Raw genomic sequence first — 62,681 nt, 5'->3', positions numbered from 1 at the left:
CATTATTTTACATTTTTCTACATTAAACCTCATTTGCCATGTAGTTGCCCACCCCATTAATTTGTTCAGATCTTTTTGCAAGGTTTCCACATCCTGCAGAGAAGTTATTGCCCTGCTTAGCTTAGTATCATCAAATACAGAGATTTAACTGTTTACCCCATCCTCCAGGTCGTTTATGAACAACTTAAATAGGATTGGTCCCAGCACAGAAGCCTGGAGCACCCCACTACCCACCCCTGACCATTCCGAGTACTCCCACCACCATCTGAATTTGCCATTGTAGCCAGTTTTCAATCCATGTACTCATCCTATGGTCCATGCCAATGGCCCTCGTTTTGCACAGTAAACATTTATGGGGAACTTTGCCAAATGCTTTTGCAAAATCTAGATACACCACGTCTTCCGTCCTTCCTTTATCTAGATGGCAACTCACCACCTCATAGAAGGTTAATAGATTTGTTTGGCAAAAACGATTCTTCATGAATCTAAGGTGATTACTGCTAATGATACTCATTACTAAAATCTTGTATATAGTCCCTTATTATGCCCTCCAAGGGCTAACTGGTCTGGACTGGACTAACTGGTCTGTAATTCCCAGGTTTATCCCAGGATGTATTTTGGGCCCTTTTTAAATATTGGTACTACACTGGCTTTTCTCCTATCAGCTGGTACCATTCCAGGCAGCAGACTGTCAGTAAAAATTTGGAACAATGGTCTGGCAATTACTTGACTTGACATCAGAGCACATGGCACATCAGGGCACATAGCACACCAGGGCACAGGACACATCAGGGCACAGGGCACATAGCAAATCAGGGCACGGGGCACATGGCGCATCAGGGCACATGGCGCATCAGGGCACATGGCACATCAGGGCACGGGGACATAGCACATCAGGGCATGGGGCACATCAGGGCACAGAGCATATAGCACATCAGGGCATGGGGCACATCAGGGCAAGGGCACATAGCACATCAGGGCATGGGCACATAGCACATCAGGGCATGGGCACATAGCACATCAGGGTATGAGCACATAGCACATCAGGGCACAGGACATGGGGCACGGGGCACATCAGGGCATGGGCACATAGCACATCAGGGCACATGGCACATCAGGGCATGGGCACATAGCACATCAGGGCACGGGCACATAGCACATCAGGGCATGGGCACATAGCACATCAGGGCATGGGGCACATCCTAGCATGGGTACATAGCACATCAGAGCACATGGCACATCAGGGCATGGGGCACATCAAGGCACATGGCACATCAAGGCTCGGGGCACATCATCAGGACACATTATGGGGCACATCATCAGGGCACAATGTGGGATCGTTTACTAGCCTGGCCAACATGCAGGAAGCGTCTGTCTGTGATAAGTTCTCTCTCATGTCACGCAGCGCTGCTCGCTCCCCGGCGGCCCCTCCTCTCTTCTCGTCTATCCCCATTGGCTTGTGACATCATCTGGGATAAACAGGAAGAGAGGAGGGACCGCCGGGGAGCAAGCAGCGCTGCATGACATGAGAGAGAACTTACTACAGACACTTCCTGCGCTACTCTGCATGTTGGCTAAATCTCGATCTGCGGGGTAGATCGTCGCGGACCTCCCAGGCAACTGGAGGCCACGGAAACCGGCCCACTGAGCCATCAGCCCACCGGGAAACTCCCGGTAGTCCTGATGGCCAGTCCATCCCTGGGGGCAGGCCTGGCATAAGGACTGCTGGGCTGCTCTTCTGGCACACTTTTAGTAGGGGACTCCCAAAAGGCATACTTCGATTTGACTGATGAGGATGCCCAAGATTATAACATACCCCTCAAGGGTATGCTAAGGAAGGTGGTGGATAAAGACAAGAGAGATTAGGATTGTCTTCTGCCATATTTGTTGTTTGCAATTAGAGAGGTGCCACAGTTCTCCATCTGGTTCTCATCCTTTGAATTTTGTATGGGAGGTTACTAGTTACCCATAGGTTACTAGACATTGCAAAGGAAACCTGGGGGACTAAACTACTGGAGTGTCATAGAACATAGCTCAGCCTTGCAGGATAGAATTACCTCAGTAATGCGCCTTGTCAGAGAACACGTGCAACAAGCACAGGAAGTGCAAGGGCGCATGCACAATAAATTGGCAAAGGTTTGAACTTTCCACCTCAGAGATTGTGTACTCATTTTAGTCCCCACAGTAGAAAGTAACTTCCTTGCTAAGTGGCGGGACCCTATGAAATACTGGAAAAGGTTGGAGAAGCAAACTATAAGGTATACCAGCCAGACATGTGGAAGAAAGCACAGATCTCTCATGTAAATTTATTTAAAGCATGGAAAGATAGAAAAGCTCTCTTAGCCCTGGGTGATCATAAAGAGCAAGGCATAAGTGAGATTCAGTCTGTCTGTATCACAACAGCAGGAGGCGAGACAATGTAATAAAGATTTCTTCTTAGAGTTGCCAGGCTGCACAAATGTAAACATGACATTGTCACTGACCCCAAGGTTCGGGTGCAGCCTAAGCTTTATAGCATTCCAGAGGCCCACAGACAGGCAGTAGCTAAAGATGTACAGAGGATTATAGACCCCGGGGTGATAGTGAAGTCCAAAAGTGAATGGTGTAGTCCTATAATCTTGGTTCCCAAGCCAGATGGGTCCTTAAGATTTTTCAAAGACTTCCAGAAACGGAACAAAGTGTCAAAGTTTGATACCTATCCCATACCCTGGGTTGATGAACTAGTTGAGAAGTTGGGCTTCGCCGGTTACATAACCACCCTTTATCTCACTAGATGGTATTGTCAGGTTCCCCTGGGAGAGTTTTAGCAGAATACACTGTTAGTTCAAAGATAACAACATTCTATTAACATTTTGTAAATTAGTACTGCTAAAGAAGGGGACATATCCAAAAAGCTTGTCCTGAAAAATTGTATGTTAGTTCAAATAAAAAAGTTTCATGGACAGTACTCAATTGTTTCTCTCTGAAAGGCTTTTGTCCTATACTACTTATTGAAAGAGAACTAGTTCAGCATAAAAAAGGACTTTACATGTATATACCATGTATTGTAAATGAGCATCATAGTGGCCTGGCAATGCTGTTAATTATATACAGTATTTGCAAGTTTTTTGCACGTTCTTCTGTTTTCAGGAATTTCTTTAGGCTGCTCCAGTCCCCATATCCTCACCCTTACCCCCACATGCACATGCAGTTCAAAAACATACTAATAGGCTTCCTTTGTGGAAGAAAGGCCTGGCAGTGGCAATATATTTCTGTAGATTGCAAAAAGTGTCACTACAGTGTTTTTTTGCCATGCCTAGGAGAGTAGAACTAAGATTTACTTGGTCATTTATTTGGCTTTTTTTTTTTTTTTAAAAGAGGGAAAAGCAGAATCGTATTAGAAAACAATTTAATAGAATTCCAAAAACATAGAAAATAAAACTATAGCATACAATTCAGTATTACATTTTTATAAAATACAGCACTTTAATATTTTGCCATGTACAAAACAGTTTCTTTAAAATTTATATACATTGAAGATTGCACATCAAATGGGCCTTTATTTGTCACTGGCAGTCTTTTGTAGCACACTGGACTATAGTATACTGCTATACTATTCACCTATTCCAACCAAGAAACCAAGCAAATACTTCTCATTCATTAAAAAACAAAAAAAAACAAATCTTTCATCATGTGCTATGTCAGGTATAAGGATCTACCTTCTACATTTTAAGTCAGCAAGCCACGGGCTAAAAATGGCTTGCTAAAACATCTTCTCTGTCCTTAGCACTAGTATTTTCCTACATCAAAGGAGTTTTGTAGAATATTTAATAGGTTAGTGCAAAAGATGAGCAATAGTCTTTAACCTACAGCAACCAGGAGTAGTTAACAGCCTGTCTGAAAATTCCTAAAAAGTGACTTGTGGTTGGCCGCTATTTACTTGTGCACCCTAAACTTTAAATTTATAATTAAAGTGGTTGTAAAGGCTAAATGTTTTCTACCTTCATGCATGAAGGTAAAAAATCTTCACTCTGCAGCCCCCCTCTCTAGTTACCTGGGCCTAATCTCGATCCAGCGATGTGCATGAGAGCAACGGCTCTCTGCTTTGTCATAGGCTGCGAGAACACCAGCAGGTAAGTATGACATGTATTATTATTTTTAAAAATATGCCTTTACAATCATTTTAAACTCTGGCTTATTACAGGCAACTTTCATTCACGAATACACACTGTCCAACTTTCCAAAAGAAGGAGACATTTACATGCATTGTTTAGGCAAAAGGGTACAGTGCTGCAGTGTAGCTATAGTAAGATGAATTTGCTGCACGGTGACTACAGGTTGATAATGTTGGGATCTCATTTTAAGTACACATACAGTACCTACAGTCAGTGCTGGAGGTATCTATAATGTTTACACAACATTGTCCCTACGTCCGATAATTAGAATAATTTGGAAACGATGATCCTACAGTCACCGCAAAGAGGGTCGAATGCACTGCTGGACTGAATGTACCCTAGCCCCAACCCTTGCTCCTCTTGACATTGAAGGGGTGTCTGATGAGGAAGAGGTACAATCAGATGGCAATGTAATATTACAAAATCACAAGATATCCAAACCTCAATAGCAATTTGTTCTTGTTGCCTATGAGACAAACCTTTGCACTGGTACTTCTCCCATTGCCAAAACTCAGTTCTGCTTTCATAGTAATGTCATACATGGTCATTTAAAAGGTTTTGTGCTAAACCAATTTTTGAAATTAAAATCATTATATTGATTTAGTATTGAAGTCTAGGGGAAACATTTTGCCTTTTCCCAGAATGGAAATGTTTCTGAATTTTTTTTTCTATAACCTACACATATAACAGGGTATATTATATATCCATAGACCCACCCAATGATAAACTGACACAGCAATCATAGTATGGGTAGATCTTCTCACTTATTACACAGGGAAAAAAACACACAAAATGTTCCCTTCAGTGCTAGGTTACATGAACGGGTATCAAAAGGAGCACCCCCTAATGCCAGGTCTGAAAGAATGGCTTGAGCCATGTGGTTTAACACACACAGGCACTTAGTAAAGTATCAGCTATAATTTACATTCCCAGAGATGTTGCCTTCAGCGTTTTGGCTGGCTATGACTGATGCTTCAGACCTATTCTATTTCACTGTTTGCCCCGACCTGGCCCTCTTGGCTTGGAGAAATTTAGAGAGGCCTTGGAAGACAGTTATGTTAAATGCAAGAGATCATCCTATTTATAAGGCTAGAGGGTGTACACATAGAAATGAGAAGACTGTCTCAATTCTCAGGCCTGGGCAATGATCGGGATGTCTGTAGGTAAACATAGATGTCAGAAGACAAATTTGTAGAGTAGATTTTGTACTCAGGACCAACTAATACATCTGATAGCAGTGGTAGAAACATCTGCAGTACATATACATGAATATTTGTAGGATATGTGCATAACGAGCAAAAGAAAGATTGTGCAGTGGTCAAATGATTCGTTAATGTGTGACCTCTGTATTTAAGGTAAGCCTAAAAGAAAAACTCCATGAGAACGTAACAGCTTAGTATGCAAAACTAACAGAAGAGCAACGTTTACATAAAACAAAAAAAAAAATACATCAGTGCTTTAAATAAAGTTTTCATAAAAAAAAAATCACTTCCTGACATTGCCCGTGTGGGAGCATTTAATGTTAATGTGGAATGTTCTATCCTCAGGGGAGATTCAGGAATGAAACTTAAAGCACCAGTGTTCCCACAGCGTGGGGGAACAAGAAGAAAAACAGATGTTTTTTAAACCGAGAGGCCAAAGTCCTGTAATAAATTGCAGACTGGTTAACCCATTGCAGAGAGGCAGGCCTGCTACAAATTACTAAACCACGCAGGCTTACACATACTGTACAAGGCACATATGGTTGTTGTTTGGTACTGCAAAATCCAGCATATTTAGAGTTATTCACAAGGTAATGCCTCGCCCAGAGAAATAAATTACATCACAAGGCTGAACGCATTCTAATGTAGAGGCACAAATAGATTTTGAAACATACTGTATGTCTGCAGTGTATTTTTTTTTGTAGACTGTATATTTTGTCTATTTGTCAATTTGCTTTTGCGAATAGATATAAATCGCACACATAACAAACGCCAAATCTCTGTATACATTTGTCAGTTGAACTTAAATCTTTTTTTTTTTCCAGGTTTCCACATATATTTATCTTCCTATATGTCAGAAACCTTCACATACACATTTATATACTATCTCATGATGGATACCAGCAGGTTACCTGCATATCACACGCTGATTGAAAAGACAGACAGCCCAAAAGTGAACTGATGTTATCATAAAGGATCCATGTAAAAAAAATGCTGGTTGCAATAACCTTTTTTTCCTGGGTAGCATGTCTAGTACGTCTTTATATCACTACTTTCTTTTTTATACACCTTTATGTAATGTTTACCAAAGCTTTAATTTCCAAATCTGACATTTCAGAGGCCATGGTGAATCGTGGCACAGGAAACTGGCCAACACATAAAAGGTTGCCCAAGATACATGGTACCATCATTGGCATTATAGATGTATTTGGTCAGCTGTGCCCTATTAAAATTGCTGCGTACCATCATAATATGAAACATTTCCAAGTTCTGATCCACCACTGGGCAGCAACGGCATCTTTCAATTCTGTATTCTTTCATAACTTTAGAAAGATATCCATTGGCATCAATATTACTGGAAAGTTACTGGTCTAATAAGACAAAGGTACTTGAAGGAATGTGCCTGGATATCTCATATTTTATACGTTAGAAGACAAGGAAAGGCAGTTGCCTTTTAATTGCTGTGAAGTAGCACCAACTTCAGTTTAACTTCCTGCGTTACTATTAGTAGTAATGTACACGACCAATGGTGCCAGTTCCTGTGCCCAGAATATCAGGCTGTCCGTTCCGCCATATTTCTCGGATTATCCTCTCCCGCTCTTCTAACCGCTGTGCTCTCTCTAGCTCTTCTGCTGATGTGAACACATTAACTGACAGAGTACCATCCAGAGGGGTCTGTGCTCCTAGGGGTGTGTCTGTCATAGGGGTCAAGATAAATGTTTCTTCATTGTCATCGCTATCTTGATCCTCTCTGTCCACCACAACAGACAGGGGCTCTTTTACACAGTCTTTGGGAGGAGTCTTTTTTGGTTTGGAGGGAATGCTGGGAGTCCGAGGCTTGCAAGAGATGCGGATCACCAGCATACACAGTGTTAATATCAGTCCAAAGCAAACTCCAAGCACAAAGTAAAGACCAAAGGATTCTGGGTTATCTAAAAACAAAAGGTTCACAATGGTAAATCGTATGTCAAAATATGATAATTCATTGCAATACAGAATTACATAACATTAGAGTGCATATTGAGCTTACTGTCCTTTATTTGTCATCCAGGGACTATATAACCACTTGACTTCCAGAAGATTTACCCCCACTTCATGAACAGGCCTTTTTTGTGATACAACACTGCATTACTTTAACTGACAATTGCACATTCATCTACACATTGAGCTTTCTTTTGGTAGTATTTGATTAACTCTGTGATTTCTATTTTTTGCACTATAAACATAAAAAGACAGACAAAAAAAATCAATTTTTTTTACTTTCTGCTATAAAACGTATCTAATAAAAAAAAAAAAAAAAAAAAAAAAATGTCTTCATTAATTTAGGCCAATATGTATTCTGCTATATATTTTTGTTAAAAAAATCCCAATAAGCGTATATTGATTGGCTTACGCAAAAGTTATAGCGTCTACAAACTATGGGATATTATGATTTATTGATTTATTTATTTTTTGCATAAACATTTTATTAATTTATTTACTTTTTACAAGTAATGGCAGCAATCAGTGACTTATAGCAGGACTACGTTATTGCGGCGAACACTCTGACACTTTTTGGGAACCAATAACACCAATGCAGTGATCAGTGCTACAAATATGCACTGTGACTGTACTAATGACACTGGCTGGAAAGGGGTTAACATCAGGTTGATCAAATGGCAAACTGTGTGCCTAGCCAGTGTTTATGTGTTTTTACTAGGGGAAAAGATGGATTTTATTCTCTGGTTTGCAGAGACACAAACTCCATCCCTTCCCCCCTGCCAAAACAGTGATCTGCCTTGTTTACATAAGCAGATCACAGTTCTGCATCTCTGCCTAATGCCGCGTACACACGAGCGGACTGTATGGCGTACTTAGGCCGTCATACAATCCGACGGACAGTCCGTCATACTTTCGACTGAACGGACTTGACCACACACGGATGCACAAGCAGTCCGTCGAAAGCTTGCGCGATGACGTGTACAGCACGTACGACGGGACTAGAAATAGGAAGTCCAATACACAGCAAAGCACCCTTCCGCCGTGTAAATCCTTTCTGGGCATGCGCCATTCTTAGTCCATCTAACTAGCCTACTGACGAGCGGATTGTCCGCTGAAACCAAAGTACGACGGACAGAATTTCGAAAAATCCGAAATACTTAGTACGCCAGACTGCACGCTGAAAAAGTCCGCTGAAGCCCACACACGAGCGGACTGTCCGCTGAAATGTGTTTCGACGGACTAAGTACGCCATACAGTCCGCCCGTGTGTACGCGGCATTAGGCTGCATTCACACTTCAGCGTTTTGAAACGCAGGCAGATTTACCGCGAATCTGCATTGCGATTTCAAAGCGCTGATGTGTGAATGGCAAATTGTGGAACTCGCATTTGACATGCTATTCATTTGAATGACACCTCAAATTGCAGCGTGGGTCTGGCGTGATAAATCACGCTACAAATGCTGCAACGGGCATTGCGGGAAGCATATCGCCACCAAAAGTAACTCCTGAACTTTTTTGGGCGATATGCTAACCGTGATGCAAGTTTGCCGTGATTGCAGCACGATTTATCATGCGGCAGACCCGCGCCGCAATTTGAGGTGTCATTCAAATGAATGGCATGTCAAGTGCAAGTCCCATGAGTTGCCATTCTCACATCAGTGCTTTCAAATCATGGGCAGATTCGTGGAAAATCTGCCCATGATTCTGCCCATGATGCTGAAGTTTGAATGTAGCCTATCGGCAGGTGCTGGCGGACATCGAGTCCTGGGCACCTGCTGATTGGCTCTTGCTGTGTGTAAAGTGGGAGTGAACCACTGGTGGCATGCATTTGCGTCCCCTATCCGGAAGTGTGGGATCATGTATCCTGATTACAGCTGCTACCCTGTAGCAGTAAACTGCTATAGGGTGGTCAGCAAGCTGTTAATAAAACTGTGTGCAATATCTGGTGCAGCTCTGCATAGAAACCATGTTTTATAGCAAAACCTTAATTGAACCAGCTAAACTTAGAAGCTGATTGGCTACCATGCACAGCTGCACTGGATTCTGAATGCACCAGTTTTAGTAAATCTACCCTGAGGCTGGGTTCACACTGGAGAATGCAGCGGCTCACAGGAGGAGTCTGGTTCATCCCCATTCACAGTTTCAGGTCCGATTTTAGCCCAAATTCGGACCTGAAATGGACCAAAAGACGCACAGGACTCCTGTGCAATTTGTACCGGAGCCACTGCAGAGATAAGTGAACCGGCTCCATAGAGAGCTCGTCTCAATCTCCTGACATGTGAGTTGGATGCGGAGAAATTTGCAATAGTGTGAACCCAGTCTTAGCTACATTAAAAAGTACATTTTAAATCAATCATTAAGGCATTAGTCATAGAGCTCTAAGTATTTGTGCTGATAAGTGTTGGCACAGTGTCAATAAGTACTTTTTTTAACATGCAGAGATATTTTTTCCTACAAACTCATTTAACTTTTCGAAAGTAAGTTTGTTTAACGGTAGATGTGACACAGGTAGATGTCTTGCTGTGAGTATTGGCCAATAAAATATCTGTCTTTATCTGTCCTCTATACTGCCATGAACCACTACAATGACCTCCACCCTAATTTGAGAAGTGAATAAAGCACACATTTTAGTGAACAGATCTTTTTCTCTATAGAAAAGGAAATAACTGAAATCTCGAACATTTTTAAAAAACATTTGCCTGCAATTAAAAATACGACTGGTTGTTGGAACTGCCTGCCATCTGTCCCTACATAACACCATTCCCATCTGAATGTTGCAGCCCATGTTTGAATATGGCTTACTACTTACAAACATCAGGCCATATACTGTATAAACTACCTTGTGTCAGTTAGTGTGTTTGGGAAATGGTCATGAAATACTGGAGGAAAAATTGGAGCTATTGCCCATTGCAACGGATTATACTTTCTTTCAGGTCCATGCACACCGGGCTTAAAAAAATGGCAGTTCTTTTGACAGAAAAAAAGGGGCTCATATGGAGCATTTTTGTACACGCATTTAAGAGTATTTATTGTTTTTTTTTACTGGAAAAAACTCTTCTGAAAAACGCAAATCAGGAGTTTTTTGGGTTTTTTTTTGCCTCTAAACACTGAGCTTAAAATATGCCTCTAAAAATATGCCTCTAAACATCTAATGTGCATGAACACATGGATAATACTGAGCTGCTTCTACAGACAAAACGCAAAACTCCAGTGGAAGCATCGATTTTTGTAAGCTAGTGTTCATTGATCCTTCATGTGTAAAATGTATTCAAACTGGTGGAAATGGGAAACAGCCCTGCTTTGTTCCAGTTTCATGCATCAGCTCCAGTGCTAGATTTTTTAGTTTATATGTGGTTATTATTTCTCCTATACAGTATATTTTACTATACTAAGGTAGTAGTGCAACTGTGGAATAAGCTGGCTTATGCTCAGTTCCAGCACCGCACCATGGATTCTGCTGGTTAACAGCTGCATTCCAGGCTGGTTGGACAATGGCTAAAGGATCTCCCTATCACCTCAGATCTTTAGTTCAGGTCTCTAACTTACAGATTAATTTACAGGGGCTTGTGCAACTGGACAAGCTGTAACATTCATCTGGAGGTATCTCTATTGATAACTATATATTAACATATATGTGCATATTTCCGCTGATAATACCTGTTTGTGCATTGGTCGTATGTACTATTTTTAATCTTTTCATGTATAAAGCTTGTATGATTTCCATACTGGTTTGCATCTATATACTTATGGGCAGGGATTTTTTTCTAAAACAATAGGCACTGGAACTTAACCACGGCCCCACAAAATCCCTCCCCTACACACTCTCTCCAAATCACATCAAATAGTGGGTGTGTTCAGTCAAATTTCACGAAAACAGTAGGTCGGTCCTAAAGGGGCATTAAATACCAGGATTGCATTACATACAGAGTGCATAGCTGTCACTTGTAAATACAGAAACCAGACTTCTGTGTTTACAAGTGATTGTGGTGAGCAGGCACCAAAGGGTCTGAGCCAGAGGTGGTGGAACTGAATTCCACCAAGTTCCCCCTGAAAAAAAAGCCCTGCTTATGGATAATGGTATATGCTGGTTGCAATAGTTCCTTTGTTTCCAATTTTTTTGATTAGATTACTGGTTATTATCCAAGAAAGTGAATTCCCTCTGTTCACAGAGGCCCTGTACTGGGTGGAGGTACTGCCAAGTTTATTATCAAACCCACTCTTCCTCTTAGTTAAAATTCTGGCTATCTTGTTTACCTGCAGGTTTAGCACGATATCTTGTTTGGGGAAGGCCATTTCTCATAGACCCCCCCCCCCCCCCCCTCAAAGAAGGGCTGAACCATACTTTAATGTTCCTGTTAAATGTGAGGTTCTATTGTGCAAATAGCGTAACCATGTTTATGCAAATACCTGTGCATAATCATCAATTGTAGTATTTACTGTAACAAACACAAGAAAAAGTCTGTGTTTGTAAAAAAATGTCAAGGGCATGTTTCATCCTGTTTGCATAAACCTCATTGCTATAAGGTTTACAGTACTCACAACTTTACTTAAGCCCCATTAGCTGGGAAAAAAGAAAACTATTGTTCACAATTTAGATATTTCTGACGTTGTAGCACAAAAAAAGCTTTTCGGCTGCTTAAAGAAAGCCTCCAGGTGTATTTTTTTTCCCCCATGCAGTGAGGCTGTGCCCGCACTGCACGGGTTAAAGGGGTTGTAAAGGTAAATGTTTTTTCACCTTAATGCATTCTATGCATTAAGGTGAAAAAACATCTGACAGTGCCTGCGCCCCAGCCCCCCCGTTTTACTTACCTCACCCCTCGAAAGTCCCACACTCGTCCCCCGACGTCCTTTCCACCGTTCAGCCTGGCCGCTGATTGGCTGGAGTGGATGAATGGAAAGCAGCGCAGCCATTGGCTCGCGCTGCTGTCAATCACATCCACCGATGCGGAGCGCCGGGGGCGGGCCGTGTGATACAGCGAGCGGCTATAGCCGTCGGCTGTATCACGGGAGCGCGCCCGCAGATGCTTCTCACCATACGAGGGACCTCGCATGAACATGAGAAGTACCTGCGGGAGGAAGCAGAGGCAGCCGCCGAGGGACCCCAGAAGAGCAGGTTCGGGGTCACTCTGTGCAAAAGAGCTGCACAGTGGAGGTAAGTATAACATGTTTGTTATTTAAAAAAAAAAATTCACTTTACAACCCCTTTAACTGCTCATATTGTTCTAGGGGAGAGGACAGCGGAGATACAGTATCTCACAAAAGTGAGTACACCCCTCATATTTTTGTCAATATTTTCTTATATCTTTTCTCATGAATGGGGGAATTCTCACCACTGTGTCATTGAATTCTGACAGCAGGGAGACTCAGGTTTGCAACTTGCCCAGGTGACCAGGCTGCTTCAAGTATATTGTGGACTTTGATGTGCCTTATTGCCTATGATGTTTGTTGTTGCATCCTCCGTTTCTTGTTTTTTCAGTATTTCCTTTGGGTTTCCCCGGCCTTCAGGGGACAGCAAAACCAATGCAAAACTTGGATCTCCTGAAGAGTATGGATTGTCTTAGGCCAGTGCCCCTCTCTTGAGCGCAGGACATTTTTCTCTTGTGTTTTTCATCAGAATACACAGATCAGCACTGCAGCCTATTGCCTGTATATCTGATCGATGACACTATATCGACAGTGCGGTTGAACAAAGTGCAGTACATCAACTTTTGTTCAACCACAGTGGCCACACATGGATCAAAATTCAGCTGGTCCCTGCTGAACGAGACAAATTTTGATCTATGTTTGGCCAGCTTAAGACCTGCAGATCACATTAAGCCTCATGACATTATTAGTGTTTGTGTAGAGGCCTCTGGTGCACTGGCAATTTTTTAACCACAACAGCAAACAGTAGAAGATCACCAAGAGTTGACCACATTGACGTCATCTGTCTACAGTAATTGGCTACAACACACTTCTTGCATTGCAGTTCTGGGCTACCGTATGTTTACATTAATATGCTTCAAAGACATTTTTAGATTCAAATACAGTACTGTACCTCTAATATGAGCATATGCGGCTATGCTGTTACTTAGAAACTCCATTTCCCTCTTGTGAGTATCCATCATCTGAGATCCAGGAAGAGAAAGGACAAATGTCAAAATTTCACAATATCTGAGATTTTCAATACACAGACAGTTGTATGTGCTCTTTAGTTAAAGTAGTTTTAAAGGCAGAAGTTTTGCATTATATTCATTAAGATAAAAAAACCTTCTGTTTAGAGCAGCCTCCCCAGCACACACCTAATTACTTACCTGAGCCCCTTCACTCTCTAGCGATGTCCACGAATGTCTAAGCCGTCTGGATGAGCGAGTTTGGGGTGGAGGAACTTGTCTGGCCTGTACACAGTCCTGACCTCACCACGATAAAACACCTTTGGGAATAATTAGGGCGGAGGCCTTCTCCTCCACATCAGTTCCTAACCTCCCAAATGCGCTTCTGGTCAAACATTCCCATAGACAAATTCCTAAACCTTGTGGACAGCCTTCCCGGAAGAGTTGAAGATGTTATAGCTGCAAAGGATGGACCAACTCAATATTGAACCCTCCGGACTAAGACTGGGACGCCATTAAAGTTTGTGTGCGTGTAAAGGCAAGTGTCACAATACTTTTGGTACTATAGTGTAGGTATTAGAGAATCACATCCCCCACCAGCAATGACCTGGTTTCCTGCATGTCTTAAAATACATGCTTGTAACTTCCTTCCAGGTTGGAGACATTCCCTGACACTCCCATAAACAGTACAGCGTCTTTGTATCTAAAATACCCTTCTATCTGCATTCATGACACTATTCACAGTGCACAAAACTGCCAGTATACAATATGTACATCAACTCATTCATAAACTTCACTATCGTTATTTTCATCTATGTGTTCGCTACAGGAAGTAGAGAGAATAGAAAGAGCGGTTGTGGAGAAATGCATGTTGGCGAGCGCTTTATGATGCCTAAACAGAATTCCTAACTTCATATGTTTAGTTTAAGCCCTTGTACACACAGTCGGACATTCCGACCAAAAAATCAGTTTGATTTTTTCCGACGAATTTTGTCCGAAACTGGTGTTGCATACACATGGTTGGACAAAGTTGTCGGAAAATCCGATCGTTCGGAACGTGATGACGTTAGTTCGTTACGACGGGACTACGTTCAGGCTAGTAGCCAATAGCTATTGTCTCGTAATTTGATCTGAGTATGCGTGGCACTTTGTCCGATCGGAATTCTCTACAAACGATTGGACAAAGTCCGATCGGATCATGTTGTCGGAAAATTTTATATCCAGCTCTCAAACTTTGTTGGTCGGACATTCTGACGGAAAAAGTCCAATGGAGCCCACACACGGTCGGATTATCCGACAACACAGTCCGGTCCGACATTATCCATCAGAATTTCCGACCGTGTGTACAAGGGCTTACACATTTAATCATTGCCTTGCATTCTGAGTTATTGTTTTTTTTCTGTTTTAAGTTTTCAACAATTCTTTCTTCAAAGTGGAAATAAAGTAAAAAAAAAAAAACGATAGGCATGCTTCAAGTTTCTAGTCTCAATTGTTTCATATATTTTTCTCAAAAATCCTGTGAACAATTAGGCCTCATTCACATGGTGGGTATTGATCTGTATACCTGTGTCAAGGGCTGTCTTCACCCACGTAGGAAGCGTGGTAAATCAATGAGAGCCAGATGCATGGACCTGCACAGATCTCCAAGTGCATCCCCGGTACATCTGTATGGCATTGATGTACAGATCAGAAAGCAGATGGACTGCATCAGGGCCGTAGATCATTTTGTTTTCCTGGGTTCAGGTCAAACTTAAAGGCATCATTTACACTTTTATATTGAGGAAGGTACAGTAAAAACATGTGAAAGCAGAGTGGGGCCATGAGGCTTTGCAATGCAGCGTATCAAAAATTATCCCCATTCAACTGAATAGAACGCAATGCACGCAGTTGTGGTGCGGTAGTGTACTCATTAGTACAGCGAGCTCCTCCTAAGCTCCCTCGTTTTTTTTTTTCCTTCAGCCTGCTGGGTTGAACTAAAAAAAAAAAAAAACACTGTGTGAACCAGGCTGTGGCTATCATTCATATGTTCTAAATGGCCATGGAATGGTAAATATACCATGAATACCTACAGCCAGGATCCCAGATGTTCCAATTTTTGTCAGCTGCTCAGCCTGTTCACCTGAGTGATGAGCTGAAAAGAGCAACTGTTGTTAACATGTATGTGCACATCCAGTGGTCCCCATGTTTAAGGTCCGGGGGACAAAGCAAAACACGTTGGGGTACGGCCTGGCGGGAACCTGGGCTGAGGTAATCTCTCCCATCACTACTACATTACCATAAGACTCCGTGGATGTGCGGCAACAGGGATTTTTTTTTCTCTCTTCCCTTTAGTGACTACAGGATCTGGGATGAGCTCCATCCCTCGCCAGCACTCCTGACGCAAATTCAGTATCATCTACATTAGGCCTCACATCGATTGAGCCTGGGCGACACACTAACAAACCGTGGGTCACAATGGTTACCTGCTGTTAGGGACACATTTCTGACCCTGGATGCAGAGAGATTTTATCCAAGGGCAAAAAAAGTATCCCTACCTGCAGGTAACCACTGGATGTGCAGATACATGCGGATACATGTTTACAGCAGCAGACAGCCTTGGCTCTTTTCAGCCCATCACTCAGGTGTACAGACTGAGCAGAGATTGTAACATCTAAGATCCCGGATGCAGGTATTTGCAGTATACTTGCTGCACCGTGGTCATGTAGGATATATGAATGAGACCCAAGACTGGATTTTAGCTAACCCTGCTGTGCATGTTGAGCAGGTACAAGGGGCAACATATTGTGGTAGGCAGCAAATCCAGTGATTTATTTAAACCTTAAAAAACTGTGTCCTAAGAAATGTTATGAAATGTTTTAGGAGACGAAAAAAAGAAAAATATTGTGCACTGCCTACCACAGGATGGTGCCCTTTGCTCCTGGTCAATATGGTTGGCTTTTATTCAGTCTTAAACTGTAGTAAACCCAACTTTTGAACTTGTACCTACAAGTCAGCCTATAATAACGCTTATCTGTAAGTATAGTGAATATCTCCTAAACTTGTGGTGTTTAGGAGATATTCCCTTGGAAAGCTGCCATGATGTCACCGGTGCAGGCGCTCTGAAGGGACGGCATACTGCTTGGTTGTACTTCTCCTGGGGAGGAGTACAGTTCGTTCTGCACTTTTGAGACCCATTTTTAGCCGACAGCCAGCTATAGCCCGCTGTCAGCTGACATCGCTCAGCAGGTTCAGGCTGTGGAAAGATCCTAACTTTAAAGTCAAGATTCACCCAGATGCCTGGACCAGCAGCTAGCCAGCCGGCAATGGTGGTGGCAGCACCCTACAGCTGATGGAAACATCGGCTGCTGTGCCGACATCGCTGGATTCAGGACTAATATTAAAAGTCATGTATGTGTACAGTATGTGTAGCTGCTGACTTTAAATGTTTTGAGGGGGAGGTGGCCAACTACCTCCTAGGAACATGCACGAGTTGGTGTTAGGAAAGTGGAAGTTAAGCTATCACACATGCAAACCTCAGATATAAGTGTCAAATGTGTGGTTCAGTGCATTTTAATGCTTTCCTAGGTGATGATGAGGCCTGCCCACGGTCAACAAGAACTATCACTGAAGTCTGTTGTTAGTTATTTTGCTATTGTTGATAATGCAAAAGTATTCACATTTTTCTCACAAAACAAGCAATCAGCAATACAGCTATGATAATAATAGGATTTTTTTAAAGTAGATTTTTTTTTTAAGTGCAAACTGTTAATATACTACACAGCAACAACGTTGGTTCTATATTTTTCTCTCCAATGGTAATTTTTCAGATTTTTTTTTGCCAGCACAAAAAGATAAATTGGTATTAAACATAAAAAATTATTATAAAAAAAAATAATTTATTCTGCGCATTTAAACAAATGAATGCTCAAGCACTAGCGTTTAGGTGCGTTTAGCAGCTTCTAGTATCTTTTAGTAGCGTAAAGCGGTTTTTCTGCCCAAACTCTGCTGCTCCTGGATGCACTGGCAGTGGTTTTGTTTTCCCTGCATCTAAAAGTTCCTGCCACTGAAAGCCTATGTGTGCATGGACACATAGGCTAACATGGAGGGGCATTTAAAGGCAGGAAAAAGAAAAGAAAAAAAAGAAACGCCAGATGCCCCTAGAAGCAGCTGTAAAAATGCGCAAGTGCATGAAGCCTTAGGCTTTATTGCAGCTTATCAATCCTTAAATGTGATGTCTGTATTTGTTTTTGTTTTTTTAGTCTTTTTTCCCTTTATTTTTACCTGGTGGTATAGTCAGTAATATACTTCTTGTATTATGGCATTTTTGCAGTAAAAAGGAAAAAAAAAGCGAAAAAAACGCTATTAGTGGTGTGTAGGAGCGTTTCTGCTGGAAAAACGATCCAAGAAACTCTACGCTGAAGCTCAAAAAACACTAATAGCTTAATGTAGTGTGCATGGACACATAGGATAACACTATTTAGCCTTATGGCCCGTACACAGGATCCGAATATCGTACGAAAACGGTCGTCCGAGGAAGGATGGTACGATTTTCGGATCGTATATACACTACATTCGACAGCCGATCACGTCCGTTCATCCGATATTATTCGATCAGACATGCACGGAAATTTTCCTCATACGATTCCAGATCGTATGATTTTCATTTAGTCAGTATATACAATACAAATACATTACAACACATGACATCACTTCCAATTTTTTTTCTATAGTACGAGAATTTTCGTGACTTTATTTAGCTATTCAATTTCTACTTGCGATTATTAACCGAAAACGATTGTACGATATTCGGCTCGTGTGTACGGGGCATTAGGGTGTCTCCACTTTGAATGGAGGAGCAATAGAAACACCTTTGGACAATAGAATTTTTAAACTACATACCTCCCAACTTTAGAATGAGGGACACCCCAAGAAGACAGTGACTTGCGGTGCATGTAGCACAAAACTGCAAAAAGAGGGTGTGGCCAAACCGTGGGAGGGGCTAAAGGGGCATGGTCAAACAAAACCCGGGCTTCCTTGTACCTATAAAATATGCTTTGGTTACTGTGTCATAAGCAAGTGTCACTGTGTACCCATCCTGTGCTCTTCCCGTCACTGTGCTTCCCATCACTGTGTTCTCATCACTGTGCTCCCCCTGTCACTGTGTTCCTATCACTATGTCGCTTCCTTACTGTGCCCCCTCCTCATCATCACTCACTGTGCCCCCTCTTCATCATCACGCACTGTGCCCCCTCCTCATCATCACCCACTGTGCCCCCTCCTCATCATCACGCACTGTGCCCCCTCCTCATCATCACTCACTGTGCCCCCTCCTCATTATCACTCACTGTGTCCCCTCCTCATCCTCACTCACTGTGCCCCCTCCTCATCCTCACTCACTGTGTCCCCTCCTCATCATCACTCCCTGTGGTGTCCCTTCTCATCATCACTTCTTGTGGTGTCCCTCCTCATCATCACTCACTGTGGTCCCTCCTCACTGTGCCCCCTCCTCATCCTCACTATACCCCCTCCTCCTCACTGTGGTCCCTCCTCATCCTCACCGTGCCCCCTCCTCACTTTCCTATCTCCTCAACATTACTGTGCCCCTTTCCTCACTGTTCCACCTGCTCATCCTCACTATGCCCCCTCCTCAGCCTCACTATGCCCCTCCTCATCATCACTGTACCCCTCCTCACTATGCCCTCTCCACATTGTGTCCCCTCCTCATCCTCACTGTGCACTCTCCTCACTGTGGCCCCTCCTCATCGTCACTCCTCCTCATCCTCACTGTTCCCCCTCCTCACTTTGCCCCTTCCTCATCCTCACTGTGCCCCTTAATCATCCTCACTGTGCCCCTTCCTCATCCTCACTGTGCCCCTTCCTCAACATCACTGTGTCCCCCCTCATCCTCACGCTTCCCCCCTAATCCTCACTGTGCTCCTTCCTCACTGTTCCCCCTCCTCATCATTACTGTGCCCCCACCTTATCCTCACTGTGCCCCCTCCTTATCCTCACTGTGCCCCTCTTCACTTTGTCCCCTGTGGTTAGACTTCCTTGAGTCCCTTACCTTACCAAGCGGCAGCTGGCAGAAGCCAGAAAGCTTGCTGAGCGTGGCTGCAGAGTGTGTCATCGGTTGCCTAGGATGCCGTCGGTCCTAGTTTTGGTAGTGTTTAATGGACTGGCAGATTTAGATGGACTTGACTAACAAATTGAAGCAGAACTCCAGATAACACTTTTTAAACAGTTACAGCAACATTTTTTCCCTTTTGGAATAAAGGTTTTACATGAACAAAAGCTGATCATTGTAAGTACCCCTGTTTTTTCAATCCTCTGTCAATTTTGCTGGACAGTGTGGTCTATAAATGGAAGTTAAAGTGGTTGTAAACCCTTACAGACCACTTTGACCTACAGGTAAGCCTAGATTAAGGCTTACCTGTAGGTGCAAGAAATATCTCCTAAACCTACACGGTTAAGGAGATATTTGCAAGAAAGACGTCACCGATGTCTATGGCGCATGCGCACCGCAAACAACGGCGCAGGCGCACTGAGTGTGCCGTTTAACCCCCCTAGCGGTAATCCCGAGTCTGGCTCAGGTTGGGATTTTAATTACAGGTGCGGTAACCCCGAGCCAGACTCGGGATCGCATCGCTGGATGCAGGGGAGGACACAAGGAGAGTTACTTACCTTGTCCCCTGGATCCAGCAATGTCCTCCGCGCTGTGCGATCGAGCCGTCCTGCGCTCGATTCACAGTGCTGAATGCTGCCAAGCTCCGTTCCCTGCGATGTTACGGCGCACGGGAGCGGAGAACGGCGGCAAATTCAAAAAAGTAAAAGTACACAAAACACACACAGCACTGTAATCTTACAGATTACAGTGCTGTATTAAAAAGTACACACACCCTTTGTCCCTAGTGGTCTGTGCAGTGCCCTGCATGCACTTTTATATTATAAATACTGTTTTTTCTGCCTGGAATTTGGAGATTGTCCATAGCAACCAAAACGTGTCCCTTTTTCAGTGTTTTAGGATTTGATTACATTATTGAATATTTTTTATTATTCTTTATTATATTATAAACTTTATCATACCCGGGATGTCTGCTAGACTCTGGTTTGAACAGATTTAAGAGCGTTATTCCTAAGAATTACAGGACTACAAAATAAAACGCCAGATTTCCATGCAAAATAATTGTACCGCGTTCAGCACCTAATTCCAGACTGAATCATACCGCCAGGGAGGTTAATGAATGGGATTGTGCTGTCACTGATGGCTCCCATGCGCATGTGTGGGAGTGATCTCATTGCGGCTCCAGCCAGTCACAGCGCCGGAGCCGCGATACACGGAATCACTCCAGGTATCATGGCGACAACGGTGGAGGGGAACGAGGGCCGATGCTGGGGCTTCGATCTCAGGTAAGAAATTCATAATGAGCTAGTATGCTATGCATACTAGCTCATTATGCCTTTGTCTTGCAGGTTGTTTTTTTATTATTATTTTCTTTTTTTTTCGAGAGGGTTTACTTCCTCTTTAAAGAAAAAAAAAGACTTACTGGCTGGATCACCAGGTGGAAATAAGGGAAAATAATATGTTTTTGGTCTTTGATTTAATACCAGGTGATAACACAAACGTTTTTCATTATTTGGCAGACGATCTGCTGTATGAACACTACTTTCTACATTGCTTTCTGTCACATCATCAGCTGTGACATTGTATAGAAAATAAGTGCGCTATATCACTTTGTAGCATTTATGTTCACTTATATTGCTATATTACATTTTAGGAAGGAAACATATTTCCCCTGCCCCTGACATTTGCAGGCAATCTGCAGCCATGAAAAGCAAGAGATTTGTAACTTTTTCATGTCCTGGCTGGTCACTTGTGCCTGAAGCCCTGCAGTCCTTACATGTGACAATCATGTTCTTTCACTCCCTGCAGCTGTCTGGAATCCCTGTAGACACTTATGTCACCACCGATTCCCTGACAGCTGGGAGTTGCCAACTTTACCCCTTCCTGGCTCTCCCTGCTGCCATTTGCCAGCAAACCAGGTGTTGGAAACTTTCCCTGATGTAACACAGTGCAAAGAACAATGGTGTGCAGTAACTCTTCCAAAAACACATGCCCAGTGTAGTTTAGACTGCTGAAACTGATGTGTGATTAGATGATGTTACTGCTTTCCACACTCCATGTTACTACTTCATGTAGAACTATAGGCAAAACTTTTGTTTTCATTTTGGATAGAGTAAGAGCCCATTCACACAGGGGCAACTCCTGATCCGACTTCAGGTCGCCCCTAGTCGCCTCAGGTCGCCTCAGGTCGGACAACATTTAAAAAGCAATGTAAGTGAATGAGAGCCGTCTTAATGCACACTACTGAAGTCGCTCCGACTTCAGAAAAGGTTCCTGTACTACTTCTATCCGACTTGTAGGCGACCGGTACCCATTGATTTCAATGGAGATCGCCTCCAAGTCGGATCTCCGTCTATACGGAGGCGACTTTGACAGAATTATTAGCTCTGAAGGGGGAACTCCACGGCAAATTTCTGAAAAAAATTCGGCGTGGGTTCCCCCTCCGAGAGCATACCAGGCCCTTAGGTCTGGTATGGATTCCAAGGGGAACCCCCTACGCCGAAAAAACGGCGTGGGGGTCCCCCCCAGATCCACACCAGACCCTTATCCGAGCACGCTACCCGGCCGGCCAGGAAAGGGGGTGGGGACGAGCGGGCGGCCCCCCCCTTCCAGGCCAACATGGGGGGGGTGCCTTGGGGGAGGGGGGCGTGCGGCCCCCCCACCCCAAAGCACCTTGTCCCCATGTCGATGAGGACAAGGGCCTCTTCCCGACAACCCTGGCCGTTGGTTGTCGGGGTCTGCGGGCGGGGGGCTTATCGGAATCCGGGAGCCCCCTTTAATAAGGGGGCCCCCGGATACCGGCCCCCCACCCTATGTGAATGAGTATGGGGTACAATGTACCCCTACCCATTCACCTGTGGAAAAAAAGTACAAAAAAAAACACAACACAGGGAAAAAATATTTTATTGCACAGCTCGGGGGGTCTTCCGTCTTCGGGGGTCTTCTCGCCGGACTCCTCCGCTATCTTCTTGTAGCTCTTTTGCTAGCGGAGGAGTCCGGCTTTCTTCCTCCCCGCCGCCGGCCTCTTCTCCCGACTTCGGGGGTCTTGTCCCCCTCTTCGGTTCTTCTGCCGGGCCACCGCGCCTTCTTATAGCTCTTTTGCAGGCGGTGGCCCGGTCTTCTGTCGCCGCCGCCGCCTTCCGTTCTTCTTCTTCTTCTTCAGGAGATGTTGACACGACGCTCTCTCCGGCCACAATGCCAGGGACGCGCTCCGCTGCCACTTATATAGGGACAATGGGGCGGTGTCACATGGGTTGATGTCACATGGGTTGGTCACATGGGTTGATGTCACATGGTGACCCCGCCCCCTTACCATGTGACATCAACCCATGTGACCAACCCATGTGACATCAACCCATGTGACACCGCCCCATTGTCCCTATATAAGTGGCAGCGGAGCGCGTCCCTGGCATTGTGGCCGGAGAGAGCGTCGTGTCAACATCTCCTGAAGAAGAAGAAGAAGAAGAAGAACGGAAGGCGGCGGCGGCGGCGGCGGCGACAGAAGACCGGGCCACCGCCTGCAAAAGAGCTATAAGAAGGCGCGGTGGCCCGGCAGAAGAACCGAAGAGGGGGACAAGACCCCCGAAGTCGGGAGAAGAGGCCGGCGGCGGGGAGGAAGAAAGCCGGACTCCTCCGCTAGCAAAAGAGCTACAAGAAGATAGCGGAGGAGTCCGGCGAGAAGACCCCCAAAGACGGAAGACCCCCGGAGCTGTGCAATAAAATATTTTTTCCCTGTGTTGTGTTTTTTTTTTTTGTACTTTTTTTCCACAGGTGAATGGGTCTCATTGGGGTACATTGTACATGGGGTACATTGTACATTGTACATTGTACCCCATACTCATTCACATAGGGTGGGGGGCCGGTATCCGGGGGCCCCCTTATTAAAGGGGGCTCCCGGATTCCGATAAGCCCCCCGCCCGCAGACCCCGACAACCAACGGCCAGGGTTGTCGGGAAGAGGCCCTTGTCCTCATCGACATGGGGACAAGGTGCTTTGGGGTGGGGGGGCCGCACGCCCCCCCTCCCCCAAGGCACCCCCCCCATGTTGAGGGCACGCGGCCTGGTACGCCTCAGGAGGGGGGGGGCCGCCCGCTCGTCCCCACCCCCTTTCCTGGCCGGCCGGGTAGCGTGCTCGGATAAGGGTCTGGTGTGGATCTGGGGGGGACCCCCACGCCGTTTTTTCGGCGTAGGGGGTTCCCCTTGGAATCCATACCAGACCTAAGGGCCTGGTATGCTCTCGGAGGGGGAACCCACGCCAAATTTTTTTCAGAAATTTGCCGTGGAGTTCCCCCTTGAGCTCATTCTCTGCTTGGCCTCGGCAAAAGTCGCCTGGCCTGGGGCGACTTGTAAGTCGTCCCAAGTCGGGCTTGAAGTCATCACAAGTCGTTTTGAAGTCGTCCCAAGTCGCGCTGTGATCTTAACTCAAGTCGTGTCCAAGTTGCCTGACTCAAGTCGCCTACAAGTCGTGTTGCCCCTGTGTGAATGGGCTCTTAGGGAGGGTTATAACTACTGTCAGGTTTTTTTTTTCTCGCAATTGGTGTCCCACTGCTGAGATTTCCCTTCACTTCCTGTCCCATAGCCAAACAGGAAGTGAGGGGAAATCCCTGCAAATAAAGTGTTACTAAACCCAGGACCCTGCATTCACTATATCTGGCCTCCCACAGTGCACAGAACATGGAAATGCAATTATTTTAGTAAATATAAACTGCTAAATACTTTTACTCATCAGCAGTCTTATGACTTCTATCAGCGTCTGGTTAAAGCTTGTAGGAGGAGTTTTCTTACTACTCTGACTGTCCTTTGAGGCTGCAGTACCCCTGACGCTTTGTCTGGACAGTGCTAATTGGCCCTGTATCGATCACATGTCCACCCCCAAAAAACAAAAATGCACTCTAGCAATACCCACCAAACTGAGCATGTGCAGAGTGCCCCCAAGGCTCTGTTTTATAAGAAGATGGATTGGGGACAGTTGAAGAAGGGAAGGATCAGAAAAGACAGCCTTTTTACACGATATTGAGGATTAACCCCTTAGGTTTTACGGTGAGTATTACAAACATGATTTACTGCATATACAGGCTGATTTTACTGTTGTGGGTTTAGTAACACTTTCCTTGGGGACCCCCAGGTCACCAGAACTAGTGTCTCCTTTGGAAGAATTCTCCTCTATTACTTTCTGAGGACAACCCACAATTTGGGGCTTTTACTTTTACTTTCAATGATAAACAATACAAATAGAGAATTTAGATTTTGTGATTTTGTGAATCTCCCCAATGGGGGCACAGACAGCAATAAAAACCGTCTAGGTGTTCTAATCCCTCTCTAATCTGTCCAAAACGAAAAAAAAGTTTTGAATTTAGTTATACTTTAAAGCGGAGGTCCAGCTGAAATGTATTTTTATTTTTTTTAAGTCAGCAGCTACAAACACTGTAGCTGCTGACTTTTAATAAGCACACTTACCTGTCCAGGGTGCCCACGATGTCGGTCACCCGAGGCCAATCCATCCATCAGATCGGGTCACGAAGCTGCCATTCAAACTAAGGGAAACAGGCAGAGGAACCTTGCGGCTTCATTGCCCATTTCCTACTGTGCAGGCGCGAGTTGCACGCCGCTTTGTGAATGGCCGGCTGCGTTCTGGGACACACACAGTTCCCAGAACACAGTGCTCCCCATTCCCCAGAAGACAACGCGAGGAGGAGAAGAATGAAGATCACAGTGGAGTAGAAAGTGGAGGATTAGAACGCTCTGCCTAGCAAAAGCCATTTCTGGTAAGTGAAAAAAAAAACATTAAAAAAAAAAAAAAAATTTATTTAGATGTTTAGGAGCATTTTTATGTAATTTTTTATTTTTTTAGGGTGGACCTCTGCTTTAAGTTGACATGATTTAAATACTCACTTATTTTACAACAGCATGAAACAGCATCAATACCATAGCCATAGCAGGCAAATATGGGTGCATTGTGTCATTCTGTAAGACTAAGCAAACATTATACAGTCTCATTGTACAAATTTTGACCAATCAATTTTTAGATCTACCAAAACTATTTAATACGATAACTTACCTAATCTATCAGGCAGGCCTTTCTACTTCATAGCTGTTGGTAAATTGTACACTCAGAGGGTAAGGTATATGGCCAGCTTAAAGTGGAACTGAAGTAAAAAAAAAAAAAAAATGAAGAATTGCAAATAGGCATCTCTTGCAGAAAAGACAGGCAATGTCTCTTGTGCAAAAAAAAATACCCTTACCTGCCTGATTGTAATCCCCTTGCAGAATGTACACTGAGCTGCGCATGCGCAGTTCAGTTTTCATGCCAGCACACTGCCAGTGTGCTGGTATAACTGCACTCCCATGCGTGCACAGGAGTGACATCATCCCATGGCAACCAATCAAAACAGCCTTGCAAGCGTTGGATCGTTGAAGCATAGGTAAGTATTTGTGACTTTAGTTCTGCTTTAAAGCTGAAGTCCTGTTGCAACAAACAGCGAGCACACAGAGTTTTATTGCAGGAGCGACTTGCAGTGTCTTCTACAATAAAATGCTCCTACCAGCCTGCTTTTTTGTCATCTCCTGCGCTGTAAACTGTGCTGCGCGTGCAAAGCTCAGCTTATAGCACCAGGCCGGTCTTTCTGTGCCAGGATGACTGGCTCCTGCGCATGCATTGGAGTGATGTCATCATGTGCCAGCCAATGAAGATGGCCGCAAACTGGCACACAGAAGCAGATGCCAGCGAGGGAGCGTTGGAAAGGTAAGTTTAGCCCCTTTAAAGTCATGTAAGTAGGCTTACCATGAGCCAGAAGAAGTGGCCGCTGCACACACTGAATTTGGCATGTACGCTATAAGAGCAGGAGGGGTGATATATGGGTGTTATAAGTGAGGCAAGGGGTGATATATGAGGGTTATAAGAGAGCCAAGGGGTGATATATGGGGGACGTGTACATCATAAGAGGGGGAGGGGTGATTTAAGGGGGATCTGTACATTATAACCTGAACATTATAAGGTAGGGAAGAATGCTGTACATTACACTGTCAGCGCTATATAAATCCTGTATAATAATAATAATTATAAAGGGGGTGATATATGGGGGACTTGTACATCATAATGGGGGGGGGTGATTTAAGGGGGGATCTGTGCATTATAACCTGAACATTATAAGAAAAAAGAGGAATGCTATATGTGGAATCTGTATATTCTACTACCAGTGCTATAAAAATTCTGTATAATAATAATAATAATTATAAAGGGGGTGATATATGGGGGACTTGTAGATCATAAGAGGGGGAGGGGCAATTTAAGGGTAACTGTGCATTATAACCTGAACATTATAAGAAAGAGAGGAATGCTATATGTGGAATCTGTACATTATACTGCTGGCGCTATATAAATTTTGTATAACAGGGGTCTCCAAACTTTCTAAACAAAAGGGCCAGTTTACTATCCTCCAGACCTTACAGGGATCAGACTGTGGTCAGTGTGAGTAGAAAATGTCCTGGCATCGATAAAAATGATCCTTCATTGGTGTCCGTGAGAAGAATAATACCCCATTATTAGTGTCAGTGGGATGAATATTGTCCCATCATTGGTGTCAGTAAGAAGAATATTGCCCAAATGTTAGTAACAGAGGCAGGAATTATGCCCCACTGTTGGGTGTCATTGGCAGTAATTTGCCTCATTGTTATTGTCAGTGGGAGGAATAGTGTCCCAATGGCTGGATAAAGGCAAAGGGCCACATCTGGCCCCTGGGCCGCAGTTTGAAGACCACTGCTGTATAATAATTATAAAGGGGTCCATATGTGGGGGGTTGTGCACTATAAGAGGGGAAGTGGTGATATATGAAAGGAACTGTGCATTATAAGAGGGGCTAATATATGGGGCGATCTGTACATTATAAGAAGGTAATGCGTGGTATATGGGGAGACTTGTACGTTATAGGAGCAGAAGGGGTGATATATGGGGGACCTAAACATTATAAGTTGTGCTATATGAGGAATCTGTACATTATGACTGGGAGGGGTGATATATGGGGGAATCTGTACTGTGATATCACTATTCTGGACATATCCTTCAAACCCCTACCCTTTTTTAGTGCAGTTTAACCATACCAACTATTTGGGCTGCAATTCGCCTGCTCACCCCCCTTCCCGCATTCTTAGGAATTATGATTTTCAAAAGTCCCCAGGTATGTCAATGGTGTTACTATTGCACATAAGCTGCTTAAGCTGATGTGACTTAAACAGACACTACCCATCAATTGCTAATATAGCACCTTGTTTTCATTTTTCTTTCCCTATCCTTCTTCATTAAAACACTGCATACCCTCCCTGTTCCGTTTGAATATATTACTCTGCTTGTTTGCTAAAATTGTACTTCCTCTGAATACTGTAACAAGTTTAACTCCACAGGATGCATAAAAAAAAGAAGAAGGGAATTGATTAATGGCCCGTACACACAATCCGAATATCGTACGACCTTTTTCGCTTAATAGTCGCAAGTAGAAATTGAATATGTAAATAAAATTCTCGTACGACAGAAAAAAAAATTGTAAGTGATGTCATGTGTTGTAATGTATTTGTATTGTATTTTCGGATGACAACTATACTGACTAAATGAAAATCGTACAATCTGGAATCGTACAAAGAAAATTTTCGTGCATGTCAGATCGAATAATAATCAGATGAACTGTCGTGATCGGCTGTCAAAAGTAGTGTACACACGATCCGTAAATCGTACGATTCTTCCTCGGACATCAGTTTTTGTACGATATTCGGATCGTGTGTATGGGCCATAAGACTGAAGCAGACAGAATCTCCAGCAGCTGTGCGGGGCAACCAATCAGCTTCCATTCATCATTTTAAAAGTTTAATTGAACAAGCTGAAGCAAGAAGCCGATTGGTTACTAAACACAGCTGCTCCAAATTCTGACTGCTCTAGTTTTAGTAAGATGCCCCCCAAAGTATTCCATTCCTTTGACCATTACAAAACAAGACTCAAATCCCTCTGACAAGCACAGTCCCTGATGAGTGTGATTGCAGCTCTATGTAATTGCTGCAAGATAAAAGGAGAAGGATATTGCCCACAGCAAGCTTCCATTCTATAGCCTGTCATGGGAACATGTCTGGAATGGCCAACACTCGCAACCATTGTCCCATAAACCAGCACTGCTGCATTTTTCCATCCAGTTATATCTGACTTGTGATCTGATCCCCAGCTCTGTCCCTGCACTCATACATGTCATCTGCTTCCACAATGACTTCCTTTTCAATACAGGGATTGTGGTGACATCACACTACCTTAACAATGACAAGTTAAAAAAAATTCCAGCCATCTACATATTTGTATATTCACTTACCATCCAGTGGTGTCCTCTCTGGTCTCAGTCTCCCAGTGTGGCTTTCACTCCTAGCTGACTTCTTTATTGAGTAGTAGTTTTGTTGCGCTAGTAGCGACACCGTTTATTAAATTCCTCCAACATAACTGAGTAATGAGACGTTGTCTCTCTTTTCTTTTTTTTTCTGTGCTGTTTGTTGCACAGCAGCTCTCTTCTCAGGTTGTGTGTAGTGTAGGATTGCTGTTGGCTGAGTGCAGAGGGTAGACTGGGAATTACAGTGAATCCCTCCTTCTCCTTGACTTCCCTCCCTCTGTCCAGATGTAAATTGTTTGGCCACAAACTTACTGCTCTGTTCTCAGGAACTCAATGAACACAGCTCAGCCTACTGGCCAGACAACTAACCCTTTGCACACTGCACACACTCAGAAAGTTCTGCACACTTTACTTATCAAGAGATTTGCTCACATCGTAGGAAACCTAAGCATATGCTGATCCTGTAGTGTGTAAGGCAACCCAGTAATAAAATGTGTAACGAAAATTCATCTCTGACAACAGCACAGGGGTTACAATAATGCTGGCCTTACACCCGTAAAATCTTGTTTGAACTTTCAGACAAGAAAGTATAAAAATCTCTCGTCCAACCATTGGATGGTGCCTTCATGGACTCAACTAATTTTAAATGACCTTTTGCATGAATAATTTTAAATCTTTTGTTCTACTTCTACTTTGACCAGTGCATGTGCATTAAAGTGGTTGTAAACCCTTACAACGCACTTTTAGCTACAGGTAAGCCTAGATTAAGGCTTACCTGTAGGTCCAAGAAATATCTCCTAAACCTATACGGTTTAGGAGATATTTGCCCAAAGACAGGCACCGCTGTCTACGTCGCATGCGCCATAGACAGCGGCGCGCAGGCGCACTGAGCGCGGCATTTCCAAGAACGGAGCTGCCGTGCGTGTCGGCTCCCGTGCGCATGCGCGGGAGTGGCGAAGCTGCGAGACCCCACCGACAACATGGATGCGCCGGACTACAGGGGACAGCGGTGACATCGCTGGCTCCTGTGTCAGGTAAGTGACACATAATGGGCTACTATGCGATGCATAGTAGTCCATTATGCTTTGCCTTTGCAGGGAATGAAAGAGGAAGTAAACTCATCAGGGTTTACTTCCTCTTTAAATACAGTGCATCGGAAAGTATTCACAACGCTTTACTTTTTCCACATTTTATTATGTTACAGCCTTATTCCAAAATGGATTCAATTCATTATTTTGCTCAAAATTCGACAAACAATACACCATAATGACAACCTGAAAGAAGTTTGCTTGAAATCCTTGCAAATGTATTTAAAAAAAAAAATGAAAACAAAAATCCCATGTACATGAGTATTCAAAGTCTTTGCTCAATACTTTATTGAAGCACCTTTGGCATCAATTACAGCCACAAGTCTTTTTGAGTATGATGTTACAACATCTATTTTTGGGCAGTTTCTCCCATTCTTCTTTGCAGAACCTCTCATGCTCCATCAGGTTGGATGGGGAGCATCAGTACACAGCCATTTCCAGATCTCTCCTTAGATGTTCAATCGGGTACAAGTCTGGGCTCTGGCTGGGCCACTCAAGGACATTCACAGAGTCATCCCGTAGTCACTTCTTTGTTATTTTGGTTGTGTGTTTAGGGTTGTTGTCCTGTTGGACATTTAGAAATCCATTTGTTCCTATTATGCTGGGTACACATGATCGGATTTTCTGGCAGAAAAGGTCAGACGGAATCATTCGGATAGTACGATCGTGTGTGGGCTTCAAATTACTTTTTTTCTTAAAAAAATCAGACGGACCTAGAAATAGAACATGTTTCAAATCTGTCCGATGCACTCAATTCCTATCGGGAAAACCGTTCGTCTGTATGCTGGTCGAAAGCCCATCAGGAAGACCGTCGGACCTTTTCTGCCAGAAAGTCCGGTCGTGTGTACGCGGCATTAGATTCAACAAAAATGTTCCATCTTTGTCCTTTGACTTTGTGCTCACTTTGGTCAAAACCAATCACAAATCATTCCATTTAACTGTTAGATAATAGGACGAACATATGGAAAATAAAAAATTTCTCTAATGGAATTGTACAGGGGTAAGTCTGGCCAAACAGAAGTCATTTTTTTCCATTCAACCAGAAGGAAAAAAATGACTCAATTCTCCCATCCACACACTAGATCTGGATGGGAGACTACCTCCGCTGAGTTATTGTATTGTGACAGCAGGGAGCGTTTCCTATGGTTAAATACATTCATCATCACTGTTGGCTGTTCCCGGCAGCGTTGATTGAGAGAACATTTTCCAACAGGCTGGTTGTACACAAGGCGATCATTAGATCGCCTTGTGTACAACCAGCCTGGCCATACATGGATCAAAATCCCAGCTGAATCAGCTGAATTTCAATCCATTCATGTCCGGCTTAAAGTGGTTGTAAAGTCACTGTGCCTAAATATTAGAATCCCCTGTGTTATATGAAGCTATGTTGCACCTTGTCTTTGTTTTATAAAAGTTATGCAGCACAATACCTTATTTTACAGTGCTGCTGTGTGGTTACATGTAGTCCCGCAGCTCTCCTTACCCGATCTGAGGACTACTGTGGGAGGGGCTGAGATTCCTCTCTAGCGTCAGCCAGGAGGAGAGTGGCGGGCAGTCATATGAATAAACAGCAAAGTTCTAAAATAAGGTATTGAGCTGTATCATTTTTATAAAACAAAGACAAGGTGCAACATAGCTTCATATACAATAGGGGATTCTAGTTATTAGGCACAGTTACTTTACGCAGAGTAGCAGCAGGAGGGGAGGAGAGCAGATCGGCACTGACTCAATATCTGATAGGCAGGAAGGGAGGGGGAGAGGGAGAGACTGTGGACTGACAGGCATGCAAACCAGTGGTGGCCCATCAATAGGGGATGCAGAGGCACCACAGTGAGGCTGCAATTGATGGGCACAATGAGGCTGAATTTGATGGCAACAGTGAGGCTGCATTTGATGGACACAGTGAGGCTGAATTTGATGGGCACAATGGGGCTGCATTTGATGGGCACAATGAGGCTGCAATTGATGGGCACAGTAGGGCTTCATATGATGGGCACAGTAAGGCTTCATATGATGGGCACAGTGAGGCTGCATTTGATGGGCACAAAGAGGCTGCAATTGATGGGCACAGTGAGGCTGCATATGATGATCACAGTGAGCCTGAAATTAATTGGCACAGTGAGGCTGCAATTGATGGGCATAATGAAGCTGCAATTTATGGGAACAATGAGGCTGCAATTGATGGGCTCAATGAAGATGCAATTGATGGGCACAGTGGGGCTGCATTTAATATGTACAGTGAGACTGCATATGATGGGCACAGCAAGGCTGCATTTGATGGATCAGCAGGCAGGATTACTGTGGTCAGCACACACAGGGGGACACAAAAATAAGGCAGGATCAATTAGGTATTATACAGTATTGAGAGGGACAAATGGCTCTGCACAAGTGCTATGTTGTACGCTGAACAGGATCTTTTTTTTATTTAGGGTTACAACCACTTGAATGCCAGCTTAAATCATTCTGCTCTACTGACCATAAAAACTGCATTTAGGGCTGGTTCATACCAGATGCACTAAAATGGGTTTTTATTCTGCATACAAAAATGCATGTACAGTGTTTAACATGGATTTGCGGTGTGTTCCAGTGCAGCCAACAAAAGAAGAGCATGCACTTTTTCATATGGGACGCATTGGGAACACAGTAAAACACATCAAAAAGTCTCAAATCGCATCAATAATGTGCCAAAAGACACATGTCCTTAATTCAGATTAAAAAAAAAGAGGGTAAAAAAACGCCCTGGAATTCGCATAAAACATGCATGCAGAAGTGCATCCAAAATCAAAAAAATGTGGTGTGATACTAATGGCCTCTCCTTGTTTGAGGTTCTCAAATTTTTAGGATTTTTGCTTTTTTTTTCTTGTTTGTTACAGCAAGTTTTCAATAAATCAAAGGAGAAAGCTGCCAAGTGCAACAAATAAAGGAAATTATTTTAGCATGGCTTACACTATAATGTAAGCCCCCTCACATGGTCGACACATTGTTGTTCAGTCGATCTGCATTTTTACTACCCCGACCTCCAACCTCCAAAAGAACCTGGAGGCATCAAGGTGCGATTGTTTTAACTGGACATGTCAAGTTTGATAGGCGGCAACACCTGCCAAACTCCCCCATTGAAGTCAAAGAGACTGCACCACAACTGTCGGCCAAATAAAGAGCCAAATTAAAACATTTTTAGAATGGGGAGGAATTACAGTGTCTGTCAAGACTGTTGACTATTGCTTGAGCTCAATGGACTTTTTTTATTTTTTTTTAAACTATTTTTAAGTATGTTGTCTGTGCTCCAAGTGGGAAGACGTCTCAATATTTCTTTTCTCAAACACACAAAGTGGAGGAACATCTGCCTTGTCACAGACAACAGTTCAAACATAGCAAAGGTTTCCACCATTTTCTGCTCTATCCAAAAAAAAAAAAAGGGGTTTTGCTAAACTGTCATTGCTTCAGTCCTAGCTATTATGATTTGTGTACTAAGAACTTTAGGCTATTATTTCTGAGGAATAAACTGTAGATAGTCTTAATAACTAATTATCTTTTTTTTTTCTTTTAAGATACTAAAAATTATAGTCAAACTATTCCACCCCACCCAAATTTACCTTACTTGTACTTATAAACCTGTTAGAACAGGTCTGAGAATCACAGTACCAAAAGAAATCTTAATGATGTTAACGCATGGCATGATGTTAATATACGAATGATTTCACAACAAATCCGGAGTATAAATATTAAGCAAAACAAAATATTTCAGATCCCAATAAGACCATTACTTTTCTTTTGCTCAGTTGTTTTAAGGCTAGAAGCAATCATTTCTTAAAATTGTCAATAATCAGATTTAAAAAAAAGCAAAAGCACTCACCTGCTCCTTTTGGCCAACATTTTCCATTGGCATATTATTTTCTTTAATAATAATAATTATATATATAATTTAATAGTGATAATTAAACAATCACACATATTACAAATGTGCATTTCCTGTATATTCCTGTACCATGGCTGATGTGGCAATTTTGAATGTCTTTTTTATTTTATTTTATTTTTTTGAATGTGTGCAACTTTGAGGCACATAAAATTGTTGATGTATGTAGAAAGATCTTTCGTATAGAATATTGTTTGCATTTGCTTAGAGCTCATGACATTATTGTAAATTATACCCCCTGGCTCTGCCCAACATGTTGCGTCATTGCATCGCAATGACACAGCGATGAAATCATCGACCAACGATTAAGTCATATGACCAATGAACCAACTCGTATCGATAGCAATAATATTACTCAGGTTCCCGATGTTAACTGTTATCAAATCAAATGTAAGTGTAAGAAGCTTTTAATAAATGTCATACACCTAACAATACTACAGTATGGCGACATACTATTCGCTTTGGGCTCCCTACCAGCCGCTATACAGAGGGCTTTTAAAGGGCACCTACCTGAAAAACTGCATGAGAATTCCTGAGCCGTGAAAGAGTCATCCTGTCACCCTACCACCCCAAGAGAGGGGATGAGTGCCGTAGAGCTATATTCCTATATGGGTCCAAAGTTTTAGGTGAGTGATCACAGTGAGCACAGAGGTGGAGCACGTTTTGGAGTGTTTACAGCAGAGCATCACAGTTGTGGTATCACTTCCCTGGAAATATGTTCACTGTGAATGAATTTAAAGGACTTTTATTTACACATTTGAGTAATTTTTTTTATATACTGTACGTAAAAAAGTTGTGGGAGCGCTGCAGTTGTGGTATCATGTACTTTGTTACAAATTTCTTATATGTGTGTACTGATGCTAAAAAAAATTGTATTTTTTGTTGTTGCGGTGGTGCCCCTGCTAATCTGCTGCAATGAGAATCAGTAGGACAGTGGGTGATATGTGGACAGTGTCAGTAGGGCAGTGGATGGTGTCAGTAAGGCAGAGGATGGTATAAATAGAGCAGTAGACAGTGTCAGTAGGGCATTGGATGTGTCATTAGAGCAGTGGACAGTGTCAGTAGGGTCAGTAGGGCAATGGATGGCGTCAGTCAGTAGAGCAGTGGATGGTGTCAGTAGGGCAGTGGACTTCATCAGTAGAGCAGTGGATGGTGTGAGTTGAGCAGAGGTTGGTGTCAGTAGGGCAATGGATGATGTTAGTAGTTTTTTTTTAATTCTATTTTTTTATTATGTTTTACAATTTTATTTTTTATTATATTTCTTACAATTATTGTTTAGGGGCACCCTTTGGGGGGCTTTGGTGAAATATCAGGGGTATAAACAGACCCTTATTTTCTCACTTACAAGACAGAGAAAGGGACTGAGGACAGAGATGCCCCAGTCCCTTTTTTTGCAGCCTCAGCTGCACTGAACAGTGAATGAATTGGAAGTGCTCTGTGCTGAGCGGCTTCCTGTTCATTGACAAATTGAAGTATAATAAACACAATTTACTTTGCTTCAGTTATGAATGGACACAGGAGCGATTGGTACCAATCACTCACTGTGTTCCTTTAGAAAAGGAAGGGGCCGGTAAATTACATTTACCAGCCCCTTCCCTCTCTCTCTATCCTGGAACATCCCCGTAGCAGCTGACGGGAGAGGAAAGGAGGGAAGCTGGCAGTGGTGCGGGGGGAGGGACCTAGGGAGCACACAGATTGGCTTGGACACCAGCAGGAAGAGGAAGTTGGACAGGAGAGGTAGTAGGGGCAGCATTTACTAGAACACATCTGTTGTATTTTCCTCCTGTGGCCGCTGCGGTGAGTTGTGTTGGAAGAGGATTGCATGAGATGCAGAAGACTGAAGGATTTAGGGAGTGCAGAGGTGAGCAATGTTGGAAAAGGATTAAAAGGAGTGCAGGGGTGAGGAGTGTTGGAAGAAGGTTGCAGATGGTGCAGAAGTGAGCAGTGCTGGAAGAAAGTTGTAAGGGATTCAATCATCCATAGCCTATAGAGCTGATGTGCATCATTCCGACTGACTGAACAATTAATTGCTTCAGTAGAGGCAAGCCGAGCCAGCACCTGAAATGTCATTGAGCATTTTGGTGCCTGATCTTGCCTGGAGATCCATGTGAAATATTTGATATTGACAGGTTAAAGGGATTGTAAACCCTTAATTTTTTAAATAACAAATATGTTATTCTTACCTGCTCTGTGCAATGGTTTTGCACAGAGCAACTCTGATCCTCCTCTTCTCAGGCCCCCCCTTCCGACACTGCTGGCTCCTCCCTCCTGCCGAGTGCTCATTATAGCAAGTAGCTTGCTATGGGGGCACTCATGCGGTCTTGTTCCTGAGCCAGCTTTGTGATACATCGACACACACAGAGCAGCGCTGCATCACTCCCTTATCACTGCCTGTGATTGACAGCAGCAGGAGCCAATGTCAATGGTCTCAAAAAAGTGTCACAAGTCTCACTATAGCAAGTAGCTTGCTATGGGGGCACTCATGCGGTCTTGCTCCTGAGCCAGCTTTGTGATACATCGACACAGACAGAGCAGTGCGGCACCACTCCCTGCTCCCTTATCGCTGCCTGTGATAGACAACAGCAGGAGCCAATGTCAATGGTCTCAAAAAAGTGTCAAAAGTCTCCAACCTGTCTATCGCAATGTCACAGTACCACTAAAAACCACAGATCACTGCCATTACTAATAATAAAAAATAATAATAATAATAATAAAAATGCCATAAATCTTTCCCATAGTTTGCAGACATTATAACTTTTGCGCAAACGAATCAATATATGCTAATTGCGTTTTTTTTTAAACCAAAAATATGTAGAAGAATATATATTGGCCTAAACTGATGAAGAAATTAGTTTTTTTTTTTTTTACTTTTGGGCATGTTTATTATAGCAAAAAGTAAAAAATATTGTTTTTTTTTTTTATTGTCGCATTTTTTTGTTTCTAACGCAAAAAAAAAACCGCAAAGGTGATCAAATACCACCAAAAGAAAGCTCTATTTATAGGAAAAAAAGGACGCAAATTTAGTTCAGGTACACCATCGAACGACCACGCAATTGTCAGTTAAAGCTATGCAGTGCCAAATTGTAAAAAGTGTTCTGGTCAGGAAGGGGGTAAAATCTTCCGGGGCTGAAGAGGTTAATATAGAGAATGTATTAAGGTTAAAAACCTTCAGCCTTTAGTACCACTTTAATCAGCATTAAGGGTCCGTTCACACAGGGGCAACACGACTTGCAACACGACTTTTGGAGGCAACTTGGACACGACCTGAACACGACTTGGGGCGACTTACAACACGACTTTAAGTCGCCCCAGGCCAGGCGACTTTTGCCGCGGCCAATCATAAAATGAGCTCTCAAGGGGGGACTCCACGCCAAATTTCTGAAAACAAATTTGGCGTGGGTTCCCCTCCGAGACCATACCAGACCCTTAGGTCTGGAATGGATTTTAAGGGGAACCCCCTACGCCGAAAAAACGGCGTGGGGGTCCCCCCAGATCCATACTAGACCCTTATCCGAGTACGCTACCCGGCCGGCCAGGAAAGGGGGTGGGGACGAGCGAGCGCCCCCCCCCCCTCCTGAGCCGTACCAGGCCGCACGCCCTCAACATGGGGGGGTGCCTTGGGGGCCCCCCCACCCCAAAGCACCTTGTCCCCATGTTGATGAGGACAATGGCCTCTTCCTGACAACCCTGGCAGTTGGTTGTCGGGGTCTGCGGGCGGGGGGCTTATCGGAATCTGGGAGCCCCCTTTAATAAGGGGGCCCCCGGATACCAGCCCCCCACCCTATGTGAATGAGTATGGAGTACAATGTACCCCTACCCATTCACCTGTGAAAAAAAAAGTACAAAAAAAAACACAACACAAGGTTAAAATTGTTTATTGCACAGCTCCGGGGGTCTTTCGTCTTCGGGGGTCTTCTCGCCGGACTCCTCCGCTATCTTCTGCTAGACCCCGCCCCTTGTCCCTATATAAGTCGCCACGCACCGCGTCCCTGGCATTGCGACCGGAGAGAGCGTCGAGTCAACATCTCCAGAAGAGGAAGAAGAAGAAGAACGGAAGGCGACGGCGGCGGCGACAGAAGACCGGGCCACCGCTAGTAAAAGAGCTGGAAGAAGAAGCGGTGGCCCGGCAAGAAGAACCGAAGAGGGGGACAAGACCCTCGAAGTTGGAAGAAGAGGGCAGCGGCGACGAAGAAGAATGCCAGGCTCCTCCGCTAGTAAAAGAGCTAGCAGAAGATAGCGGAGGAGTCCGGCGAGAAGACCCCCGAAGATGGAAGAAGACCCCCGGAGCTGTGTAATAAACTATTTTAACCCTGTGTTGTGTTTTTTTGTACTTTTTTTTTCACAGGTGAATGGGTAGGGGTACATTGTACCCCATACTCATTCACATAGTGTGGGGGGCCGGTATCCGGGGGCCCCCTTATTAAAGGGGGCTCCCGGATTCCGATAAGCCCTCCGCAGACCCCGACAACCAATGGCCAGGGTTGTCGGGAAGAGGCCACTGTCCTCATCAACATGGGGACAAGGTGCTTTGGGGTGGGGGGGCCACGCGGCCCCCCCTTCCCCAAGGCACCCCCCCATGTTGAGGGCGCGCTGTGTTGGAAAGCACTGCTTAGATATGTTATGAACAGGGACGTTGCTCGGTGTACAAAAGATCTGGGGCTAGAGCCCATAGCAGCATAGTAAAGAAAGTCATACACTTGGGTGGGCATACACATGTATATACAGTAATATACGCGTGTGTGTCTGTATGTATATATCCCCAGAGAGACCCCCACTTACATCAGGGTTCCCAGAGAGCCTCCCCTGCCATTGGGGACCCCTGCAGAACTCGGGACTGTGGGCCCCAGATTCAGGGCTATAGTCCCAAAAGCCACCCCGTAGCGATGCCACTGGCTGCAGTTTACAGTCCGGAGTCCGGTGTGATTTTGTTCACCAGTTCAGGTGCAAATTTTTCCCTGAATTCGCATCTGAACCGGACCCAAAAACACACAAGACCCTTTTCAAAACTGTGCCCGCCCCAGATATGTGTGAACTGGCTCCACTGAAAGCTGGTCACATTCATATGTTATGTGAGCTGGATACAGTTAAAAATGCATCCAATTTGCACTTATGTGAACCCAGCTAAAAAGAAAATTTGTACATTTTATGACAGTTATGGTTAGTTGTAGGTTGGTAGATGTTGGTAGATGATATCCTTGTGAGCACAGTAATCTTACTGGCATTTTGAAGACAGGATGAGGAAAGGACATGTCTTAAGGAAACAACATTACCCACTGACTCAAAGAGAGAAACTGTAAACTATAAAGATCAAAAACGGCAAAGGTCATTAAAGAGAATAACAACCTAAACATTGTTCATGGGAACCATTTGACACAAACTAACATGTAAGTAATGACTATTACAGATACCAGCCAGTCCTACAGAGAACGGATGCTGATGAACTATAGTCAGTAAAAAAATCAGTCAGTAAAATAATAAATGCAGCCAAACAATTTTGCAACATAAAAATACAGTCAATTAAGATACTGTATGTATAGTCTATTAAAGCTGTATGTAGAAGGCATTGCATCTGGACAGAACTACAGTCTCGTCGCATACCCTGTTTCCTGTTTCCCCCCTGAAAATAAGACCTATCGTGATTGTCGGTGATGGCTGCAATATAATCCCTACCCTGTTTCCCTGCAAATAAGACCTACAAGGGCTTATTTGGGGGGTAGGGATTATATTGCAGCCATCACCGACAATCACGCTAGGTCTTATTTTCGGGGAAACAAGGTAGTTCTGCCCATAGCAGAAGCTACCTGTAAACATTTTTGGGGTGCTGTAGCAGCAGTCTATAGGCCCTGGATTCCACATACAGTATGGGAAAGTTGAGCATACAAATTTGCTTTACGGTGTATAGCTAAAATGTTGAAACTCTTGTCCGAAGATTTACCCTACTGTTAACACTCAGCAGCAAAAAAAAAGGGTGATGGGAAATACAGTACAACATTCATTGGTCACCGCTACACAAATAGAGAATAATGGGAACATGTGTGCTGTTGCCAGCAGTTAAAGATGTGGTTTCCTCTCAATTTTGGTTGTCTCTCCAGGGCTGTGTCCTCCCAATGAGGATGCAGAACAAAATGCAAAGCTAAAGATATTTTTACCCTTCTACATGCTATCCAAAACAACAAAAAGCTGGAATTCCACTTTGGCAAATGAAACGGCATAGAATTCCAATATGTAGCACCAAAATATTACTCAGTGTTATATTGGGTACATAGTTCTATTCATATAAAGAGTCTAATTATAATGCAATGTTTACAATGTTCTAGTTCAGGGGTATTAAATTAAATATCATGTTTGTACTATAATTCAGATCATTCGATTCATAGACCCCATTCACATCACAGTCCCCACTTAACTTCACATCACAACCCCCCTTTACATCACAGTCCCCCACTTCACATCATAGTCCCCCACTAACATCATAGTGCCCCTTTACATCAGTATCCTTAGTCTCCCCTATTCATCACTGTCCTGTCTTGACATCACAGTACCAAACCTTACATCACAGCATTATTTTACATACCAATCCTCAGTCCCCCTTCACATCACAGTACCCTCTTCAAATCAAAATATACCCCTCACATCATAACATTGCTTTTACTTACTTAGTCCAGTCCCCCCGTCACATCACATTCGCCCTTTCATCTTACATTCCCCCTTTCACATCACAGTACCCCTTTCACATCAAAGTCCCCCCCCCCTCACATCACAGTACCCCTTTCACATCAAAGTCCACCCCTCACATCACAGTACAATCTTCACATCAAGTCCACCCCTCACATCACAGTACAATCTTCACATCAATGTCCACCCCTCACATCACAGTACAATCTTCACATCAACGTCCACCCCTCACATCACAGTACAATCTTCACGTCAACGTCCACCCCTCACATCACAGTACAATCTTCACATCAAGTCCACTCCTCACATCACAGTACAATCTTCACATTAATGTCCACCCCTCACATCACAGTACAATCTTCACGTCAACGTCCACCCCTCACATCACAGTACAATCTTCAAATCAACGTCCACCCCTCATATCACAGTACAATCTTCACGTCAACGTCCACCCCTCACATCACAGTACAATCTTCAAATAAACGTCCACCCCTCACATCACAGTACAATCTTCACATCAACGTCCACCCCTCACATCACAGTACAATCTTCACATCAATGTCCATCCCTTACATCACAGTACAATCTTCACATCAAGTCCACCCCTCACATCACAGTACAATCTTCACATCGATGTCCACCCCTCACATCACAGTACAATCTTCACATCAATGTCCACCCCTCACATCACAGTACAATCTTCACATCAACGTCCACCCCTCACATCACAGTACAATCTTCACATCAATGTCCACCCCTCACATCACAGTGCAATCTTCACATCAAGTCCACCCCTCACATCACAGTACAATCTTCACATCAATGTCCACCCCTTACATCACAGTACAATCTTCACATCAATGCCCACCCCTCACATCACAGTACAATCTTCACATCAAGTCCACCCCTCACATCACAGTACAATCTTCACATCAATGTCCACCCCTTACATCACAGTACAATCTTCACATCAAGTCCACCCCTCACATCACAGTACAATCTTCACATCAATGTCCACCCCTCACATCACAGTACAATCTTCACGTCAAGGTCCACCCCTCACATCACAGTACAATTTTCAAATCAACATCCACCCCTCACATCATAGTACAATCTTCACATCAACGTCCACCCCTCACATCACAGTACAATCTTCACATCAATGTCCACCCCTCACATCACAGTACAATCTTCACATCAAGTCCACCCCTCACATCACAGTACAATCTTCACATCAAGTCCACCCCTCACATCACAGTACAATCTTCACATCAATGTCCACCCCTCACATCACAGTACAATCTTCACATCAAGTCCACCCCTCACATCACAGTACAATCTTCACATCAAGTCCACCCCTCACATCACAGTACAATCTTCACATCAAGTCCACCCCTCACATCACAGTACAATCTTCACATCAAGTCCACCCCTCACATCACAGTACAATCTTCACATCAATGTCCACCCCTCACATCACAGTACAATCTTCACATCAATGTCCACCCCTCACATCACAGTACAATCTTCACATCAATGTCCACCCCTCACATCACAGTACAATCTTCACATCAATGTCCACCCCTCACATCACAGTACAATCTTCACGTCAACGTCCACCCCTCACATCACAGTACAATCTTCACGTCAATGTCCACCCCTCACATCACAGTACAATCTTCACATCAAGTCCACCCCTCACATCACAGTACAATCTTCACATCAATGTCCACCCCTCACATCACAGTACAATCTTCACGTCAAGGTCCACCCCTCACATCACAGTACAATCTTCACATCAACGTCCACCCTTCACATCACAGTACAATCTTCACATCAATGTCCACCCCTCACATCACAGTACAATCTTCAAATGAACGTCCACCCCTCACATCACAGTACAATCTTCACATCAACGTCCACCCCTCACATCACAGTACAATCTTCACATCAATGTCCACCCCTCACATCACAGTACAATCTTCACATCAATGTCCACCCCTCACATCACAGTACAATCTTCACATCAACGTCCACCCCTCACATCACAGTACAATCTTCACATCAACGTCCACCCCTCACATCACAGTACAATCTTCACATCAATGTCCACCCCTTACATCACAGTACAATCTTCACATCAATGTCCACCCCTCACATCACAGTACAATCTTCACATCAATGCCCACCCCTCACATCACAGTACAATCTTCACATCAGCACCCCCTTTACATCAGTATCCTTAAAGAGGAGTTCCCCTTAAAAAAAGTCACAGCTACAAATACTGCAGCTGCTGTCTTTTAATAATTGGACACTTACCTGTCCCAGGGTCCAGCCCCACTCGCCCCGCCCCCCTCCGCTCGGCGGCGCCGGCATTGCAACTGTGGGCACCCGGCTGTGGCTTCACAGTCGAGCACCCACTGTGCATGCACGAGCGGCTCCGCGTGCCGTGATTGGCCGCGCAGTCATTTGGGACCTGTCATATTTCCCACATGACTGACAGGAGGGAGGGGGCAGAGCTGAGCCCTTCCTGTGTCGAGGGAAAGTGATGTCACCAGCCCAGGCACTGAAGGAGGCAGACTATGAGGGACCCCCTAGCAACAGGCATTTAGAGGTGAGTTAAAAAGAAACGAATTTACAAAATTTGTTGTAAAATTTTTTGTTTTACATTTTTTTAGGAATTTTAATAATTTTTTATTTTTTTTGTGGAACACCACTTTAAGTTGGGATACCTGATCCAATAAGGAATGCCAACATTAGGATTTGCCTTCACTATAGAGAGATTTCCACTCCTTTTTGTACCTCGTAAAGAGAAATAAATGTTTAGCTATATTCATATTATATATTTAATCAATTATTTTGTAGTGCCTATTATCAAATCTATCACTTGAACAGGGTTGAATATCACTGTCATTGTTAATAACAACCATAGTCTACTATTTATTATATTATTGTGTCTACTGGGGAAAGTCTGTAGAACATGGATGGACCACCATTTCAAAAACTATTGTTCTCTTGCATCCAGTTTCTATGTATATCCAGCTTTATGCTGTCAAAAATGGCTGAAAAATTCAACTAATGCTTCAGTTTCACCATAAAGTATTCTTCTACTTGGAATACTATTCCTACATATGGTGGGAAATAAATATGTGGCCAATAAGTATGCAGGAAAAATCAGTCACTTAGCCTTTGCCACCTATAGGCACATGCCTATTGGTAAATACAGCCGTGGCTGTTTGAAGTACATAAATTCTAAAGCATTACCTTGAAAATGAATCACCTAGCACAACCTCAGGAAAATGGTACAGTGGTACCCCACCATCATATGGTCCATCATTTCTCAACCAGTACATTAAGTTTCTTGAACTTTTTTTTTATAATAATGAATATTATCTACAGAGTTTATAAAAAAAATGCATGCACCTAAAGAAATGCAGTTAATGTTATGAATGTATCCTATATAAAACAGAAATAACTTGTGGACAGCTGCCACGTGTCGGCATTGGACACAATCATTAATGTTCAGAGCTGCTGAAAATTCTTGCTAGAATAGCTAAATAAGGAACTTTGAACTTAGAAAACTTTCATTAAGCTCCTTTCACACCCCCAGGCAGTAGCTGGGAATCTGCAAGAAGTATATTAACCCTATTTTCATAAGTGGTAAAAGAAAATAACAATGTAGGCAAGGATTTTTCTTTTTTCTACTTTTCACATTGAGTTAATATTTTGCAATATGACTGAATAAATCTTTGTGTATTTATCAGCTGCCCTTTTACACTCAAAGAATCCAAAGATAGATTTATAGTGGTCTTAAAGTATGTATACACTATTCATTCATAGGCAGAATTATTTTGTTTTATAACTAATTTGATGATAGTCAGTATATGGACCGTCCCTGATTTAGTAGTCCAATCATTATCTACTGTTCAGACAAGATGGAAAATATGATGACATTACAACTAATTCAGCATGTTTCAAGCTATTGTGAAAATATAGGTTTTGCTTTTGAGTTATTAAAACCTTACCCTGAGGTGCAGAAAGGATGGAACCCAGGACAACTTATTCTTGCATTTTCAATCTGTTGCCTTAAACAGACCTACAATCATGGCTTTGAAACCCAACTCCAACCCAAACTTTTTTTGCTTTGGAGGGTTAAAATATTGGGCAGATTTTAACAGATGTTCTATTTAGGTAGATTTTTCCCTCACTTCCTGGCATTTCTGACACCTGTCATGTGAGCAAATGTGCCCAATTGATCCACAGACATCAATAATCAATAAATCATCATAATCAATAAAGCAAAATCCACTATTCTGAACATCGACAAGCCAGGACCTGACATCGAGTAGATCAAATGATACCTCAAGTTGAGCCACCTTGAGGTATCGTTTGATCCACTCGATGTCAGGTCCTGGCTTGTCGATGTTCAGAACAGTGGATTTTGCTTTATTGATTATGCCTTCTATCAATACTTGTTTGTGAATATACACTTTGCTTTTTTTTATTGAATAAAGCTCTACTAGTGGTAATGCACTAGGTTGGTGTGCCCTCCTTCTTTTCTTTTTTTCCTTTAGACAATTTTAATAGGCAGTAAATAAAGAGAAATCTAACCAACATAGTGATACGCAGCAAATAAATCTGAACAGAGGCCCCAAACCTGTCCTACCTTATCCAAGTTGCTGCAACAACACTGATTCTTAACACCCAAGTTTATGACAAAATGGAATGTTTCCTCAAAATCCAATATGTTTACTCACTATCAATACAGTCTTTTACTGTGCTTTATATGCAGTAGAATTTTATGGCTAGACTAATAATCAGTAGTTTTATGCAGTAGAATTTTATGGCTATACTAATAATCTATCACGCCTGTTTACAAATGATAATTATTTAGCCATACCGTCTGACCAGATATGTGGCTTTTGTCAAGCACAGTCAAGCATATTCACATCTGGAAGATAGTAGAGAACAGAGCTCAAGCATAGCTGCTTCTGAGAAAGGAAAAGCCCAACTCCATCCAAACATTTACTTTAATTTTGGGATCAAATAGAGATAGGATTGGAAATCTCCCCAGACACGTACTGCAACAAAACACATTTTTCAATAAAATGTGGAATGGTGAGAACTGTCGGATTATTATTGTATGACACCTGCTCCCCTCATTTTTTATCCTCCTGTTACAGGGACAATGTAAAAACTCCACAGCGGGATTACAGTCAGTAATAAATATTTTATAGATGTATTTAATTTCTCTATCCAAATAAAAAATAAAAAAAAATAAATTAAGTGGGGCTTTTATGAAATAAAGTATATATATATATATATATATATATATATATATATATATATATATATATATATTATATATATATATATATATATATATATATATATATATATATATATATATATATATATATATATATACAAACACACACATACATACACAAACAAACACATTTTATGTATATATAGATTGGGTGGCACAGTGGTGTAGTGGGTAGCACATTCACCTAGCAGTAAGGGTTGCTGGTTCAAATCCCAACCACGACACTACCTGCCTGGAGTTTGCATGTTCTCCCTGTGCCTGTGTGGGTTTACTCCAGTTTCCTCCCACACTCCAAAGACATGCTGGTAGGTTAATTGGATCCTTTCTAAATTGTCCCTAGTATGTATGAATGTGAGTTAGGAACCTTAGATTGTAAGCTCCTTGAGGGTAGGGACTGATGTGAATGTATATGTAAAGTGCTGTGTAAATTGACAGCACTATATAAGTACCTGAAATAAAAAAAAAATAAAAAAAAATAAAATATATATATATATATATATATATATATATATATATATATATATATATATATATATACACACACATACGTATATATACAGAATATATATATATTCCTGTCAATAAATCTCTCTTTGTGAAGCTATCCCATAATTAATCTTGCTTTAGGCATTTTTTAAGTGTAAATAGGCACGTGGCAAGGAAAAAATGGGGCCGTCACCACAGAACACTTCATTCATAATGTAATGGAACAGAGAATTGTTCTGATGTCATGACATCAGCCTCTCTTTCTCTGCATCAGCAGAGGTCCATCCTTGGTCAGAAACATGAAGATGAAGATGAAGAGGAAACAGAACCCAACCTTGTCATGTGACCAACCTGAAGAAATTGGGAAAAGGGTAAGTACAAAAATACCAAAACATACATAGTAGACTTTCAATGGGTGAAAGGAGAAGATTGAGGCTAGGGGAACGAGAGTTGGGCTTAAAGCGAATAAGTTGTATCACTTCCAAATATCAACAAAAGGATAACTGTAGTTATACCAGACTATGCAACTTCTATTGGGTCCAGCAGCAGCAGCCAGCACACTCTGAAAGCATAGTAATTTTCCCAAGCAGCAATACCATTTGGCACATTACTTAGGACCAAATATAGATACAGTATATAGTTCAAATAAGCCAGAAGGCTTATTATTATTTGTCATGTAGTTCTATCATTTAAAATCATGAACCTTAATATGGTCACAAAAGCACTTTCTTCAATCTACTGCTTTAGGTAACCCTAATTTTGGAGAACAGTCTAGATATGTAAACGTGTGATTATACCATTCAGTTTCTCAGCTGGTATGGAGAAGCCAGAAATGGCAAACACGTTATTGAGAGTTACCAGGGCAATATCCTAAACTCTCATTTAGCAATGAGCCTTCTCATAGGTTTAAGTTGTTTCCACTGATGTAACAGTTGTCAGGATCGAAAATAATTTTCTCTGGGGAAATGAGAATAAAGTTTCCTTTCAGTGCATAAGAAAAAGCTGTGAAAACTAAAATACTGAAGACAACTGACATCATTGTGAAGACTTTCAAGCATAATGATGTCAGAAGCACCGTCGACTGATACAGAATGTTGCTTTAAACAGCACTTTTCAGCTTTAGTCCAAATATTGTCTAACTTCTCTAAGCTAAAGAAAGAAATTTTTGCTCTGCTTCTATAGTAGCCTATGCTGATTTTTTTTATGAGAGACTATTAACTAAGCTGATTTAGATGAACTGGAACAAAGAAAACTAAAGAAAATCCAAGGGTAGCTACCTCAAACCAAAAGCAGACTTAAAGAGGTTGTATACCTTCCTATATTTTTTGTACCTATAGGTAAGCCTAGAATAAGGCTTACCTATAGGTACTGTAAATATCTCTTAAATGTTTGCCATTTAGGAGATATTTACTGTACACTGCACCAATGATGTAATCGATGCATGCTGCCCGCGCCGTTTCTTCAGGAGCATGTGCCATGACTAGCATCTCCCGCATGCACGTATGGGAGTGACTTTATGCAGCTCCCGCCAGTCACACAGCCCTAGTCCCAGAAGGAAGATGGGCGAAGATGGATGCTGCCTGCAGTGGGGACAACGTGGGCTTCATTTGCAGGTAAGTGTCAAATAATGTGCTAGTATGCAATGCATACTAAGCATTTGAGCGTTGTCAACAGGACAAGTTTTAATTATAGAGGATATAGCAGCATCAATTTCTGGTATACCCCACATGTTTGTAAATTTTTTGTTGAAGACTTTTTAGGAGGGAAAATTTTTTTATCTGGGTGATCCCACTCAGAATAAATAAGCTTTTCCAGCAAAGAATGAACAGAAAAAGCATGCACAGCTTGAGGAGGCTTCTGTGAACCCAAAGAAGAAGTGGTCTTTTCAACCGACTCAGTTATGGGTAACTTAAATGTGAAGTGCACCATTTCAGTAAGAGAATGCACCAGCAATTTCTCAGCCTGTGAAGCTGAAGAGGGTCCTTCCCCACATGATTCCTCAGAAGAGGAGTCATCAGTCTCTTCCCAGTCCCCTGAGGGGGATTTGTCTCCCCTTCCCCAGAGTTCCTCCGTTTGAGGGTTCTGGGTGGTAGAAGGGGACCTAATGCACTTTCTTCCACTTTGTGAAGATGCCACTAATCTTTCCTTCAATCCACTCATGGCTGAGGGAGAACAAAATCTCTTGAGTAAAATATACAGGGGCTAAAATGCCAGAAGCAATTTCAGCCCCTAACCCCGATGGCTCACTCTGACCAGCCTCCCTAGATCCCTTTGAGCCCCTATTTTTTGGGGTATTTGTACCTCCCCTTCTGTCCTTAGTGCTAAGCACAAATGCAGAGGTACTACGAGAAATGCACCCACTGCTGAGCAAAATAGTTCAGCAACTGCCGCCGCTATCAAGGCTCAGTCTGATGCTAAGTAAATGTGCCTGAAAATGCCTGTGTCACCTATACTCACATGCCATCTATCTGCTCTGTGTCCCTCCTTTAGCCGTGTGCACCTGCAAAAAATACACCTTTATAGCTATGTATAGCCCACGTTGTGGGTGTTGAACCACACCGACGCCGCGCTGATGCTCCGGCCCCCTCCTCTGACCACTCCTTTCCGCCCCCTCATCTTTTTTCAAAAAAGACAATTTTGCCACTCGAGCAGGGGCTCCAATCTGACTGGATCGCACATGGAGGGGGGGGGCTGGGGCGGAGGAAAGAGAGGGCAGGTGGCAGCGGGAGCTGTAACACATACTGCTGACTGACCCAAGGTCTCTACCCTGGAAAGAAGCTGTGGGGGGACATTCCTGAAAAGAGAAAAAAAACCTTCCCATGTCTTATCTGGAGCAAGGTAGTCCCGGTAAGGGGAGGGGTTATATAGGGAGTTGAACTTCCTGTCTAGTGTGTGCCAGTGTCCATCACCTGAAGGTGCCGTATAACCCATACAGTAATTACTCTGGCTCTGTGTCTCGTGATGTACGATAAAGAAAAAAGTTTTAAAAACAGACGTTTTTTCAGGAGCAGTAATTTTAATAATACTTAAAGTGAAACAATAAAAATGAAATAAAAATGAAATATTCCTTTAAATATCGTACCTGGGAGGTGTCCTTAGTCTGCTTGTAGCGCATCTTTCTCGTGTTCATAACAGTACCACAGCAAAATTACATTTCTAAAGGAAAACATGTCATTTAAAACTGCTTGCGGCTGTAAGGTATTGCTGGATCCCAGTAATATAGATAAAAATCATTGGAAAAAAACTGCCCTTTGGGTCTGACATGAATATTAGGGGAACATGCACCAAAAAAATTTTTTTAAATTGTGCGGGGGTCCCCCCAAAATCCAAACCAGGCCCTTCAGGTCCAGTATGGATTTTAAGGGGAACCCCAAGCCAAAATTTTTTAAAAAATGGTGTGGGCCCCCCCCCCCCCAAAATCGATACCAGAACCTTATCCAAGCACGCAACCTGGCAGGCCTGGCAACTTGAACATTGAGCTCATCCCTAGTCCTTAAATTACCCTAAAGTGTCCTTAATCTCCCTTCATATCACAGCTCCCCCTTAAAACAGTGTCCTTAGTCCCCTCTTCACACCACAGCTTCCATTTACATCACAGTCCCTCCTACATAGCCCCCCCCCCCACATCAGTGTCCTCAGTCTCCCTTTTAAGTCACAGACCCCATTTATATCACAGTCCCCCTTTTACAGCAGTGCAGAAGTCTCTTCAGTCCCCTCTTCACATCACAGACCCCCTTCACATCACAGTTTTTCCTTTACATCACAGTCCACTTCACATAAAGCCCCCTACATCACAGTTCACATAACATCACAGTTTCCCCTCCCTTACATCACAGTTCCTCTTGCAGTCACAGCCCCTCATCTATTATGTCACAGTCCCCCCTTGCAATCGTAGCACCCCTGTTCCTTACATCACAATCCCCCTTGCAATCACACCTTCCCTCTTACATCACAGTCTCCCTTGCAATCACAGCACCCCCCTCCTTTACATGACAGACATGTGTCTTAGCAGACAATTACCTATTTGTTAGTTGGAAAAGTGGGGCAGCACCCACCTGCCGTCCGGACCGGCCACACCACCCAACCTCTGCTTTGCCGGGACAATGACAACAATGTCAGAAACTGAAGTCTGGACAGGACTATCGCTTAATCCAGGTCTGGACCGCACGCCACCATTTAATAATGTCTGTCCTATGGTGTAAACAGACACCAGTCCCCTGGAGAATTAACATGAATGGAGTAGACAACTAACTGGGTTGTGTTTTTTTTTTTTTTTACACATACTCTCATGTAATAAAAGCACAATGGTCAATCAATTAAAAAAAAAAATTAATACATTGGTGATTGATTGTCCTTGCATGTTGAAATCATCTTGGAGCTGACTTACTAAGGCAAATAGACTTCAAATTACAAAGGAATTTGTGCCACAACTTAAATTGAAATGATGTAAAGCTCTGCTAAATTTAATCATACAACCATGTGCAAGCAAAAATAATTTTTTTAATTTTTATTTCCCTGTCCGTGCTTGGGCATTCTTCTAATGCCGCGTACACACGGGCGGACTGTATGGCGTACTTAGTCCGTCGAAACACATTTCAGCGGACAATCCGCTCGTGTGTGGGCTTCAGCGGACTTTTTCAGCGTGCAGTCCGGCGTACTAAGAATTTCGGATTTTTCAAAATTCTGTCCGTCGTACTTTGGTTTCAGCGGACAATCCGCTCGTCAGTATGCTAGTTCGACGAACTAAGAATGGCGCATGCCCAGAAAGGATTTACACGGCGGAAGGGTGCTTTGCTGTGTCTTGGACTTCCTATTTATAGTCCCGTCGTACGTGCTGTACACGTCATCGCGCAAGCTTTCGACGGACTGTTTGTGCATCCGTGTGTGGTCAAGTCCGTTCAGTCAAAAGTACGACGGACTGTCCGTCGGATTGTATGACGAACTAAGTACGCCATACAGTCCGCTCGTGTGTACGCGGCATAACATTCACTAAGCTCTCGGGAAAAATCTCTTGAAATTACAACTTCCATGGCAAAGTGAATTATATTTTTTCCTTTAGTAAATCAAACTCTTTATGTCTAAATTCAGGTTGAGCCCTGGTTCACACCAGTGCAGCTTTAAAATTGCGCTACTTTAGCACAATTTCAAAGCCATCTGATCAGTGTGATTTTGATGTGCCATTTCATTGCGGCTTGTGACTTTGTTTACAAAAGTCAATGGTAGTCGCAATAAAATCACAAAAAAGTACTGCAGGAACCTTTTTCAAAGTTGTTGCAATTTGCGTCGCAATGATTTGAACATCCAGCAATGGGGTGTAAATTTGTCATGCAATTTTCAACTGGAAAATCACATAAGAATTTACATTGGTTTGAACCAGGGCTTAGATTAAGTGCATTTATAAACAACATATAATGAGCTGCTGAAGACTGGACAGTTTATAAATGAAGGAAAGAGCTACCTGGTAATAGAAGAGAGCAGAGGTATGTTGAAAAGAATATACAAAGTACAGTTTTCTTACAACAGTAATAATGATTTTTTTTTTATATATATATTATTATTGCCTCTTTTGGCGGCTCTTTATAGTAGAAAACACCTGTTCTTGTCTCATTTGTGTTTGTGATCGCTCACGATAACCATGTAAGGGATGACACTGCCATAACATAACACTGTCAGTAACTAAGGCCCATCAGATACTGCCACTTGCTGAACTGGAGGTGAAGTAAAAAATCCATGTCTTTCATGGAAACCAATCAATATCCCGCTGTCATTTTGCAATTGCAGCTTAGAAAATAAAAAAGGGAATGTGGTTGATTCACAAAGCATCACAAACATGTTTTTATCCTGCACTTTTATATAAGGTACTTCTTACTGAAGCCTATCATTTTATATGGTCCTTCTTAGACACCATGCAACATCTATCAGAATGAAAAGCTGTCTCTGTTCAGGCTTTTCTCATGAGATGTAAAGTAATACATCTGCTATCCTTTTTTTCTGCTGATTCGTTTTACATTTATGATATGCTAAATTCTAAGCGTCCACAAGTCATCAGTCAGTACAGAAATAACTTATGGGGTTAACGCCTTCTCCTCCTACGCTGATCCTTCCTCCCCAGATTACCAACATCCTGCCAGTTATGTAACCTTTTAGTTACAAGGGGAAACCAACGAAAAAAAGCAACTACTAATAAACTGCTGTATAAAAAAAAAAAAAAGTAAAAAAAAACTCTATCTTGATCATGGAGTTGGAGTTTTTAACATTTCATAGATTTGCTGTGCTTTTCAGTTTTGTTTTGAAAGTCCACCATCAGATATGTACAGAGGAAAATCTGAAATGGTGCTGTTTTGCTGGAGTTTGTTTTCTCGCCGGTCCGGAATGGAAGCCAAATGGAAAATCGCTTTAAAAGAAACTTGTGAAGATAGAAATATTGGAGCTGCTATTGTTGACTTTGATTTGAATGATACAGACATTTGGACTATCATCCATATACTGACTTCACAGCCTAGTAAGTCACTCATCTGGATCTAGCAAGTCAGTGAAACCTGAGAAATAACTGCACGCTAGCTCCAAATCAGTGACTCTCTACGTAGTGAAGCCAAGATCAGGATGCTAAGCCTAACATTTGTACCTTTAAAGCCCATCTGAAGACACCCCCTCCTGTCTTTCCACCGTTAAAAAAAAAAATCCCAAGCCTCCAAAGCCTCCTCCCCGACTTTGCAGTCATGTGCTCCTTGCCAAGATCACTGCAGTTTATGACACTAACTCAGACTCTGTAACCACTGCTGAACCAGTCTTCAACTAGAGTAACCACCTTTCACACTGGAAATTAGTGACTTAATAACTAATGTGGTAGAACATTGAACATGGGTAAAGTGGACAAAGACCCACAGGGGTCATCAATGGCTGGCTGGTGGTAAGCAATTTAGGGACAAGGCGGGATAGCAATAATATGCTACCAGGTGTACAAAACCTTGTTACAGAACTAGTAGGCATTAAACCAGTAGAAGTGTAGTTGGGGAGTAGTGCCAGAGGTCATTGCTAGGTAGGGTTGCCACTCATCTGGGATTTACCTGTACGGTGCAGGTATTGAATCATATGTCAGGGCTTTAGACTGCTTGAAATCTGGACACATTAAGCCCCATACACACTATCAGTTTTTCTGCTGAGTTTTTCCTTCAGATTTACCAAAACCATATAATATGAGGTTAAACCTTAGGAGTTTCAATTTGTATGCAATCAGGCAGGCCCTTCTACTACATGGTTTTGGTAAATCTGAATGAAAAACTCAGAAGAAAAACTGATAGTGTGTATGGGGCTTTACTCAGACTGGACTGTGGCTCCTCAACATAGGCCTGCACACAGGGTGTGCCTGGGCACATCCTAATCACCCCACGTGATACAGATCCCCCCTGCTGTCCTTGGAATCTAAGGTAAGGGGGACTCAGATGTAAGAGGTGCTGAGCAGACTTTAATGTAAGAACATTGTGGGGACATTGGTAAGCAGAAACCCCCTTACATCAGATTTCCACTTTACACCAGAGTCCACAGGGTTCACCCTTAAAAAAAAGATTGCCATGCACAGATAACATGTTTGGTTTTAGCTTGAAGACAATGTAGTAACCCTATTGGTAGGGATGACCAAAGCCGTGCATCAATACCAGGGCAATCCCATTATTAATGTACACCTGTCATGAAAAAATCATGCAGGCACAAATTCTGACTTTCGTGTTATTCATTTACAGGATTCATTTTCTAAAATGATGCTACCTTAGGTATTGAACCCAACTAGCATTTTCAGAAGGAGGCCAGCAATGGCACTCCCCATATGTCTCTCAAAAAAGGAGTACTTTAATAAGCAAACAAGCTCAGGACAGGTGGAATTCACACAATGTCAAAAGCACAGATGAAATGTGATCAATAAAAACTTGTACCCTTGAGCCTAAACAAATTCTACAGCAGGCAGGTTGACCCCTTTTGCACTGGGGCGCTTTGCAGGTGCTACAGCGCTAAAAATAGCGCCTGTAAAGCGCCCTGAAAGAGCCGCTCCTGTGTCTCCAATGTGAAAGCCCTCGGCTCTGCTAGCAATATCTTTGGAGCGGTGAAGGAGCAGTGTGTATACCGCTCCCTCCACCGCTCCTGCCCATTGAAATCAATGGGCAGCGCGGCTATACTTTGCGGGTGGTTTTAACCCTTTCTCGGCCGCTAGCGGGTGGTAAAAACACCCCATTATTGGCCGAATTGTGCAGCGAAATTTACGGTAAATCGCCGCTAAGTGTGAAAGGGGCCTAAAGGGAACAGGTTGCCTTTAAAAATGGAACTTCACCGCTGAAGATATTTGATACTGATATGTTCAAACACGAGCCCGCAGGCAGACAGGGCACCTAAGGGCATAAAAGGAATGCTAATGCTGGACTGTAAACTCTGGAGAAGAGATTGGAGTGTGGATTGACCTAGCAAGGAGATACCCAGAAAGTGCATTACAGGAAATATAATGGATTTTTTATTATCAAAAAACTAGTATGTAGGCAGGTTGCCTACAGTTTGTTAGCTAGACAGCGGCTGGCTCAGGTTGGGTAAAAGAGTCAATGTTGTGTGCTGCTGTTCCCGGCCTTTTTGGATCTAGCCTACCCGACTGTGATATAAATAAGGAAGGAAGGCTGGGTTCTTGAGCTTTGGCTCACTCAAGAGAAGGGATGGCATAATTGCCGAAGTGAAGGAATGCTGCGCCTTACATTGTGTCGGAGGCACTGGAAGTCCGGAGATTTTGCAATATTGGAGAACACCAAAATGGACTACCACCTTGTCAAGGTACACCTGGGAAGCCAGCTAGAGGTAGTTAGGGACATTCTAATGTTAATGTACACGTTGGACTATACCATCTAGATATTTTAAGTAAAAGTTGCATCAACTGTTCCAAGCCTGGTCTGAAGTCATTTAAAGGGGCGCATAATGTTTCCTGTTGTATGAAAAAACTAGGGTCAAGACAAGCAGAAGGAGTAATGCAATTGCTATGGGTAACCAAGGACAAGTGAAAGGTACATTGCAGACCATCAATGAGCGTGGTACCTAGCATGGTGAGGGTTCCTCTGGTACCAGTCAATATCCTTGCTCCCTCCCCAGTGGTCAGGCTCCTGTAGCAAACGGCACCCCAAGTTACAGAGACCCTTAGCCTGGCAAAACAGTACAGTAAGGAGGGCTTTAACAAGTGCACGCATGAGGTCTGCGCTAAGTACACAGCGGGACACCATTCTATCACTGGGAGTGAGGGGACTGGTCCAGAGGGCATAAGCTCAGCGGTGCCCCTCCTAAATGCAACATACATCAAGCTAGGTGTGTAGTAACACGGAACGGCATGTTTTCAGAGAAACTCTGTACATTTATTACTGCACACAGTGTCATGGCTCATCTCTAAGACGGAGAACTGCCATAATGTTTGATTTTTACATGACTGCAATCCCTGCCTGGCCCCAGGCATTGATGAGCGTGTTCATGAGGAAAATAAAGGTACCCCCATGTGCAGGCGAGTGGTCCTGCCCACAAGTGCGCTTGTCTTTAACCACTTCAGCCCCGGAAGAATTTACCTTCTTCCTGACCAAAGCACTTTTTGCGATTCGGCACTGTGGCGATTTAACTGACAATTGCGCGGTCGTGCGATGTTGTACCCAAACAAAATTGACGTCCTTCTTTTCCCATAAATAGCACTTTCTTTTGGTGGTATTCGATCGCCTCTGTGGTTTTTATTTTTTGCGCTATAAACAAAAAAGTGTGACAATTTTGAAAAAAAAAACACAATATTTTGTACTTTTTGCTATAATAAATATCCCCATTTTTTTTTAACAGCAAATTTTTTCTCAGTTTAGGCCTATATGTATTCTTCTACATATTTTTGGGAAAAAAAGTCACAATAAGCATATATTGATTGGTTTGCGCAAAAGTTATAGTGTCTAAAAAATAGGGGATAGATTTATAGCATTTTTTTTTGTTTTTGTTTTTTACTAGTAATGGCGGCAATCTGTGATTTTTATCATGACTGTGACATTATGGCGGACACATCGGACAATTTTGACACATTTTTGGGACCATTGGCATTAATACAGTGATCAATGCTATAAACATGCATTGATTACTGTAAAAATGTCACTGGCAGTGAAGGGGTTAAACACTGTGGCGTGATCTAGGGGTTAACTGTGTACTCTGGGAGGTGATTCTAACTGAAGTGGGAGGGGACTGACTAGAGGAACTGATGGATCATGGTTCCTAGCTAATTAACACTATAACTACGGCGGCTGGTTGGAAAGCGGTTAAAGTTTTATTAAACCCAGGACCCTGCATTCACTATATCTGGTCTCCCATATTACATAGAACATGGAAATACAATTATTTTAGTAAATACAAACTGCTAAATACGTTTTCTAATCAGCAGTTAGAGCAGTCTTGTGATTTCTTTCAGTGTCCAGTCAAGCGCTGGTTAAAGCTTGTAGGAGGAGTTTTCTGACTATCCTACGAGACTGCAAGATCCCTGACCCTCTGAATGGAGAGTGCTGACTGACTCTGTGCTAATCACATGCACCCAAGAAAAAAAAACTCTCTAGCAATACACACCAAACTGAGCATGTGCAGCCTGACTCCATAGACTCTGTGTTATCAGGAAATTATCAGGGGGGCAGTGGAAGGATTGGAAGATCAGAGAAGCTAGGATCAAACAGCCTTTTTACACAGTGCGGAAGATTAACAGCTTAGGTTCCACAGTGAGTATAACAAGCATGCTTTACTGGATATGCACACTGATTTTACAGTTGTGGGTTTAGTAACACTTTAAGTGAATATAACACAGCGGTGCTGCTCCAAAAAAAAAAGTGCATACTACTAATCTTATTATAATGAAACATAAGAAATGCTTTGCATGTGCCAACCAAGCCACTACTAAACTTATTATAATGAAACATAAGAACGCTCTGCGCCAACCAAGCCCCCCAAAAATCCCTAAAAGGAACACCATAGTAAAATGCACCCATATATTACAATTTTTTGGGCGGTTTGGTACATGCCCAGCACTCTGATGTTTTATAATACTTATAATAGATTATTTATTGCATACAACAAATAATCTACAATTTGCCTGATCTATGAACTACCACCAAGTATTCTGTAATGGCTGCTGTTTGGAAAATGATGCCTTTTTTCAAGCAAATGTTAAACCAGAAAGGGTTTAGTAAATACTTGCTCCTGACTGGTCATCTTCTGTACAATAGTTAGTAAGGAATAAAAATTGTACCATATAAAGCCATTATCAATGACACAACTGATACAACTTAAAAGATAGTATTTATAGTTATAAGTATAGGCAACGCATGGGAGAAGATTTACTAAAACTGGAGCACTCAGAATCTGGTGCCGCTCTGTATAGTGACCAAACAGCTTCTAACTTCAGCTTTTTTAATTACGCTTTGACACTAAAACCTGCAAGTTGATTGGTTTCTATTGAGAGCCGCACCAAATTCTGTGTGTACTAGTTTTAGTAAATCTCCCCATAGTGTTGTATACAGTAGCAACCATCACTGTCTATGGCTTTGTGTTGAACTGAGGACTTTTAATCGCTAAAAAAGTGAGAACCCCTGAACTTATGGACTGCAGTGGGCTAACAATGGACTTCCTACTAGGAAATGTTGAAAATCACTGTCTCCATAGTCCTCAACAGTAGTTCCAAGACTGCCACTTAATTCAGGGGGTGACGTGAAAAAAACCCTTTAAAACTCCATAACCTTTTCACATTCTTTTACTGTCTTATTTAAGCACAGAACGGAAGTTTTGTCTAATGTTGATCACATACTATATCTAATGATAATCAATAGAATGAACCTTTGTGTCTAAATTGTGTTATTGCTACAAACAGGTGGGCAGGTATAAAAAGACTAGTTAGAAAATTGGAAAACCCTTTGTGATTGAGACAGGTGACGGACGTTTAGTGACAAACGTTCTGGTGGCAAAACTCATTTGCTTTAGGAGGTCCTCGTTACCAGTAACAAAGAGCTAGTCATGGACACGGCAGGTGTCAGAGGTGACACTAGGAACTTTTGTCACCTATTTAGAAACAGGGTCTGTTAGACATGGCTCAAGTTATATATAGCTGCTTTGAAACCAAAAACTTTGTGTGAAGTTTCGGAAGGGGTTGATAACAAAGAAAGCTATGACTTGGACAGACGTGTCTATAAATTATTTTGGGCTTAAGCTAAACTGTACATCATTTTTTTTAGTTTAGTTTTCATTAGTTTAGTGAGTAGGAACGGTTTAGAGATTTGTTATTGGGAGGAATCCCTTTAATTTTTTTATCCTTGTGACCCCAGAACAAGAAACAAGGAGAACTGGTATTGCTATAGAACCCACAGAGGTTCTAGCCTTCTCTCCTATTTTTCCTCACTCTACAGCTCTTTTCACAACCGTGGAGATGTCTACAACCATCTTGAAAAGCAATTTGCCGTAAATGATGGAAGGAGGTTTGCAGGCATTTAAGAGGCAATGTAGCTGGCCCCTGATTTATTTATTTTTTCTTCCTTTTTATTATTGGCAAGCGGCAATTTTGCATTGTAGGACTGCACCACAACTTTAAGCCATGCACGTTCCTATTCACTTACATTGGAGCGTTTGACAGGCAGTGCCACCTGTCAAACTTGGCATGCAGCAATAAAATTGTTGCACCACTGTGCAGTTTGTACCCATCTGAATGGCACTGTGTCCGCTTGTATGTAGGTGGTCAGGGGGCAGTATCAACTTCCTGTATTTACCGCTCGTTTGAAAGGAGCCTACCAAAAACAGTGTTTTTACTAGAAAGATTTCCATTGGGGAAACAAACTGAAATTAAATGACTTTTTTCTACCAGTATTAAAATCGTATGTCTCACAAAATAAGGGATGATCAACAAATGGCTTTATTTACAACCATAGACTGTTAAGTTCCTGGAAAAAAAAAACACAAACATATTTAATTATTGCCACATGTTAATTTATGGTACACCCATCTGTGTGTATCATTATGCTTTAATTTCTGTTCACATGGATCATTAAAGTAGAATTCCACCCTAATGGAACAGAAGACTAATTTCTTTGTGATGTTAAAACAGGTAATAAGCAACTAAGGGGGAGATTTACTACAACGGGTGCACAGAGAATCTGGTGGAGCTGTGCATAATAACCAGCGTCTAACTTCAGGTTGTTCAATTAATGCGGAGTTCCACCCAAAAGTGGAACTTCCGCTCAATGTACTCCTCCCCCCATCTGTCTTGCACATGTATGCTTTCTCCACTTCTGAGAGCCTCAGCCACGGGTATTGACGTCATGGCTGGGGCCCCCTCCTCCTCCCCCTGTCACCAGGCCAATAGAAGAGAGGAGTGGAGCTTCATGCAAGTGCAGTAGGTTTCCCGGCGTGAAGCCAAAAGGCTACACTGCCAGGTTTTCTTACTCACAGTGGTGGCAGCATGCACCTCACAGCTGATGGTAACATCAGCTGTGGTGCCAACATCGCTGGACTCCAGAACAGGTAAGTGTCCGATTATTAAAAGTCAGCAGCTGCAGTATGTATGTCAATCGCCGCGAGGATACCCGCGATCGTCTCACGGGGAGGCATCTCCCCGTTCTGCCTAGCAACAAGTGACGCTGATCTCTGCTCCATGTGATTGGAGCAGAGATCAGTGTTCACTAACACTAAGCCCAGCCCCCCCACAGTTAGTAACATGCCCCTAGGAACACTTAACCCTTACACTGCCACCCCTGGTTAACCCCTTCACTGCCAGTGTAATTTACACAGGAATCAGTTCATTTGTATAGCACCAATTGCTGTATAAATGACAATGGTCCCAAAAATGTGTCAGAAATGTCCGATGTGTCCGCCATATTGTCGCAGTCACAATAAAAATCGCTGATCGCCGCCATTACTAGTAAAAAAAAATTATTAATAAAAATGCCATAAAACTATCCCCTATTTTGTAAACGCTATAACTTTTGCGCAAACCAATCAATAATCACTAATTGCAATTTTTTTTTACCAAAAATATGTAGAAGAATACGTATCGGCCTAAACTGAGGGAAAAATTTTTTTTATATATTTTTGGGGGATATTTATTATAGCAAAAAGAAAAAAATTATGCGTTTTTTTCAAAATTGTTGCTCTATTTTTGTTTATAGCGCAAAAAATAAAAACCGCAGGGGTGATTAAATACCACCAAAAGAAAGCTCTATTTGTGGGAAAAAAAGTACGTCAATTTTGTTTGGGAGCCACGTCGCACGACCACGCAATTGTCAGTTAAAGCGACGCAGTGCCGAATCGCAAAAAGTGGCCTGGTCTTAAGCCAGCAAAATGGTCCGGTCTGAAAGTGGTTAAGCTTTGTCAATAGAACCTGGAAGTTAATTGGTTACTATGCACAGCTACGCCAGATTCTGTATGCATCAGTTTTAGTAAATCCCCCCTAAGTATCATAAATTCTGGGAAAAAATTTCAATGCCGACCCACTTTCTAACACCTATACTTATAGGCTACTATAGAATATCACAAAACAGAACTCCAGTCAAAAACATGAATTGCCCGTTAAAAGACAACATTTAAAAAAAATAGCTGCAGTACTCACTTTCAAAATAGAGCTGTCCCCATAGCACTTCCTTTCTGCCACTGGAGGTCTTCATTCTTCCAGGTTGAACGGTGGACAGCAACATTTAAACCAATTTCTCTGAGCCAGGGCAGTCATGGACCCACTCACAGCCTATGAGTGGACAGCAAAGTGATATGCTCATTTCTCTGTCATTCTGCTTTCTACTCCTATCAGCATGCTCCTCATCAGATAAAAAAATAATTGGCTTCTTGTGCTGCTTTTTTCCGCCCCTGCTGTACAAGGACTTCAAGAGGCTGATGCAAAGTCAGATTCAAGGACATTGTTGTTAATTAAAAAAAATAATAATACATTTAATGAATAATGATTCATTTGTATCGTATATATTGAACTAGAGTTCAGCTTTAAACTTGGTAGTATTTCTAAATATTAACCACTTTCAGACCGGACCATTTTGCTGGTAAATGACCAGAGGTCTTTTTACACTTTGGCACTGCGCTGCTTTAACTGGTAATTGCGCGGTCATGCAATGTTGTACCCAAACAAAATTTGCGTCCTTTTCTTCCCACAAATAGAGCTTTCTTTTGATGGTATTTGATTGCCTCTGCGATTTTTATTTTTTGCGATATAAACGTAAAAAGACCGCAAATTTTGAAAAAAAATGATATTTTCTACTTTTTGTTATTAGAAAAATCCAATAAACTCAATTTTAGTCATACATTTAGGCCAAAATGTATTCAGCCACATGTCTTTGGTAAAAAAAAAGTCAATAATTGTATATTTATTGGTTTGCGCAAAAGTTGTCACATCTACAAACTAAGGTACGTTTTCTGGAATTTACGCAGCTTTTAGTTTACGACTGTCTATCTCATTTCTTGAGGTGCTAAAATGACAGGGCAGTACAAAACCCCCCCAAATGACCCCATTTTGGAAAGTAGACCCCCTAAGGAAATTGATAAGAGGCATGTTGAGCCCATTGAATATTTTATTTTTTTGCCTCAAGCGATTGAATAATGACAAAAAAAAAATTTTTTTTTTTTTTTTACACAAAGTTGTCACTAAATGATATATTGCTCACACATGCTATGGGCGTATGTGAAATGACACCCCAAAATAAATTCTGCTGCTTCTCCTGAGTACGGGGATACCACATATGTGGGACTTTTTGGGAGCCTAGCCGCGTACAGGGCCCCGAAAACCAAGCACCGCCTTCAGGCTTTCTAAGGGCGTAAATTTTTGATTTCACGCCTCACTACCTATTACAGTTTTGAAGGCCATAAAATGCCAAGATGGCACAAAACCCCCACAAATGACCCCATTTTTGAAAGTAGACACCCCAAGCTATTTGCTGAGAGGCATGTTGAGTCCATGGAATATTTTATATTTTGCCACAAGTTGCGGGAAAATTACAAACTTTTTTTTTTTTTTTTTTTTTTTCACAAAGTTGTCACTAAATGATATATTGCTCATGCATGCCATGGGCATATGTGAAATGACACCCCAAAATAAATTCTGCTGCTTCTCCTGAGTACGGGGATACCACATATGTGGGACTTTTTGGGAGCCTAGCCGCGTACGGGGCCCCGAAAACCAAGCACCGCCTTCAGGCTTTCTAAGGGCGTAATTTTTTGAGTTCACTTCTCACTACCTATTACAGTTTTGAAGGCCATAAAATGCCAAGATGGCACAAAACCCCCACAAATGACCCCATTTTA

The 62,681-nt window shown here is 42.7% G+C and overlaps 1 protein-coding gene across 2 annotated transcripts; it reads right to left on the bottom strand.

The window, feature by feature from the left end:
* Positions 1–3,371: 3,371 nt before the first annotated feature.
* On the bottom strand, positions 3,372–29,171 carry EVA1B (eva-1 homolog B). Of its 2 annotated transcripts, XM_077481687.1 has the most exons (4): positions 28,871–29,171; positions 25,585–25,672; positions 13,373–13,442; positions 3,372–7,287 (listed from the first exon to the last, which is right to left on the bottom strand). In XM_077481687.1, the coding sequence occupies exons 3-4, from the start codon at positions 13,440–13,442 to the stop codon at positions 6,860–6,862; spliced, it is 498 nt and encodes a 165-aa protein (XP_077337813.1). In that variant the 5' UTR covers positions 25,585–25,672; positions 28,871–29,171; the 3' UTR covers positions 3,372–6,859. The 2 variants fall into 2 exon arrangements, with proteins under 2 accessions (XP_077337813.1, XP_077337812.1); XM_077481686.1 differs by lacking the exon at positions 25,585–25,672 and having other exon boundaries at positions 28,871–29,168.
* Between the last annotated feature and the right edge of the window lie 33,510 nt (positions 29,172–62,681).

Source organism: Lithobates pipiens, unplaced genomic scaffold (assembly GCF_037356315.1).
Source record: "Lithobates pipiens isolate NorthernLeopardFrog02 unplaced genomic scaffold, aLitPip1_a1.2 Scaffold_16, whole genome shotgun sequence".
Taxonomy (NCBI): Eukaryota; Metazoa; Chordata; class Amphibia; order Anura; family Ranidae; genus Lithobates; species Lithobates pipiens.
Note: the sequence above shows the minus strand (reverse complement) of the source record. Positions and strands in the feature narration are given on the sequence as shown.

What these genes read in the sequence shown, in the direction of transcription:
- EVA1B (XM_077481686.1), bottom strand. An exon ending in CGCATATGCTCATATTAGAG is followed by an intron (nt 7,288 to 13,372) that starts GTACAGTACTGT and finishes TTTTGTTTTTAG; the next exon opens with ATAACCCAGAATCCTTTGGT.